A 72089-nucleotide genomic window follows, 5' to 3' on the forward strand; every position below is an offset into this window, starting at 1 on the left:
TTCAGTTCCTACAATACAGAAAGCACACTGTCTTCATTAGGAAAACCACCCGGTTAATACTGTTTAAGGAAATAGTCACTCTTTCTTGTGAGGCCACGTTACGTCAAGGGTTGACGATTCAGACCTGTATTTGGGTGGTGGTCGGTTCGAATATAGTCCGAGACATCGGCTAACCTGACTGAAATTTTTCGTGGTTTGCCTCAGTCCGAGATATTTATAGGATAGCACCTGACTCTGACGCAGTCCCCTTCGCCGGTGTCTGTGCTATCGCCGTCGTCCGCGTTTCCGATTTCCCGGTAATTTTCCTTTGCGATGTCCCCTTCGCGGGTGTCTATGCTGTGGCGGTGGTCCATCGCTGCCATTGGGTGTGTTGTGGCCGTCGTCTTTGGATGTGACGAGCTAAGTTTCTACTCCCAGTAATGGCTTTATGCATTAAATTGTTGCCAGGCAAATAAACAGCAGTGAACATGTGAAATGTGGGCATATTTATGGTTGCTTAACAAAGAGAATGTCACTGGGGATGGAATGTCGAATCCGGTTTACTTTGTAAGGAAATCTGTGGCAATGAGGGCAACAGCAGTGCTCACAAATAATTACGATGATGAGAATAATAAAAATAATTCCATTATTCTTAATCTGCAGCACCAATAGAGTGAGGGGAGCAGACGTCCGGCTCAGTTGGCCCACCTGCGTGTCCTGCAAGCAAACACTGTGCTTCACCTGCAAGGTACTGACTAGACAAGCGGGTACAAATTAGTGAAGTTTTGCATATAGTAACACAGTATTATTAGAAAGGAACATACAGGTAGCTATCCGTGTAACATGCCGTGGGAGCCCATATGATTGTGAGACGTCGGGGCTCCCACATTTCTTAGAAAATGGGCTCAGAGATGGCGCTGTGTTTGTCAGCCTTACACGCCGGCCGACAGCACATCACCTCCAGGAAGATTCCTGATACTCACTTCTGTTAGAGATTGACTCGACCCGAGGGCCATAGTGCAGCTCGAAGGATTAGGTCAACTGAAAATTCAAACTAACTTTATAAATATCAATTTAATTGGTCCTGGTTTACATCCTTCTTATATATATATTGTGACATGTTGCGCAACGAAGGACCCCTACCTCCCCAGCGGCACGTGGCGGTAACGTAGCGCTCGCGTAATAGGCGAGTCATCACCCCGCCACTCTCCCCGCGGTGACGTCACGAGCGGAGCCGAAGTGAGCCGAGCGGAGCCGAAGTTGTCCGAGCCCCCGCAACCTGGTAGCTATGCAACGCGAGTCAACAGCGGTGACGTAACAGGATGACGTGGCACTCATTACACAACAGGCAAGCACTGCGGCTATATAAGGGAACTGCACAGCGGCTGCGAGTCAGTTGTAATGTGACAGCCGCCGAGTTAAGTAGTAGTCGAGTGAGTGTGTTATCAACAGTTCTCCAGGTAGCAGCCTGCGAGTGTGCGAAAACTAAGAAGTCAGCGAGCGGAAGACTTATTGTGTGCTTTCGAGACTTAGTGAGTGCTGTAGTACAGTTATACCTGGAGTGTGTAGTTCAGGGAGATTTGTATAGCTCCCGCGTTATTAGTACGTGAAGACTTTGGTTGTAGGGTTTGTAAAGTGTGGAAACCCGCAACTGTGTTATAATTAATTGTAGCCGTTTCTTGTAGATTGTTGAATAAACCAATTAACGATCTCTACGGCGTATTCAGTAACGAAACACGTTACATTGGTGTCAGAAGTAGGATCAGTAACAAAACACGTTACAATATATATATATATATTTTCGTCCAAAAAGAGAGTCAGCATAACCTTACCTGCTGATGGTTGTGTTCGAAACTTCTTCGGTTTTTGATATGAGGAATGGCGCATTCCTTGCTCGCTCTCTTCATTTCCGGTTCATGGAAGTGAACCCAGGTTTCATCCCCAGTAACAATTCTTGCAAAGAAGTCATCACCTTCTCGTTCAAAGCGCCGCAGAAGTTCTTTACAAGCATCAATACGTCGGTCTTTCAATTCAGGAGTCAGCTGCCGTGGCATCCATCTTGCAGACACTTTGTGAAACTGAAGCACTTCGTGCACAATGTGGTGTGCTGAACCATGACTAATGTTTAAACTTGCTGCAGTTTCATTCAGTGTCACTCAGCGGTTTTCCCTCACTAGGGCTTCAACTGCTGCAGTGTTCTCTGGAGTCACAACTCGATGTGCCTGACCCTGACGAGGAGCGTCTTCCACCGAAGTCACACCATTTGCAAACTTCCTACTCCATTCGTACCCTTGCTGCTGTGACAAACATGCATCACCATACTGAAACTTCATTCTTCGATAAATTTCAGTGCACCTTCACTGCACAAAAACCGAATAACAGAACGCTGTTCTTCGCTGGTGCAAGTCTCAAGTGGGGCAGCCATCTTATACTGGTGCTGTGACGGTGTTCGTGCATCTGCACTATGCTGCAACCTACAGGCCATTCTGCACACTGTTTGTAGCACGCTTATCAACTTACAGGATAATGGCACAAAATTTCGATTTTTTATTACACATTAAAGTTTTCATTTGACTCACCCACGTATAATGTGCAGCAAGAGAGTTGAAGTTGTGTGTTGGAACGAAGCTAGCTTATTGATTATGTTGACACACTGTGTAAATTATAATGCCAGACCTGTAGAAATATTGCAGGTGTTAAAAAGAATATGAACTTGAGTACTGAAGTTACATGCAGCCATGCCAATAAATGAAATCTAAGTGCCATGCAAGCAGAGTCTTTGTTTAATTGTCTGTGGGTAGCTCAGCTTGGCCATTTTTGTTAAGAGTATTCAACTCTGAAGCAGTAAATGATTGAAAGTGCAGCTTGGAGAAGGAAGACGAGACAGGACACAGTGTTTTGGGTGGGAAACTCTAGGAAGGTGAGATATTGAAGACCAAGTCAAATGGAGTTAAGAAAATGGGTGCTAACACTGTGAACTGGTTTGAACTGTCAAGGATCTGTCCAGTGTCATAAACCATTGGGCTCTGTGACTAGAGAGCAAAGGATGTGGAAAACTAATATTTCTTCTTTTGGTATTTCATTTATAAACATTAATTTTAAACATTTGCAGTGTCCTGATTTAGAACTGAGTGAGCTGCGAGGAATATTGTCATCAGGCGAGTATGCTTTGCTCACTGCTCACATACAGAACTTTGAGAAGAAATTATTAGAAGCTCACCAGAGAGGTGTGGCTAGTATCCTTGACCTCATACAGAGTTTGGGACGTTTAATGGTGGAACCTTCGCATATGGCTCCACCTATTGTTCACAAAAGCAGTGTTATTGGTAAGTATTTTGGGTACAGATCAAATATACTCATCTTACCTGTGCTAGTAAACACAAAGAACTCATACAACCAAAGAATATGTGAATGTGAAACCCTTGGCTGAAAGCAGAAGACTGCTCCACATCTTTTGCATTTGCAGTCTAGAGACAGAGTGAGGTAATTATTTTAAGAAACTAGCAGAGCAGAAAATGTTGTGACAAGTAGTCTTCTGGAATAATACCATGTGGTCTGGCAGAAGTAGTATTGCTGTTTTGGAGGAATGTGTTGCCTCTGTCATCAGGGTTGGAGGTAAAGCAAGCAATCTCCTACACAGTGCCATATCCCAAAAGACACAATTAGGCATTTTGGCAATTAAGTCATTTGTGCTTTTAACCTTAATTGGTTGGTATATTTATAACTCGTTTTCCATTTAGACACCACTTGTGTGTAAGTTTCATTATCCAGAGCAAAATGTAATACTATGCACCGCCTTTGCAGCTGGTGGATAGCTGCAACTCCTTAATCATTTATGTAGGAATGAGTTGAGAGAACATGAGTAAAGCGGAACGCAGAGTACAATGAGTGTGCCTGCGTGCATGCACCCATACACTTAAGTTTGCCAACATTGGGCCTGGAGGATCATGCAGCCATGCCAGAAAGTGCTACCTACAAAAGAGTATCCCAAATCTAATTCCTTAGGTCCGCAATTTTGTGATGTCGATGAATGTTCATGGTGCACCAGTCTGCGGGCAACAAAATCCATCTATAATCCTTCACTAAATGATCTCTCTGCTTGATATAACTGAAGTCTCGGAATTTTTTTTAATTTAATAGTTTCAAAGGAAAATTGAATTTTAGCTCAAATTACTTTTTCTTATTCTAAACCAGAATTTCATAATTTCTTTGCTGTTACTTTCAATACAGGAAAGAAATGACCAAGTCACCTCTCATTCCTCACTTGAGTAGGGTGTCCTTTTCTGTTGAAGGATCATACAGATCATATTGTTTCTGGACAGTAGCTGCCATTTTCTTAGAACTGGAGTGGCAGTATAGCTCATACTTTGTTTGAAAACCTAATTTATTCATATCATTTTGTGCTGTATAAAATAATTTAACCCACTGAACTCATTTATAAGGAAAATGTTTAAATTGAATAGCCTCGTACTCACGCTGGTTCCTCGCTCATGAATTCTTCTACCCTGAAGGTGGAGATGATATATTCCTCCGAAATGTCAGTTCACACAAGATCTGCGCAGCTCCACATCCCAGAAGACAGCATTCTTTATAGTCACTGCCAGAAGGACCTCAAATCTTACATAATGTTTAAATTGTTTCAGGCTTGTACATAAGGAGGATTATGGTACTTTTTGACAAACTGTCATTCTCACAAGTTGTTGGAATTTATCAAGCCTTTAAGTTGTACTATGAAAGGAGTGTGTTTAAGCAACCAGTTGCTGCAGATACCGCAGAAGAGTCAGAAAAAGCTGAAAGTGATATGGAATTTAGTTTGTGTGTTAATGAGAAAGTTTCTGTTTCTGAAGATGCATCAAGGCAAATGTCTGGACAAGAGTTGCCAAGGTAATAGAAAATAAACAGCATAAAGACTAGTTGTAAAGTTTTTCTTTAATTTGAAGAGTTTGTTGTGCACTGAATGTATCTGGAATTCATGAAATGTCAGTCTGTGTCCAAAAATGAATCGTTATATAATATTGGCTTAATTCTGACAAATATGTGATGCAGTTGTGGATAAGTCCTTCAGGTCAGAGAAGCCACTTTGTGCAACCATATATGATGACTGAAAGGCAGCGGTTTCTGAGAAAGACTGGAATAAATAGTTTGCAGAAGGAGATTATATTTTAAAGAATGAAATAATCATGAGACAGGGTAGAACACATTTGCTTGCAGTTTACACAGCCACTCCCCCATATGCCTTCATGGCATAGTGCTTAATTCGTTAAGCACAGGGACAGCTTTACCTTTACCTTTTCCGCAGAAATGAGCTCAGTGTACTAGATTTATCACATCTAATTACAATGAAACCCCACTTAAGAGGCTTGGGGATGGGGTGAAACTGTGGACTGGAACCTTAAATGTAAGGAATATCATAAATGAACATAATACTTTCTTTAATATCATACCACTTTTGTACAGTTTTCGGTTACAAATGAAGTTATGCTTTAAATGAGCACCTCCAGTTTTGTTTGCGCTTCCGTTTATTTCACTGCATGCTGACTTGCCTCAGTAACATCTCTTTTGATAGCATTTGATATCTCAAGTCATTCCTAAAATGAAGAAATCTGTCTTCTGGGACATAAGGCCATGTAGTCCAGTGAAAGTCAACAGAGTAACCAGGAGGCAGAGCTCTGCTTTCTGCCTGTGTCATCTTGGTGTCACCCTTCAACACTGAAGATGGAAGTGACATGTTCCTCCAGAATGTGAATTTACACAGTGTTATATGCCAGAAGAGAGAACTGTTCATAGCCACAGCTGTGGGAACCTCAGATCCTACATGGCGCTATATGCCAGAAGAGAGAACTGTTCATAGCCACTGCTGTGAGAACCTCAGATCCTACATGGCGCTATATGCCAGAAGAGAGAACTGTTCATAGCCACTGCTGTGAGAACCTCAGATCCTACATGGCGCTATATGCCAGAAGAGAGAACTGTTCATAGCCACTGCTGTGAGAACCTCAGATCCTACACGCCGTTATATGCCAGAAGAGAGAACCTCAGATCCTACATTCCTACAGTGTTTTCACCCAGATGTAAAATTGGTCCATGTTTGACAGATGTGAGACACAGAGTTCTCTGCCAGCCTCTTTTCATTATATAACTGACAGCAGACATTATTTCTGTTAATTGCTGTATTCTAGTATATATATTGTGCCGTGTTATATAGTGCCCATTGCTGAGCAACGAAACAATGGAAATTGTTGAGACCATTACGTAGGAATATCCTTAGCAACGAGTGTTCATTGGGTAACAACGCTCGGTAAACACCCCTCCCTGCTAGGCTGTGACGTCATGCAACGGGAGCCCATGCAGCGACTGTTGCTAGGCAATCAGTAAACAAGTTTTCTGTGTGGTCAGGGTGAAAGCTACATAATGAGAGTACTCGTCAGTGTTGAGGCAGGATTGAGTACGACTATTGAGTATGCAGTATATGTACAAGTTACGAGTAGTTGAGAGCGGCGGAAGCAGGCGAAGTGAACCAGGGATACACAAGGTCACCTGTAAGGTTGTTAACTGTGATTTGTAAGACTTTATGTGTGCGACGCAACAGTGGATTATGAGGTGTATGTAAATCAGCGATAGCGCTATGATTTGAGTGTAATTGAGAGTGTGCGTGTAACCAAGCTGTCAATAAATCCAATCATCTGAACTGTAACCCATCATTTCATCACGCATACCCCCTACACATAACAATATATGTCTATAAAATATACGTATATGTAAAATATTTGTTGTCATATATATATGACATATATATATATGTATATAATTTACAGTTGTACCATATTCCTCAATGTCTGTTTATCTTGAATGTGTAACTGGATTATATGCTTATCCCTTCCATGATACTGATCTGTTGACATTTTCAGTCAAGGTGTCTCCACTGAGACATGTGAACTTTTCTAAAGGTAGGGTCAGTGAGAATCTGAATTTATAATTCTGCATGTGTAATGAGAAAGGAAAACTTTATAGTAAAGGAGGTGAGGAAGAGAGAAGCTTGAACTCTTCCTCAGACAAGATGCACAGTCACATAAGTCAACACTCTCTGAGTGAGTGTACTCTGGTATCCTGATGGCAGTCAGTATCTTCAAGCTGTTGTTTTGGTAACTGCTTCTTCTTTCCCTTTTGATTTCTTGGAACTGATCTCATTACAGTCTCAGTGTTCATAAGAGTGGCAGTATGCATCCTGAGCGAGTCTGTTGGTCCAGGAGACAGGCTGAACTTTTCATTGCCCAGCAAGCATCCTTAATGCAGACAAATGAAATGGCAGCACTTTCACCTCCAGAATTACAAGAACGAATCAGAGAGCTGCTTCAAGCCAATCCTGAATATGCTGAAGCAGTATGTGTTTGCTTGTAATATTATTCATTAATATCAACTGACCTAATCTAAGAGTTGCCAGCTACAGAGACCGACTGGTATTTGTGTCTCTTACTGAAATAGTTAAATATGCTTGTCCAAACTTAAAATACATTAACCAACAGAATATCACTGAGACGGTTTTAACAAAAAGGGAACAGTAGGGAAATCATAATGATGGTGATACTGTTTTCCTTCCTTAGTCATGTTCCTTGATTTGATTATATAATAATATTTAGTGAAGAGTACAAATTCTGATGCTCCTCACTGTACAGTTTTCTTCACTCTCCTATTAGTTTTTCCCTCTTGGATCCAAACATTCTCCCACAGCATCCTGTTCTGAAATACCTTCAATTTGTGTTCTTCCCTTAATGTGAAAGATCAAGTTTCACACTAATAATACAAAACAATAGATAGAGGCAATATACTCCTCTGTAACACTGGTACATACATACCAGACCACACAGTGCCATAAACCAGAAAATCATAATATGAATGACTGAAAATACAGGTATTTGCCTATCATGCATAGAAAAATGGGCAATCTGTAAACATTATAGTGACAAACATAGATGTAGCCTTTCAGGTTGGCAACACGCAGATTGGAGGAATGAATGAAAATTATCACAGAAAAACAGGCTGTGAGGTTGTGAAGCCAGTTGGGGGTGCCTGAGCATAGGTCACTGCAGTAACAGTATTGGACCCAACAAGCAGTTCATTTAACAGTTGAACAACTATTGACTGCTCAGTTTTTGTTCCAAGGGCATCTTATGCATATTTAAACTTGAATATTATAGTAAAGAATTGGTGTTCAGGTTTTGCTATAAGAATGGTTTATAAGACAGTTTTATTCATAAAGTTTGAAATTACATTTATAAAAACGAATGCTTTACGTTAAGATCACAGCCATTTGGAATGTGATGCCATGTAGCATGGTAGCCATATGCCAGTGTTCCAGAGGAATCTGCTGTCTACAGAACCACGGTACCTGTCTACCGACAGTGCACCACAAACAAGAAGAACGAGTTCTTGATAGTCACTGCTATGAGAACTTCATATCTGATGTATTAATCACATTCTTGTTTGCTTTGTGTGCAGCATTACCTGAGTTACCTGAACTGCTTACGTGTCAAGGAATTCTGTGGTGCCATTGACAGTTTATTCCACTGCTTCGACAGAAACTCACTCAGTTTAGACAACAAAGGCAACAACCAGGAGGAGAAGAGCAGGGCTTTTCGCTATGCGGCACTTAATTTGGCAGTGCTTCATGCGCAGTTTGGACACAAGTGAGTTTCCAGACGTTTCACTCAATTTGGCAGTGTTTTTCTTTTTCTTTTTAATTATGCTCTTGGTAGCTAGACTATATAGCATCGAATGGTAGGATGGTAGATGAATGATTAATGTGAGAAGATTTGGAAGGAAGTAGGCATATCTTGTCACAGTACTATCCCAGCATTTGCCTAGAGGCACTTAGGGTAATCACAAATGAGCACCCCCAAAATACAGGTGAGGGACAGTCCTGCTGCACCACCAACCTCTTTGGAGGCAGTGCTTCATGCACAGTTTGGATGCAAGTGAATTACCAGAGGTTAATGCCAGTTTGTTTCTTATTTTCCAGCCCTTGTATTTGTTTCAAATAAAACCTGAAATATGTTGCCCTTCTTATGATGAGTGGGTCCTTGTCTCATTTCCTAACAAAAATTATGTTTATAGTACTATATCAGCTTTTATTTCTAGAGCAGTGTTATCATGGTAGATGGTAAGTAAAAATATCCTTCAAGTGTGAGCACTGTTATGAAGGCTGTGGTTGTTTTAGACTTTGGATTGACATGAGGTGAATGCGAAGAGTCATTCATTCATTCATTTATTTTTTGTTGCATGGATCCACAATACAAGTGAGGACATGTCCATACAGTGATTATTCTTAAAATTAATAGAGCAAGAACTAAGTACATAAATAAAAAAGTATAAAATACAAAAATTGAAACAAAACATGTAGAATCAGATAGATTCCAATCATATAAGTTAATTTAATGAAACATGCAGTTTAAATTTAAACAATGTCAGTTTGAACATATCACAGAAATTGCTTAAACGACTAGACTAGAATAATAGAATAATGACTAGAATAATACTAATAAAAGACTGGATGATCAACAGGTGATTCTAGTGAATGCATAATCATTAACTTATAATGATTTATATTGGAAATATTCTTCCACAGAATAAAAATGATGAAGATAAAGAAAATGCTTTAAACAAATTTTGAACTTCTTAGGGTTGAGTGACTCTTCTTTTATATAAGAAGGAAGATTATTATAAATTTTTATGCCCATATAATACACTCCCTTTTGATATACCGTAAAATTTGCTATGGGTTGATAGAAATTTGTAATATGTCTTGTATTTATATTATGATTTAGTGAATTTGGAATAAAGAGACTTTTATTATTAACCACAAAGAGCATGAGTGAAAAAATATACTGTGAAGCCAAAGGCAAAATTTCCAATTTCCGAAAGAGATCTCTACATGAAACTCTACTATTACAGCCGATCATAATTCTAATTATCTTCTTCTGCATTCTAAATACTTTTATACTATGAGGCGAGACTCCCCAAAAGCAAAGACCATAGTTCGTAACAGAGCCAAAATAAGAGTAGTAAATTGTTTTCAAAGTTTTTAGAGGCAAGTATGGTTTAATACTTCTCATCATATAACATGCTGAGGTAAGTTTTGGGATTATACATTCCACATGTGAACTCCAGTTGAGTGTATCCATTATGTTTATACCAAGAAACTTTATATTTGACACAGTGGTTACTGGACGATTGTTACAAACAATATCTACGTCGGTTGTGAGTTTATTTTTGGTTTTAAACTGCATACTATGAGTTTTATTAATATTTATTGAAAGCAAATTTGTCCTAAACCACTTATATAAATGATTAAAAACATTATTCATATTAATATGGAGATTTTCTGAATTTGAACCTTTAATTAATACGCTTGTATCGTCGGCAAACAAAATGGATATAGCATTGTTAATTACGATTTTGGGCAGATCGTTGATATAAATGAGAAACAGCAACGGGCCTAAAACCGAGCCTTGAGGAACACCATCAGTTATTTTTCCCCAAGAAGAATGGGTAGTTTGATTAGAATCTTTTTCACAAACTTGAATTCTCTGATATCTATTGTTAAGATATGATTCAAACCATTTTTTAGCTTTACCATTTATACCATAGAATTGCAGTTTAGACAATAAAATATCATGATTCAAACAATCAAATGCCTTCTCAAGGTCAAAGAATATACAACCTATTGGAAGTTTACTATTTAAAGCTTGCAAGGATTCATTAATTAATTTGTAAATGGCTTTATTGGTTGAGGAATCCTCTCTAAACCCAAATTGTTCATCTGCTAAAATATTATATTTCTTAAGATGATTCAGAAGTTGATCGTACAAGACCTTTTCAATTACTTTTGAAAATGAGCTTAAAATAGATATAGGTCTGTAGTTGGAAATAGTAGATTTATTTCCCTTCTTAAAAAGGGGCTTGACAACTGCATATTTCAAGCGATCCGGAAAGATTCCTAAAGATATCGATTTATTACAAATATGGGTTAGGGGCGAACTAATAAAAGGTGAACTAATTTTTAATAATTTGGTTGATATTTCATCGTATCCAAACGAATTTTTAGTCTTAAGAGATTTTATTACCTTTTCAACGTCTTTGGAGGATAAGAACTTTAGGTTAATGTTTGGGAAGGGAGTCTTAAAAGACTGCAATAAATAATGCAAGGGAGTAATGTCATCTAATTTCTGAAATTTAGGGTCATTATGATCAATATTAATATTTGTAGCTATGGATAGAAAATATTTATTAAATTCATTGGCTATCACATGTTGGTTGGTGATTGAGATCCCATCAATATTTAAAGTTATAGCCTTATCGGCACTGCTAGTTCTATTTGTTTCAAGTTTAATTATATCCCATATAGTTTTATTCTTATTCAGGGATTTATTGATTTTATAAGCGTAGTTTAGCTTTTTTGATTCTTTAATAACAGCTGATAAAATTTTACAATATTTGTTATAATAGTTTTTAAGATCCGGATTATTACCATCTCTACATGCTATGTAGAGTTCTCTTTTCCGTTTACAGGAAGTTGTAATTCCTGGGGTAACCCAAATTTTTTTATTCTTATTATTAGCACAAACACTCTTAAGAGGAAAGCTAGAATAAAAAATTTTCAAGTACGTGTCTAAAAATGAATTGAACATATCATTAACATTATCAGTAGAAAAAACAGTGTCCCAAGTCTCATGGCTTAATTTCAGAAGAAAGTCATTTATTGCAAGATCAGTAATTTTCCTCGTCAATATACTTTTCTTAATAGATGGTCTAAAATTAAAAGAATGAAATATTACAACCTGAGCATCATGGTCAGATAATCCATTTATTATAGGTTTAACAGAATAATTACCTGCCTTAGTAATGTCAATGAAGAAGTTATCAATAGATGTAACTGATCCACGTTGCACGCGAGTAGGGAATTTTACCACACTTGTTAAATTGAAGGTTTGTAGGAGAGCTACAAGTTGTCTTTTCCTCTCACTATCAACTAGGAAGTTTATATTGAAGTCACCACAGATAACGAAATCCACTGTGACCTTAAATAATTTATTAAGAATTAAATCTAATTTATTCATAAAAATATCAAAATTTCCTGATGGTGATCTATATATAGTAATTATGCATATTTTTCTTGCATTCAGATGAATCATGATGGCACAGATTTCAATATCTCTATCCTTACAATATTTAGTAAGATCAATATTAGTAAACTTGAACTTTTCTTGAACAAATATGCAAACACCTCCTTTTGCAAATAATGATCTACAATAATCAGCCCCTAAACTGTAATTATTAATTGAAGTTTGTTTTAGCTCTAAGTGGTTCATATGGTGTTCTGTGAAACACAGTAAATGAGGAAAATTTAAGTATAATTGGCTTAGGAGCTCGTCTGCTTTCCCTCTCAGTCCTCTTATGTTTTGATGATAAACAGTTAGAGGTACTATTCCTTTAACATGATGAAATGGATTATTTTGAGATTTAGTATTACTACTCTTAATATGTGGCACATTATTACTGTAACTATTGTTACATATTGTTTCCGTTAACTTACTTAAGTTGTCAGTAATTTTATCTACCCCATCAGTACTTACATCATTCGGGTTTACACTGTTGTAATTTACATTTACCATAAAAAATCACAGTTTCTAGAGGATGGAAGTTTTTTTAGTCTGGTTGATTTACGAGTTGTTGAGTTCTCTTGAGTGTCATAAATTTGACCTATTTGTTTTTCATAATCCACCTTTTGTAATTCGACTCTTCCCTTCGAAGTATTCTCCACACAATCAAAAACTGTCTCGCATAAAGAGTCATCACCTGTTACATTGTTTCCATGCTCGTAACGGAAAGCAGTTATCCCTGGATTAAAACAGTCAATTGTGGATACCAATGTGGTATCATGCACACGATTATCACTAATTTCCACTAGCTGATTCTCATAGTCCACATTATTGGTGACTGAGGAAATATCATTCATGCTGACCTTATTTTGTGTAAGAATCTGGAGACTATTAAAACTATCATTCCTCCAAGGTAACGCTGTAAGTACAGGTGCTCTATAAGGTAGGAACAAATCTTTAATTACTCTCACTAAGTGATTTGCTATCCAACTTTTTCCTTTCATATTTAGGTGAAGTCCGTGATTAGTATGTTGAGTTCTATCAGTGGGGAAATTAAAATACCTTACATGTTTATAGAAAAACTGAAGGCTATATAACCTCTTATTAAAGAGATTCACTTCAGAATTAACACATGAATAAGAAGGCAAATCATATCTGTGAGGGACTCCTAATAGTATAACATTTGTATTAATCATCCTTTGTACAAAAGTTTTTAAGGAATAGAATCCTTTTTTAGATTCATTCTTGCTGATATCTGTGCTTCCACCATAGAATATAACCAGGTCATTTTTTGTAAAATTTTCTGTTAAAAGATTTAAAGAAGATATGATTCCTTCAGTGTTAGCATTGGGTTTTGAGATACCAATTACACTAAAACACTCGTCAAGGTCACTAGACAGTTTGTCAGATAAGCCTTTAACATGGCTATCACCAATTATACAAATTTTGTGTTTACTATGAATTGATCTCTCTGTCATTTTAGAGGGATTTGGTTTCACTTCCTTTAATGATGGTGTTTTTAGAGTTGCTAGCTGATTTGAATCAACTCTTGACAATCTTCCATTAATTATGCTTGGTATGGCATAAGTATTTAAATCAATCACACTCGAAAATTGGAGGTTATGTTGCGTTGTGTTTTCCACACTTCTATTAACATTATCCAAGCTCGAACCTTTTCCATTAGAGCAATTGTTTAAATTCTTGATTTTGCTTTTACTTGTTACTTGTCCACATTGTGGATGGGAAGTGTACCTTGTTGGTCTGGCCAGTTGTTCGGCTCACAGTTTTCATTGCATTGAATTGTTTCAGGAAGGAGGCTTTATGTGCTCTGAAAGAAGCCATCATGACAGCTCATAAAGCAAATGACAGTGTTTGTCTTCAGCACGCCTTGGCGTGGCTGTACAAGCTGAGTGATGAGAATAAGGTGTGTTCATCTCTCAGTTTAATTATGAAGTTAAAATGATTTTCTCTCTATGTAATGCATAAGGATTTTTCTTATTACAGGAAATACTGATAGAGAGGTCGATATCAAAAAGCAGTGATCTCAATCTCAGTTACCTCACTTCTCTTGGGATTCAGTCGTTTGCCCAGTATGCAGGGGTCAAAGGTGGAAAACCAGCTCTAGTGTTTGATGTAAGCATTAACTTCAGTTCATAGTTACATTTGTATCAGTTTGAGTAAGGTTCTCGCTGTCCTCTGTTTGAAATGCACTGTGGTAAACTTGTGTGGGTATAGCCCTGCCAGACTCATTATGCACATTTCTGTTTCTTCTTCTCTCCTCCATCAAACTGTTTTCAGACACCCTCAGTCTGTGTTATTCTCTTGGGAGACTGAGTTTCAGACCCATTTAGAATAGCAAGCGAAATTACGGTTTGTAGAATTTGAGTTTGAGGTTCTCAGGTAGGAGACTCAAATATAATGGGGTTCTGAACTGAATAGTAGCTTAATGTTTGCATCCCACCACTTTCTTCACCTCTATCTGGTTGCTTTGCATGATTTCCTACAAAAATTCTGCATTCATTTTTTATTTACCAGACATTATTTACATGTCCATCTGATCTTAACCTTGTAACCTAAATACCTTCTGTCTGTGAGGCCTTCACAGGCTTACAGAATTATTGGGGTTTTGGACTTTTTCCATTGTCCAGAATGTTTAGGTAAAGAGGACATGATGTTTCAGAAACTGGATCTTTTTCTGTCTTCAGGTGAAAAATGAAGACACCTACTCAGTTGGGCCCCTTAGAAAAGCTAATCATAATCACTGGACTAGGCTAGTTCAGTCCTATATGTTGAAATAGCTGGGTAAATCTAACAGGAGTTGTCCAGTGGTCGAGATTAGCTCTTTCTAAGGAGCCCAACTGAGTAGGTGTCTTCCTTTCTCACCTGAAGACGGAAGCAGATCCAGTTTCTGAAACACTGTGTCCTCTATTACCTAAAAATTCCGGACGATGGAAAAAGTCCAAAACCCCAGTAATTCTCTGTGTGTCATCCACCATCGTCAGAACCATTTAGAATCTACTTCACAGGGTTGTTATGTAATCCCTTGAAACCTTAATAACTCTCTGCGTTCAGATTTGCAGTTAAGTCCTCAGAATACTTTCTCCATGACACTACTTTCATCACTCATAAATTCAAATTCTATACCACTTTGTTCACGGATACTTCTGATTTTCTGCCTGCAGAAGTGAGGTCTGTTGTAATGGCTTAGTTACTTGTAGCAGTGAAAACTGAATACTGTGTACCACTTGTATAACTTACAGCTGTTGATGAAGAGTGATGTACTAAACTGCCAGCATTCCATGATTGACCTCATGACAAATGGTTATGCTCAGAAAGCTGCTTTATGGTGTCTGTGTGGGAAAACAGAAATGTCCACTCTGTCTAGTCAGTTGCTGCTACACCTCAATACTGCAAATCCAACTCAAGGCGTGCAGTCATATAATGGTGAAGGGACTTGCCAGGCAATTTGCAATGTTGCTAACATACTCATGGAACAGGTATATTGGAGATATGATGCATTTATGCTTATATTGCAAGTTTAAATTCTTTAAAATTGTTTACTGTCTGACATCAGATTCAAAGAGAGAGTGCACTGGATTTATCTGGTTCAGGCTATGGACCAATAAAGACACATGATCATGGTAATCAACTTTCAGGTTTTGTAAAAGGCTGAAAGTATCTTGACTTACTGAGCAACTCTTAGTTTCTCAAGAAAGAATCTGCTTGATGGATATGGTTAATTTTGTATAACAGGCACTCTTCTTTTAGGGTGAGTTTCATTTTGCAACTGTCTTGTTACTGAATGCAAGGGAAAGGTTTCCACATGAGCCAGTTTCCCATGCTTGGATGTTCTCTGAGCAGATCCTCAACTTTACTAAAGCTCTGCACCATGGGAAATGGCAGGAAGCAGAGCAAGCAGTGGCACGTCTGGCAGCCATCAATAAATGGGAGAGTCAGCTCAGGTATGGAGGTGTTGGTTTCATCTCTCAGATCAGCGAGTTGCAATCTGTATTCCCTCCAGAACGGACAAAATACATTGTAAGATGAGGCACTGGCTAAACAATTAATGTCCAAACTATATTATATCTATACCATGGGTCTCCAAGCAGTTTATTACATGTATACACGTCTGAATATACCATTATGTCCGCGGGAATATGACAAGATTGCAACAACTGACTTGATATAGAATATCATATGAAGAGTTTTAACCTTATTTTATGCCATAACTTTCGTTTTAACAAGTTTATAGTTGTACTTTTATACCATGTATTTTATAATGTATTATCAGGTATCCGGTTTTACCATCGCAATTGCAGTTCAGTAGTGTGTGAATATGGTAATCATGTGTTTGCCTGATGATGGCTTTAATAGCCGAAACATGTAGCCAAGCTAATTTTAGCCTTGACCTTTATATTGTTGTGTTGTGACAGACTCTAATAAAGAAATTGTATACCCATCAGAATGTTAAACATCTATTCAACATTATTCATTATAGATACACAATAGCTGTCGTAACCAGGAATGGTTGTGTAATTCCAAATACTTTTTTGATTTCACTGCCTTTAATTTTCGTTGAAAAATATGCACTTCAATTAACTTTAATTTCATTCAGTTTGGACTTGGCTTTAGACAGCAATTTCATTATTGTTTAGTTTTCACTAAAAAATGAAATGCATGTGAAGTCACATTAATGCAAAATTCATGTAAGTCACGGGATGCCTACATCTTCAGAAGAGTGGCTGACATGCAGACACTTTATGGCAGTATGTTTCTTTGGTGCAGGAGAGCTGAATTGTTTGTCGCTATGGGTGACTACCCTGGGGCTGCTGCATATGTGCATGATATTCTGGACTACTTCCGACATCGCTCAGAAGCAGAATCTGTGTGCCCATCATTGCGTGTGAGAGCTTTAATTCTTGCAGCTGAACTGCAGAGCTGCTGTGGAAGTTCCACCAGTGCTCCAGCAGGATCTATTTCACTTCTCACAGCATTGGCTCTAGCACAGTTACATTATTTGGACTACCTGGCAGCACTTGTGGCTCTTCATCTGGCGAACTTGCAGGTACTTACATTGTACCTCAGATAGGCCATGATCTCTTTGTTCCAAATCTTTTCCAATTCACCGTTCATTGATGATCCTACCGTTCAAAGCTGTATAGTACAGCTATTGACAGCATTGTAAAATAACAAAAGAAGAAATCATGTTTTGTTCAGACTTTGGGATAAATAACCCACAAAGTACCTCCTAATGCTGGATGATACAGAAATGTCAGTGATTCTGAAACTTTCCTTATTTGTCAACTGGTAAGAGAACAAAGGATTTTCAGGCTGATTGTTTGCCCCTCTCACATTTAATATAAATCTAATTAGTACACCACTTACTTACAGTAGAACAGCGGCCTCCGTAGTCTAGAGGTAACGTTCCCACCTCAAGACTTGTGGTACGCGGGTTCAAACCCGGCGGAGTCGTGGAATTTTTAAGGGCAGAAAAATTCAGGGAACAAGTCCTCCGGGAGGGACTTTAAGTCGTGGGTCCCGTGTCATAGCTTTACGGCATGTAAATGAAACTTCTATCTCCAAAGGAGGTCACTGAGCCAAATTCAAGGACATTTACCTCCCAACAGTAGTCTGTAATGCCACTGATAGATTGGGGAAGCATTATAGATACCGCCAAGCCTGTAGAGGCCAAATTCGCTGGCTCGGTCTGGACTGATGGTACGCACCAATATCGGTAGGGTATAGAGACTGGTAGAATATCATAGAGGGAAGCACAATGGACCAATACTGGTCTTAGTGCATTGGGAAAACCCACCCTCTCCAATAACTAACTAACAACAGTAGAACAATTAATGCCTTTATGTGGTGTTAAAGTGGGTGAAACATGGTCACTCATACATAAATTGATACCATTTACCATCACATTGTGTCCATACAGGGATAAAGACAGATGGCTTCTCTTCAGTTGCAGATGGGTTTACCTTCTCAGGCGCTGAAGTTGATTGACCAGTCCCTTCTGTTAATTCTGTCTCATGGAGGCAGTTATGATCAAGGGAGGGCATTGCTGCTGTTTGCGAAGTGTAAAGTTGCAGCAGTTACTGGTCAGCCAGATGAAGTGAGGAAGAAAGCTTTGACTGAAGCCATTCATATACTGAATAAAGTGAAGATCAGTTTTGAGAAGACAGAATCGTATAGCAGAGTGAAAGATGTGCTCTATCTAGAGGTAACAGCATTAATAAAGTAGCCTTTCAGAATTGTAGTTGTACCCTCACCTTCCTGCATTTACCAAGGGTGGAAATGGCTTTTAAACCTAGACAGATATTCCAGGGAAGTAATAAAATTCCAAGGGAATGAGCAGCACATAAAAACCGAACACCTTTAAGCTCCCTTCAGTCAAGAATTTATTGTAGTATATTTGCTTCTATTCCCAGAGCCACTGGATGTTGTGTCTGTGTTCAGGAAGTGAATTGTAATTTTTTAATCTGACTTCAGAGCTTCTGATCCTGAGAGGAGAAAAAGTTTATTATTGGTATCCTTTGGCTTCTTTCTGTGTCTTACTAATCTAATTAACTTGTAAGTATCCCTCATGTATTTCAGAAATTTACAAGAGAAATGTTCATTCTGTTTCAGGCCCTGCTGTATAATGAAATTGGCTGTGTTTCTGAAAGAAAGAGATGTGCCCTGGAATTTCGGCAGCTAGATGAGCAGTATCCTACAAAAATTACAACATTGCTCACACATTTGTAGCATGGAGATATGCATAGGAAACAAGAGGGTGTAATTACATTGTAAGAGCCACAGGTGTATGAATAACAGTCAGCAGTTTGTTTTTGTATCAAATTACAGTTCAAGTGGAGGCTGCTGTTTGAACTTCAGCACTTAATCAAACAATTACATTCTCTGTAATATGTTACTTGAATTTGGAAATGTGTAGTAATGTGAATAATTTGTGATTTTTGTTGAACTATGAGAATATTGAAAAAAATGTCCTGTCCTACTGAATATTGGTATGAACAGAACTGCCAGAAAGCCGGTCACTGCATTCATTTCACATTGTCTGTGCCTGGCTCCTTGGAGGCTATTTAAGAACTGACATTTAATTGGACATTTATGGTACTTTCTCTGTGTTCTCAGTAACCTGCCATTCAGAAACATCTTCACGAAACAAATTGAAAATGATCATAACACTGAAGCCATCATTTAAGGTTTCTTTGGGGAGCAATGCATTTGAACACTAAGCTGAGAAAAATCTTTTACACGGGTAATTTAAGACAGATTATTGATCTGGGAACGTTGAAATTTATTATTAAATATATATAACTAATTAACATACAAATAAGAACTTATGAATTCAAGTAGATGTATGTAGCACAGTAGCTTTCTTCTGCTGATGTAGCAACTAGGGTGATGGGGACATTGTCATATGGGAGCGCTCATTGGGATGCTTCAGTCAAGCTGCCTGCAAGAGGTAGGTAAGTACTGCCTTGCACCTCCTCTTGTTGGTAACCTCAACAGGAACACATTTATACTGCACAATACCCTTCCAGTAAAAAATACTTGCAACATCACTTTTTTCTTTGAAGCAATCCTGAAATATCATGACTCCTCTGTTTTGCCTCTGCAGCAGATGTGTGTAGTATAGTTGTGCACGCAAAAGGGCTAGAACATTAATGTGAAGAAATGTACAGTCTAGAAGGATGAAATAATATGAGACTAGATGATCTCACAGTGGTGTGATGCCATGTAGTCTGGTAGATATCTACTGATGTTTAGGGGGAATATACTGTCTCCATCTTCACGGTTAAAGAGTGCAGCTTGGTTTACTCTTTAACCGTGAAGATGGAAACAGTACATTCTTCTGGTGCATCAGCACGCTTCTACCAGACTACACAGCATCACATACCAGAAGGCCTTTTGATTAGACAGTTTACCAGATTAGCAAAAAATTGAGATTATAATATAGCCTGTTTTAGACTGGTAGATTTTCTTAATTATAAAATGACAGAAAACTTGTATGCAATAAACACTGAAGGATAGGTATTATGTGGAAGCTGAGCAGGAGGAAAGGAAGGACAGTACATCAAGACCACATCCAAGAGAAGACAGCTAATACAGGTACAAGGAAACAGCTTGCATTCATTCATAAAGCTATGCCTGAAACAGGCCTTGGAAGTCCATAGGGATGTGAGATGTTGAAGCTCCCACATTTGCTAAGACAAGTCAGCTCACAGATGGCGGTGATGTCAGCCTTATGCACCAGCCGCTCTCAGCCCCCAGGAAGATCTATGCTACTCATTATCTCTCTTTGAGGCTGAGTTGAACCAATGGCCATAATGCAGCTGGAAGGATTAGGTCAATTGAAAAATTCAGTATCAAGATTCAAACCTGTGACCTGACTTGTAGCATAGTGAACCAACTGTGCTACCTCGGTAAATTCCAAGTGGCAGGCTTCTGTTGTGTTCCTCAATGGCTGCATGAACTATACGTGATATCCCAGGAGGAAAGGCCACTATTCAGGAAGTTCATAGTATCGGTCATTCTAAGCAAGAAAATGTGTATGTGTGTGTTTTATTCCTAACAGTTTCTAAGCTAGAGCTGTTTCACTATACAGATGAGTAACATGCCATGTTCTCATATGAGTTTCAAAGTGCCTTGATTGAAAGCGTGTATCATACTAGGTACTGTACCAACTTTGTCACTTCAGCAAATACTGGTATTAGAAACAGTATGTGATATCTCTTTCTTATCAATTTTGCAACTGTACAGTGAATCTGCTTGGAGTAGGATGCATGGACCTATATACAGTTTTTTACTTAGAATGACCTCTCCGGGGATACGCTATGTATTGTCTTAGTGGGTTGCAGTATGAGCACATTAAAGAGCGCCTGATTGAACTCTTCTAAATGTGTGGAATCAAAGTTTTCAGAGATGAAAAATTATATCTGTATTTCTTGAAATCTCACTTTTCTTGGTGTTATTTTGTGACCAGTATCTAGCCTTTATAGCAACTGGTAAATTAAAAATTATCTGAAAAGATGGAATCATCTACTTGACGTACTGCATTTGCCCAGAGAGCTATGAAAACAGGCTGGGAGGTGACCCAACCAAAATTCGAACACAAAAAGTACCTTAGCGCTATCAAATTCGTGAAAGAGCTTTATGTACTTCTAGAGTATACTCAAGCTTTTAAGCCAGTAACATTCATTCCTATCGTGAAATAACATTGCTTTTGATATAAAAATTTTAGAAAAGTGAGTTTTCATCATACAAAGGCACTAGAGCTGGTACTGAATTTTATCCTTACTTTAATTTTGAGTTGTTTCTAGAATGAAACTCTGTGGATATCGAAAATTACATAACATCGAGAATGTACTGATTAGCAGAATTTTTTATGAGCATCCGAATTGGAACGGCAATCTGCTGGGGAACATTTTGTTAGATCTTTGTTTCTATACATTAAGAAATCGATGCCACTCAAATCGTCCGTATGAGCGAAACAGATCGGGAAATTTTAAACATACGCAAAACCACGATTGCAGCCTGACAGGAAGTTGAAGCGATAAATCCAATGCCATGCGAAACAATGACGAATTATTAAAAGTGCGTGGTCTAAAACATCTTTCAAGTTATGTCATCAGCAGATGATAACGTATCTCATTACGTCATAACCAGTGCTTGAAGTGGAATGAAAACAGAACCGGGATGGTTTTCCGCTTTTAATTATGAAAATATACCGAGTGATGTATATAGTAACGGGATTTTTTTAAGCCATTTAGAAAAGAACCGGGATGCCATCCCGCCTCACCTCAAGCCCTGGTCATAACTATGAAGTTGCCGGACTGTCTTCGACACTGGATCCAAAGCACCATATCGGAAGCCCTGTTGAACAAAAATGACTTCATCCTACACCACGTTACTTATTCAAAATACGACGTCCCTCAAAAATGTTTTACAGGCTTAGAAACTTACATCAACGAACCGCTTATTATTAGGGGTGTTTTTCTCTCGCTTCATAAAGTAAAATTTGCAATATTCTGTGAAATACTTTCTCATAATATAAGATTAACAAATGTGCCTCCAAAATTATATTTGAACTTCGCTTTTTAATATAGCTCATATGCCTTGTGAGTACCAACCTCTGTAATTATTTGGTCCTCTTTTGTCTTTTTATAACATATTGTCGCATTACGGAATTTATGTTGTAGTTTCACACTACGTTAAAAATTGTGTGGACTGATAATGTGTTTTGTATCGATTTGATTCCCGTAAATTTTGTGTCACGTGGGCAGACAGAGGTTTGTGTGTACAGACATATGCTACCTGAACAAAATATTTTTGTTTACAGAATATAAATGCAGATTTTGGTGTTCGTGCCACAACTTTTGAAGAATACTGTACTTTACCCACACAGTTTCATCTCTTTAAGTAGTTCATGTGTTGCTTCTTATTCCCTGTAGATAGCACAAGTCAACAATGATCTGTTATGGCTGCCATGAAGGCTACCTGATGTATTGCGTAGGATTTTTCAAGGTATTATCAACATGTTAATTGAGCGTTTTCAGTGATAATACTCATTGTTACTACTAGTGACTTTCATATTTTCAATATTGTATGCATATATAGTGTACATGATTGCGATATTCGTAAAATGTTTGGTATTTTGTAGTGGGCCGAAATGATTTTCATTGTGGTATTGCCCACATCCGTGACAAGAGCAATGCCCTAATCATACTGCAAATATGTATCGAAATCCCTGCATGATTACCATATATGTTGAGTTATTATAACGTGATTTAATTAGTAATAAGAATATTTAGTTTGTGATACTGTATTTGGCGATTATGTACAGAATTTCGATAATGTTCAGACCAGACTTTTTATGATTATACTGTCTTATGCATAGCTATGCGATGCCACATTTGTTAAGGTTTATTCTAAAATATTTATTTTTTACAGAATGCCAATCCAGGCGCCACAGTGGACTGAGTTCCTGTCGTGCCCTGTGTGTTGCAATGAATTTGATCCCACCCTGCGGAGTCCTATCAGCTTAGGGTGCGGACATACAGTATGCAAGACATGCCTCTCAAATTTGCACAGGAAACAGTGCCCGTTTGACCAGGTAAATTGATATTAAAGTATTTTACAGTGCTTAGTAATTTTACTTCAGACTGCAGGGGGTCGTCAAGCTGTAAATTGGTCCCATGTCAGTGATTTCAGAACACTTTTGTGCGCCAAACAATGTAATTTTTTCCCCTGAGATATGTAGAAATCAGTAGCATCGTGACATTTTACAGAATTTATAAGCAAATATATTATTTTAAGTAACTAGTAGCAGGCCAATTACTTTTATCACAGAAGACAATGCTTGCAGGCCATAGTTTTTTCACCATTGTTTTAGAAAGGCTTAGGGTGAAGTACATGGAGATCCATGCCTCTCTGGAAAGTTCTTTTTTTTTTTTTGTAGATTCTAGCAAACCACTACCTTGAATGCTAAACATTGCCTCAGACACTTGTAATGTCATATTCCTTGCAAACCATTTGCTGTCAGGGTTAATTAACTCCATGTATAGATAAAGTTATTCAGGATCATTGTTGAATTCATTAACTGTTCTGTAAATACTGTGGTGCCATTACTGTTGCACTGAACTGTACTTGTAATTTTTAACACATTTTCTTTGTTATTATGCATAAGTTTGTAAAATACAGTTTTTGTGTTGTCCATCTTAATGTAGTATGGTCTTTTGAACCCGAGGGTCTCACAGCAGTGACTATGAGGACCATGGCCTTCTGGATAGTAATGCCATGCAGTGTGGGGAGAGCACAATGGTGCAGAGGAACGTAAGACATCTATCTTCAGGTTGAAGAGTAAGCCTTGCAGGAAACTGATGGAAGCAGGAAGGAGCTGGCAAGCTGAACCTCTCTCTCTTCAACCCTGAAGATGAGAGCAGAATGTTCCTCTGAAACATTAGGCTGTTTCCAAATTACACATCATTACAATCATGAAACCTGTATCTTTGATAATATGTTTTCATTTTCAGACAAGCATAAATACAGACATAGAAAACCTTCCAATCAACTTTGCGTTACTGCAGTTGGTAGGAGCAAGTGTCCCTGAGACTGAAGGAAGTGGAAATATAAAGCATCTCACAAAAGAAGATTTGAAGAATTATTTGCAAGCAAAGAAATGCATCGAAGAACTGGCTTTGTATTTGAAACCATTTTCTTCAGGTAAGTTCGCAAATCGGAAGATGGTGAGTGCTGTCTGGCCACCTGTTACCTGCACAGTTGTGTGCCCCTGTGATGCTGTCATAATGGTGCTGTATGCCATTGTTGTTCTTTGATAATGCAACAACATTGTCATTTGCTCAGACCGCGTAGCACTGAATGATTGAATTATTACGGGAAGATGGGTGAATTTAAAGGATGTCGAAGGAAGTGGTCTTGGCATAATTTGCTCTACTGCTCCTGACACTTGCCCAGGTGGAATGTGATGTACATCTTCATAAAAATGTGAATCTTTATTTTGTGTTGATTGTCACTGTGGTTAGTTGTGTACCATTATAAGAGCCATAAATGCTTTAGATTAATAATATTGTAATGTGGATGGCCAGAGCATTGCTAGGTAATGGACCAGTAAACACCCCACGACCAAATACACACAAGGCAACAATGGAATATTATCTCAGTGGAGAAATATTACTGCACATAGGGAGCCAATAGTGCGTCAATGAAGACGCTGGCTAGGAATGACGTGACTTGTTCCCTGTGTAGGAGACAACCACAGGAAGTTCTTAGAAGACCTGTGAAGACCTAACATGTGAATTGAAGACTTTGTATGTTATAATTACAGTAATCTTGAAAAGTGTTACAGTTGTTTGTAGTTAAGCTAGTGAGGAGCCAATAAGCTGATTCACCAATCCAAACCCATATCTTAGTCACTGTGACACGTGGCAATATATCTGTTATTTAGTGCTGCTTCATCAACTGATAATTTTATTTAACAACAGTGACTGAAATATTTTCCTAAAGAAAGCCATACAAAGTAGTATGGTGAAAGTGTCCGCAACTGGTCAGCTTTGTTTTCTTGAACCAATGTACACATGGCATGAGTCTTAATCTGATAACAGAGTAGAAGATTCGGATTGGTGGTGGTGGTTAATCAGATTCTAAACCGTGTGTCCAGAATTTGCAAGCTAAAAGTAGGTAGTGAACTGAGTGGAAATTTGTTCACTTTGTTGTTATCGGGGAGCATGTACAGTGCAGTCGGTATAGCGACTGGCTATGGGCTGGATGACTGAGGGGTCACAATTTGAGTCCTGGTAGGGTCAGGAATGTTCTTTTTTCCATGTCCGGATTGGCTCTGGGGCCTGCCCAGCTTCATATCCAGTGGGTACCAGAGGCTCTTTTCCAAGGGGTAAAGTGGCCGGAATGTGAAGCTGACAACTCACCTCCAACTAGTGTCGAGGTCAAGAAAACGTGGATCTATACAACCACTCCCCCATATGTCTTCATTGCATAGTGCTTGATTAGTTAAGCACAAGGACAACTTTTGTACTTAGTACTTACCATCTTCCTATTTTGAAAAGTACCATCAGACTATTTTAAACTGGCATCCTTTGGGACAAGAGATGTAAATGCCATGCTTAAGATTAACTTGGATTCTTACATATTTATTATGAGTCCTGAAACCTGTTATTATGTAGGCAATGGGACTGGTGGCACCAGTGTTCTCTCCAGGCCGATGCAACGCAAGTTGGTAACATTAATCAACTGCCAGTTGATGGAGGAGGAGGGACGCTCCAGAGCAATGCGAGCAGCACGATCCCTTGGGGAGCGAACCGTGACGGAACTCATTCTTCAGCATCAGAATCCTCAGCAACTGTCGGCCAACCTGTGGGCAGCTGTTCGTGCCAGAGGGTGCCAGTTTCTAGGACCAGGTACCTCTATGGTCGTTTTTAATATCTTGATCTAATATATGCTGGGGTTGCATTAAAAGTATTTTTTAAAATTAAAACGTCCACTATGACACATGGACATCTTTTTCTCTAGTGACTACAGTCATGTTGTTGTGACATACTTGTCTTAGCCACCTGGGAAACAGCTTAGCCCAGTTGTGTGGTCCATCGTCCATATTCTGAAGAAACAGGAGCAATATGTCTGCTTTACCCAATCAGCATATGCACAATGACAGTGCCTGATACATCAGCCCCACCTCTCCAGATGTGATGTTGCCCTTATCAGGGCCTCCCTTATCCCCCCATGTTTCCTTCGCCTTTTCCTATTCATGCTTCTTCAGTCTGCGCCATTCACACAGTCCGCTAGCAGAGTTCACAGAGAGAGGAGGAATAATGAACTCTGATGTTGCAGCGATGCAAGAAGAGGTTCTGAAATTGGTTTTGCTGGCTTTAGAAGATGGGTCCGCCCTGTCTCGGAAGGTTCTGGTCATGTTTGTAGTCCAGAGATTGGAACCACATTTTCCACAAGCCTCTAAAACCAGCATTGGTCATGTTGTTCAACTTCTGTACAGAGCATCATGTTTTAAGGTAGGACACTAGAGTCAATGTTATTTGTACATTAAGAATAAGAATAACTAGAGACATAGTTACAGTGCCAACAGCGACAGCTTGTCAGGAGATTGCTATACAAGTATGAACTTACTAATGTTATATTTTAGCGTCCTGTTACACTGATTCATGTCCATGGTTTATGCTGACCGTCTAACAGTGTATACACTTTTTCACCTTATTCTTCACTTCCACACTACATGTTTCAGCACTAATGTGCCATCTTCAGGTGTCTTTATGCACGTTAAACTATTGTACTGCATGCCATAATGTCTTCATTCTAAAATGACTAAAATCTGTATTCGTCATATAGGACGATGAATTCTAAATAATAACACTTTTCAGGATTCTTCCTACGTCGCACCCAAACACACGAATTACGCCAATCCTCTTTTATGTGAGCATTCTTCCTACATATATTTGTGTATCGTGTTCTGTGTTGTCTTTTGCTCCTGTTACTGCACGAGTACAATGCGACATAGGAAGAATCGTGAAATGTGTTAGTATTTAGAATTCATTGTCCTATATGACAAATACGCCGGTCACGGTAGCCGAGCGGTCTAAGGCATGCACTGTCTTCACTCGCTCAGAAGCCGGGATCGTGGGTTCGAATCCCACTCAGGGCATGGATGTTTGTGTGCATTTTTCTGTGTTTGTCTACAGGTAGAGGCCTTGCGACGAGCTGATCACTCGCCCAAGGAGTCCTACCGTATGTGTAAGATCTAGTAAACCGAAGGGAAACGGAGAGTTTCGTGGAAGTAGGCCTAGGCCCAAAATTGGGGCTGTAGCGCCACAGAAAAAAAAAAAATGACAAATACAGATTTTAGTCATTTTAGAATGAAGACATTATGGCATGCAGTACAATAGTTTAACGTGCATAAAGACACCTGAAGATGGCACATTAGTGCTGAAACATGTAGTGTGGAAGTGAAGAATAAGGTGAAAAAGTGTATACACTGTAAGACGGTCAGCATAAACCATGGACATGAACTTACTAATCAAATACCAGAATGTTCCAGATTCATTCATGATGTATGTGTCATATTGTTAATATTATATTATTGGAGACAAATAATGCCCCAATCTATTCTGTTTCATATTTAGTATTTTGTAGAAAGAAGAACACTTAATATTTGGAGGACCATTTTATATATGAGACAGCAGAGGTAACACATGATTCGTTTTTTTCATTTACAGGCAGAAATGAAAATCAGAAGCCCAAAGTAGATGAACCCAATGAGCCATGGAAGTTAAGAACACACAAGAATACTGTGTGTACAACACAGGACAAGATTTTCATAGATTCTTGTGTTGTTATACTTGGCTGGAAGTTGTCAACCCCCAGTCACATACAAGTTCTTGACAGTTTGTCCTGTTGACTGATTACGTCATATTTTGTTGCAGGTTTCAAAGAGAGAAGGTGATTCATCTTTGATGCAATTGAAGGAAGAATTCCGTACTTACGAAGCTTTGCGGCGGGAACACGATGCACAGATTGTGCAGATTGCAACTGAAGCAGGGCTTCGAATTGCTCCAGACCAATGGTCAGCTCTGCTGTATGGTGACACGGCTCATAAGTCACATATGCAAAGCATCATTGATAAACTGCAGACACCGCAGTCATTTGCGCAGTCAGTTCAGGAGCTTGTGATTGCTCTACAAAGAACAGGGGATCCTGGAAACCTGTCAGTACTCAGACTGCACCTCGAACTTCTGGCTGCAATTGATCCTAGTCCAGGCATGTTTCATAATGAATTATTAGCTTGTACCTTTGTTTATCTAAGTATGTGTCTGTAGGATTTATGAATTGTTTTATCCAATTAGAAGCAATATTTTACTTAAAAGACTAGATAATATTTGAACACTTTGCATGTCTCAAGAATTTCCTGGAAGCTGGAAGTTATGTGCACTTCTACAAATGAACATTTNATTTCAGAACCCCCCCCCCATGTCAGTCCAGTACAGTAACAAAGCCCCTTTGGCCATCTAGGATCATTCACAGGAACAGGACTGAGAGTACTGTAAACGAATGACAGATTGTGAAAGCTGATCTATGCAAGATGGAAAATCAGAATATGTCAGAAACGATACAGAAGGGCAAAAATCTCAGGTGCAGTCTAAATTTTATACAACATGGGAAGGGTTAAAAGGAATCTTGTTACATATTTATCATATCAGAAAAAGTGCTCTTTCATATTCCCATACACTGAATGAAAAATAACATGAAATTCTGGCTTGAACTTGTGGTCAGATTGTGTTGCTAGTGTCATATGTATAGGTAATATAAGTTTATAACCCAGCAGTCAGCGGCCTTCCCATGCTTCACCTCTAGCAAACTTTAGACATTGTGAGTGCAAGGAGTAGCAGCAGCCATGATGTAGATATGATTGCATGTTAGGCTGACATCCTGTTGCTGGGAGTAGAGTGACAGAATTAGGCTTGCCAGCTTAGCAGCAACGAAGGTGGTCAGAAGACCAGGACTAGACCTTCAGATACAAGAAAACTTTTCTTGCTTGATAAAAGTTACCATATTTGAGAACAGTGTATAGCTTTGCTGGCTGTTTGATTTAAACAGTTGTCCTATATTGACAGAGTCGAGCCCACCGACATGGTGCGAGTGCTGCAGAGCTCTAGGGGCAGTTAGAATTGTGGTCACTGGACTTGTTGAGTTTATCCAGAATCATGGTAGCCGCAAATTACAAGAACCTGGGCATGCACACAATGCCAAGTACAAGATCAGTATGTGTCGAGACCTTACACTGAAAGGGAGCTGCCCACGTGGGACCAATTGCACCTTTGCACACTCTGAGGAAGAACTGGAAAAGTATGTTCTTGTTCTCCTTACAGTAGGTGTGACTTACTAATGCAGCGGTGTAGAAAACGAGTCCTTCCTGACATTGCATGCCATTCATGACATTCCTCTATATTTGTTAAATGTATGTTGTAATTGTGGGGTACGCGGTAACGTAGTTGGTTGAGGCACTATGCTACAAGACAGAAGGTCACGGGTTCTAGTCCCAATGAGGTGGCTTTTTTTTCCATTGACCTAATCCTTCCAGCCGCACTATGGCCCTGGGGTTGACTCAGACTCTAACAGAAATGAGTACCAGGAATCTTCTGGGGGGGGGGGCTAAAGGGCAGCTGGCACGTAAGGCTGACAGCCATACTGCCATCTGTGAGCCGATAGTCTAGATTCTAGAAGATGTGGAAGCCTCGACCTCTCACAACTCTTTGGGCCTCCATGGCCTGTTACAGGGATACCTTTACCTTTCCCTTTATGTTGTGGTTGTACCCAAAATAAGGTTGCCTCATCCACAGTTTTTGTTGGAATAGCAACATCTGCTTTCCTTCCGTCATTTAGTATTCTGAAATTAAACATTTCGGTGAAGTGTTATGTTCTAATTAAGGGCAAAAAGTATGCACTATGAAAACAGTATTAGTGCCTTCTTGGATGTGATGCCATGTAGCTTGGTAGATGTTTCGGAGGAATCTGCTGCATACATCTTCAGAATAAACATCATACCACTGGTGAACTTTGGCAGTACTGTGTGCATCTATACGAACGAGCCTGTGTGGAGGACACAGCAGTAAGGCCACTCAGTATAGAATGTTGAAGTTTTTTGTATTTTGATAACAGCTTGGAAAATGCAATGGTGTGCCTTATTCCTGTGCACATCCCATTATGACAGGGATCACCAGTCTCTTTTAGATTCTGGGCAACTTGAATAATAAGCACTTTTCTTAGGAAATGCCATGTCATTGACACTTGAAGCCCTGGAATTAATATGACCCCTGAAGAGAATATAAATATATAAAACTTTTTGGAGAAAGATTTGGTTGACAAGAGTGGAAATCTCACATGCTTTGTGACCTGGTGAACAAGAAATTATTAAAACGTTCTCAAATCCATGCTAGCGCCAAGAAATCATTTTGAGGGCAATAAGGTGCCTTTGTTCATACGTTGGCATGCCCTGCACTGTGATGTAGTTATGATCGAACTTTGGGAGGCGCGATAGTGCTTACAAGACTGGTGCAGGAAGTCTTGTTAGATGGCCCACTTGCTGCAATTACAGTACAGATGAGATGCTTGTAGTGCGTTCTGTTAAGTATATCTAGACTGCATGATTTGGAAGCTGAATGTGCTACTTCTGCCTTCTACTTCAGGTATAGAGCAAAGAACAGGAAGGCAGTTGCAAGAAATAGTAGCGGAGTGAACAAGAGTCAAGAGACGGGGAACAAGGAGGGACAAACTGGCGAGTTTCTCAGCAATGACAAAGTCTTTGTTCAGACCGATGATTTGTTGTATTCTACCACTACCCCAACTATCACTCCATCTCCATTTGACAGTTCTGTGTTAAGAGAAGGTATGTTGCTGAGGTTGGTGCTCATTTGCCATGAGATTGTGCAGTTATGCTTGAGGTCAGGATTATCACTTCCTTGTGTAGGGTACTTGGCTGCTACCCCATCCTTGCAAGTTCCTCCACCGGTACCAACAGCTGCTGTTCGACCGCCTACTGGAGGTTTTGAGTATGGAACCTACACTACTGCCTATCCTGCAGGTGCAAATCAACCAGCATCCACATACCAACCTTCTCAACAACAGATGTTTGCCCCTACGCCAGGGACATTTACACCAGATATCTATAGGTATGTTATGTTCCTGGCATCACATGAAGGAAACATGCTGTAGACATGATATTATATCCACCTGAGATTTTCGCAGCAGTGAAGAAAGATTTTCTCTGAAATTCTGGTACTCATGCATCTTGCTACATGCCGTTATAACCCATGAGTGCACATTATGAATCTTCACCACTGTCAGAACCTAATATCTTGGGTATGGTACTTTATTACTATGGATATAAGTTTCACTGTCTCTCTCACAGTGCTGCTCCACACAACATGCTGTTGACTTCTGGTGGACAGATGTACCCAGCACTGTCTCAATCTGACTATGGTTCACCTGTGTCACCAGCAGAGCACCGACCAAGAGAAACTGCTCGCACTGGAAATGCGTGGGAACAGAGTAGTCCAGGCAGTCAGCAGAACTGGCTCCACACACAGGTTGCTGGAACTTCTGTGGCTAAGGTCTGTCCATTGTAGACTGCACACATCATTGTGTGTGTCCCTGTTGGACTTAAGCACATTTGGAGTGATTTATCACCATTTTTTAATTTATTTAATTACTCTTCATAAATACAGTGAGTGAAATTTTACTGTATGCTGATGTTTCGTTATAGTTGTTTCTTTCTGCCTCTCTTCATATACATAAGAACACAAACTGTGCTACTGTTATAAGTGGAGAGGCCAGATTGAACAGTGTGTTCGTTTGTTTTTCTGTTACAGAGGGTAGTATCCAAGAGTCTAGCAGCATTGCAGCAAAGGAAACAGGAGATCATCTCTCAGTTGGAAAAGGTTGTTGGGAAGTCTGCTGCATCAGCCATTTCCAGCTCAGCGACTTCACAGGCCAGAGTTGTATGTAATATAATGATAAACAGAAATTATGAGGTCATCATGGCCTATACAGAGCAATTGCAGAGGTTACACTTTTGTGTTTTTGCCATTTCACGCATTCTTATCTCCAACTCAGCAGTTCAGTTACATGTAAATGTAACTTTGTCCCACCGATGATATGACCATTTCAATGAATGCACTCCTGTAAATGTTCAGAACTTAAAAAAGACTTGGTTCACTATTTATTTTAGAGGAACAAATTCATAATGAATAAAGGTTTTGATACCAAGTTAGCAGATCACCGTGGTTTTGAGTGTTTTGAAGGGAGTCTCAGAGACCCTGGCCTTTTTATTGGAACTTTGCCATTTTGGTTAGAATTACTGAGTTTTTGGATTTGTACATTGTTGAGTATTGTAGAAACTAAAGAACACAACACTTTGGAGACTGACTCTCTTGCCATCATCAGGGAAGCGGGGAGACACTTGCCTTCAACAAAGCCTGGTGTCAGGCGTGTGTATAGCTGTAGTTATGCTATAACACGGGTTGTCCAGTGATTGAGGTTAGCTCTTTCTAAGGTACCCAACGGAGTATATGTGTCCTTCCTCACCTGAGGACAGAAAACAGATCCAGTTCCCAAAACTTTGTGTTCTCTAGTTTTTAGAACACCAGACGATGGATAAAGTCCAAAAACCCCTTAATTCTGAGTGTTATACGTCATCGTCAGAACTCTTTAGTATCTACTTTTATTTTATTAATTTTATTTTATTAATGTTTTAGTATTGTAGCATTACCTTTGGATTCTTTATATTTTGTTATATTACGTTTACTGGACTTAGTGCGTAATTTTTCACACAGACCTCAGCATTCCCATGTACAGAAAATCAGGCGAACACGGCAACATATTCTATTTGGACATCAGGAGGAATTCTGCACACAGGACGAGGAGGAAATTCTCAAGTGAGTCACATTGCGGCTGCAGGACATCCAGCAGCTTTATACAGGTGAGAAATGTTATCTTTTATTACTTTATTAGAAGTTTAGCCCATGAAATACTTCAGCAAACATCTGATTATTCTAACTATCAGCCGGCCAGAATGGCTTGTGTTTGCCTGTATACTAACATCAGTGCTAAGGTTGGAAGAAAAAGAATGTGTTTATGTAATTAATTTAATACAATTTAAAGTATCTGTGATCAATGACCATTGCTTGTCTCTGCTGATACCAAACTTCTCCTTATGTCCTGAACACTACATATTTTTCTGTCTTTAGCCTATGGGTTTCTTGTAATTTTGTAACATATTAGTGTAATAATTGTTTGTAATTCCTTAGTCCTTTTGTATCTACTGTCAGAAGCCTTCTGCCATCAACTTATGAATTTTCCACTCCATTTTGCCATGTTTTATTTTTGTTTTTTATATTCTTTGACGTCTTGTCTTTTGTGCACACACAGAGGAACATGAAGTAGCAGGAGTTGCAGCCCACAGGAGTGAGGATGGACATACAGAGAATGCAAAAGGTTAACAAGATGTCATGATTTCCATTGTTCAAAAGAAATCAACAGTGTTGCTGTTTTTTCTAATGATGTTCTGCAGGTTTAATTTTTCTTTGTTTCCATTTTTGAACCACTTCCTTTGTGAATCTTACTTTCTGATCTCTGTTTCCTGCTGTTTCACCTGTCTTATCAGCCGCACCTCTTCCTTTCTCACGAAGCAAACCCTGTCTCATCATACAGTTTATATTCATCAAGTTCTGTTGGTAGGCTTGTTATTTGTCCACAAGATTTTTAGTTAGTATTTAATTTGTGCTTTCGCAGATCTGACTCAATCATGGCGGATGATGAGTTCATCCCATTTGATCCACCAATTGTCAGCAAATATGGTCCAATTTCACGGATGTCTAAAACTATCCTGAGACCTAACAGTTCTGTTCAAGTATCAGCTTCGTTTGGAGATGGAACAATCTCCACTCCCATGGTGAGACGTCCAGTGCCTGCTGCTAGTCCTGTTGCATCCTGGTACTTCAATGCTGCTCAGGGTAAGTTCCAGTACACATCACAGTCCAGATGCACCAGGATTATAAACATACTGCTCTCCACTTTTCTGTCAATGATAGATATTGTAAACGTCTTTACTAGAAGTTACTGTAGGATTCTGACGATGGTGTATAACACACTGATATATTGGGTTTTTGGGCTTCATCCATCATCCAGTGATTGAGGCTAGCTCTTTCTAACGGACCCAACAGAATAGGTGTTTTCCTTCACCTGAGGACGGAAACAGATCCAGTTTCCGAAACGTCGTGTTTTTATTAGTTATCTTAAAAACCAGGATGATGGATGAAGTCCAAAAACCCAATATATCAGTTTCTACTAGAGATGAAAAATTGTCCTTCTGGCAACAGAAGAATAATGCATATACCAATTTCTAATTATTATCAACTCTGTCATCTTTTTAAAAAATATATATTTCAGGTTCTTTAGTTGTGAGAAAAATTTTAAAATACTGGCTCCAAAGCTAAAGGTCTTGATTGGTTACATTCTGAAACCTTGCTGGCAATGTGATGTCATCTAAACCCAAAATCAAGTGGCCTGGAGACCTTGTCCTTAGAACATTCATGATTTCTCTTGCAGCTGCAATAGCAAGTGGACGACATGTCATAGGCCCTACCTCAGCTGGTCTAGGTGATGGCTACATTACCATTGGCCATGGAATCTTGGACCCTCCCCAGCTGTTCATCCAGAATAAGACTGCAGACTGCTCCACTAAAGAGTTGAGTGTTTGCTGTTTGAAAAATACAATTTACGAATATCCATTGACTGAATGTGTTGTGTGTTTGTGCTTGGACACCTTCATACTTGAGGCATTTCCCTTATTATTTTTATGCACCATGTCTGGTAATATGCGAAACCCAAATCACTTATCTTTTGTACTGTATCTGTAATAACAATTTGGAAATGGTTAGAATAGCTTCTGTGTAGACAAGATAGCCATTGTCCTGAAAAGGGCTCATGAGATAAAACATGTCCACCATTTTCAAGTTTTATGAACATTCACTGCAAATTGTTCATGTTAACATATTTTAAGAGCGGTATTCTTTTTACAGTATGCTTCATGAATTTTTATACAGCAGAATCATGCTTATAATTAACATTTCGTTTCAGTTTGCTGGTGTTGGCTGACACCCAGAAAGTAGGCCTAAAGCAACAGCTACGCAATCTTGAAAAGCAGTTGAATGATTTGAAGGTAAGTTTATTTTGGCCATACATGGATGATTACAGTAAGAAAGAGCTTCATCCCATCCAGACTGGCTCTCTACCACCTCATGATTTTTTTTGGCAAACTTACTGTCCTTTTTCATTTACTTGTTGGACCGTATATATGTTAGATTATGTTCGAATCAGTTCGGTATATATTTTATTCTTGAGAAAGAGAGGACCTATATGAGGGAATTGTATTCACTAAGATGGAAGTTTGAATTTACTTGTGAAAGTCCAGGAAATGTATTGTGCATGTGAGGGAACTCTTACAGTAGAATAAATTTTGATGCTGAGGTTGATATTTTGACTTAAGATGCAACATTGGAAATGAGATTTGTTTTATCATTTGTAGAACATTACACAGTTCTTACTCATCATGCACAGCATATGGTAAATTGAAACTGGCCACAGCCCTTTCTTGATTGGTCAGCTGTTTGACATATTGCCTGTTATGTGGGTATGTGTTTGTGTATCTTGAATTTGGGATCAGGAGAAGTGGAGTGTGGAGGTACTAGCAAAATGGATAGATTTCAGAATGTGGCTACTGTTTATACAGTTCTGTTGAATATGTAGCTGCCATAGCAGGGGTTGCTTGCAATAGATCTGGTGAGCCCAGTTACTAATGTCTGGAATCTGTGGTACTGTTGCAGCTGGCTACCCAGACTCCATGTGGAGCTCTCAGTGAGGGTGAAAAACTGACTCATGAGTTACAACTCATTGAACAAGGGATTCGAGAAAAGGAAAAAGAACTGAGATTGGTATGTAGCATAATGATTAGTAAGGAAGTACAGGATTGGGCACTTGTCTGGAGATATACGTGGAAAATGGTGAATACTTTTCCACATAGTGGCTGTATGGTCTAGCACCAAATTGTGATTACATTCTGGATTGAACTAGAATATTTCTCTGTTGAAGCCCATTTTTTTTGGAATATGATGTAATAACAACAATATGCTGAGTCCCTTTTACTGCTAAAGCACTGAGCCTGTTTAAGCACCAGATCTCATCCTTATGACTAAATGCATGTGGCAGAAGGTGCAGTTGTTACCTTGAGATACGAGATGCTGTGTGCACAGGGAAGTGCAATAGTAACTGGAAGCTGATAAGTGGCCAGTCCTACAGGTTGGAGAATCGCGCAACGCAGGAGGCCACATGTTTCCATCAGAAAAATATGAAAATATTTCAAATTCTTTTTGTGTAACTTCCACTGATGCATTATACAATGCTGCAGTAAAGGAGCGTTTTGCTTCTGATGGCTGAAGACAGGACAATGCTGTGTGTTGCCAGAAGTCCTCATTTGACCAACAGAGAATATAAATTAGTAGATAAGTCATGTTTTCAGAATGTTTGTGTCAATTTAGAAGTAAGAGAAAAACACTCATGAGAAAGAAATACAGAAAAGTTCTCATTTTTAATTCAGAGAACATTGCTCTGCGTAACTTATTTCACTTGACACTGCATAAGAAAATGCTAGTTGGAGCACACTTCTCATATAAGCTTTACTTATTACATTGGACTCCATGATGTTTGAAAATCCTTTTTGCTTTTGGCAGCATTTTGTTTTATACTTAACTTAAATGTAATTTTCAGAATCATCTGGCTTCAACATCAATCACTGCTGTTGGCTGGAATAAAGATGGCACATTGAACTGGGGCCTCAAATCAAATGGAGATTATAGGAGTGATGAAGTAAGTACTATCGTGATAGACTGTGGTAAGTACTCTTTTTGTTTTGTTATGTCAGACTTCATAGTACATACAGGTGGGTACGGATCACAGATGCCCAGCTAATCTCATCCATGTTACTATTATGTAAAGAATGCAAATCATGAAGCTTCTTGCTATGTAGTCATTTGTTGTGGTCCTGTTCCTTCCTCAGCACTTTTCCTCTGCAGTCAGTATTCCATCTGAGAGATTTTCACTTGTGTTATTCTCCCTCAAGAGCAGTTGGTTACACGTTCTCAAACCATTCTGACTTTTTCCTATTTGCACTATTGTGGTACTGTGGGAAAATGAGAACATGACATTACACATTCATTGCTGTTAGTTTATTATATGTTATGTTAATTTTCTACTAATGTTTATGTGCTGTGTTTTGTTTGAATGTGTTTATGTGTGTTATTTTTCTGTTGTCTTATTGTAGTACCGCTGCCACCGGGTGAAAACCCATTTGCATATACATAATAATAGAACACCATCACAGTCATCAAATTTGTTATGCTTTTTCCAGGAAGATACATATGAGGCAGGAATTGCTAATGATATGCGTGAATTAGAGATGCGATTAGAGTACGAGTTGGAGGAGCAAGAGAAGCGGTGGTCCAGCGAAGAAGAATCAGGCAAGAAATAGGCTTAGCAAATATACTCTGTCTGATGAGACACATTTTATTATCAACCCAATGGGTTCAGAATATTATACCAGGATATCCTGAAAGCAAACTGGATGGAGAAGCTGTTGTCTAGTTCCATATATGCATATTGCTCTCGTTATCACTGTATCAGTACATTCAAGTTGAAATAGATTAGGTAATGTTCAGTAGTTCATCCTACAAGTGAGACATTAAGTACAGGCTATAAAATACTTCACTTTAAGTGTGAATGGAATAAATTAATTTTGCATTTTATAACAGTATTGAATTGTACTGTCTACTTGACATGCATTTGTGATCTGTATCTTGACAAGTTTAAAACAGCCTTCTGATAGCCTAGTTAAATTGAAGAACAAAATTTTTAAAATAATCAATCAGTGAAATTGGTTTTCTGTATAATCACATTCGTTCATAAAACATTGTATATAAATATTGTACATTGTTTGCAGATTGGGGCTGTGGGGAAAAAATATATGTATATATCTAAACAAGCAACTTAAAATTAATATTGTAATACAGTGAAACACATTATGTAACTGCCTGTGATGTTGCAAGGCGATACTTTCATGGTTTTGTTGTCATACTTTTTAACAGCATTCCATTTTTATCAATTTCAAGAAAGAAGTATAAAGACTGAATTAATTACAGAATAAAACCATGTACAGGGGCCAGTATAATCAGAGTGGGACATTTAGAAAAAACAGATTTATTCTAAAAATATCAAAACTTTCATATTTGTTTTGGAATTCTCTTCTGTGTACTCTGTTCAGGCTCTATATTAAAAATCTGTAATGTGCGGTTGGTTCACTAGTCATTTGAGATTCCCTCCCCCCATTTGAATATAATTAAGACTGGAAAAGATATTGATAATTTTTATAAAGTTGAAGCTGTGCATAGAACAAAAGGTAGCTCTAATTTAAAAAGTATACCTTCTGAAGAAGTTGCCTTTTTTTGTCGTATTTGAAAAGGTAGTATTTGATTGTCACTAATTAATTTACAAAATATTTTATAATATTGCCATGTTTCCATGAAGACTGAATGTGAGAGTGTTTATATTCAGCTTTCTGTAAAGTACAGAACTGTTTTGGTTTGCAGGCATAACAAAACCTGAGTTTTACTGTCAGAAATTAAATAATTATTCAGAAGAAACTGTCGCATTGTCCCGTCTTTACTTGGAAGACTTGATTGATTTTCATCGCTGAACTTATAATGAGTTAATTTCTCGTTTCTTCCAGACTTTGTTCTGGGTTCCTGATGTGACAATAAACAGTACTGTTCACACTGCAGAGAACCAGGATGGCTTCTACTGTGGTTATCACATGTCTTGTTACTTTTGTTTTAACAGTAGTTTCCATAAATTGTTTCACTGTACTGTAGTCTTGTGGCTTGTGATGCTTAATTTTGTTTATAACAAATCTGACATGTACCAAAAGATCTTAGGTTAAAATCCTATGTATTGTATAATCTTCCAGTTTTAGTGGGAGGATATTTATGTGGGGCTGCGCTAGGTTCAGTATTAAGGAGACGACATTTGTACATAGTTTACGATATATATACATACCTACACAAGTAATAGAACTTTAAATTATTTGTGACTTCAAAATATTGAAGAGGGCTCCTATTTATAGCACGCTTCATTTTGGGTGGTTTATTTTATATCATGGTGGGTGGTTGAATATATTTTGTTCGACTTGGGGTGGAATAGTGTGCATTACATTGTGTGCATTTGTTTAAAAATGCAATCTTGTGATTGCCAGTACTGATACCACATTTAACCCTCGTTTATGGGACATACATTACTAGATCTATGATCTATTTGCCAGTGTTCTTTGTTTCTGTATGACTTCAACAGTTTCTTCCCTGTCATATTTGTTGAGATTTATGCCTTTATTTGACTTGTTATTTTTTGTGTTGATTGTTGCTAAAGTTTACTGAAGTTGGTGCATCATGACCACCATATTCTTGGTGAATATACTGTTTCAGTTGCGCACATGCATAAGGTGCTTCTTTATATGTTGGGGATGCAGTGTTTTGTTACTTGCACAGAGCTCTGCATCACTCCAGTTTCCAGTAAATATGTGTGATACTTGTTTTAATGGTATTTCTTTTCATTGCTCAGATATGTTTGACATTTGACATTTGTTGACTGCTGCTTTTAGATGACAGTTAACTTTAGCTATATTGTACAGACGGTCCAAGTGTGGGTGAATCACTTACCAGCACTGTAGTTGTAGCTGAATACTTGCATGTTAAACATGTTCTTTGTGCAGAGATTGTTCTTTTGCTAGGAACTTACTGAAGTACATATATCTACATCTGTTATACAGTAATGATATGTATAGCCTAGTGTGGGTCTCCTTTTTGGGGGGTCAGAAATTATATATGGTTGACTGGGAGATGTCTGAGTAGAAGAATGAATGGCTTATTATCACAGTAATTATGTATGATTGACTGCATGACTGAGTGGAAAAGTGAATGACTTAATGTCACAGTTTTTATAACATATTGCCAGCTGCTGCGTGCATAATTCCGTTAAGGTTCTGCACTTAAATACCAAACGGACAACTGCAAGAGGTGGTACATCATGATAGGACAGCTGTAATTGCATAGCAGTGTACATTGTATTGCTGTCTGTTATGCTTTCAGCAAACATGCTGCTTATGAATAGTACATGAGCCTGTTGGCCTCTGCTGTCATTTGCTACATGGACACAGGAACTCCATGAAGTAATTTAATCAGTACTGAAAACAGCCAGCATGTTTCAATCACAGTCTGAAAGTGACAGTTGATTACACTTACTGATGATGGCTTCTAGCCTAGTTGTATTTCCAAACTATACATTTAAACGTGGTTTTGCAAAACTGTCCCCCCCCCAAATTGAACTGACAAGGTGACAACAGACATTCACACTGAATAGCAACCCTGACACATAAAGTACTGAGAAAGTAGTTTTCACAGACAAAGACCTTTATATGAGAGATCTGAGGTTCTCTCAGTGATGACTTAAGGTTATTATCTCCCAGGGTGAGACACCGTGTATTCTGGTAGATAGTAATCAGCATGTTGGAGGAACCTGCTGGCTCACTCGTCATGATAGAAGAGTAGGTTGCACATGAAAACAGGCGATGTAATGGCAAGATGGGCCTGAGCACAGGGCTGTTGTCCTTCCTCCCCCTACATTCATACCACTTGGTTTGCACTTGGTTCATTCTTCTGCCATGACGATGGAGGCAGCAGGTGAATTCAGAATATTGATAATGATCTCCTAGACTACGTGGTATCACATTCCAGAGGACACTAGTCTTCAAGGACATTATTAGATTGACCAAATACATGATACCTGTTGATACACAAATAATATTTTTCTTTAAATGTGAGATGTGGCCATATTTTATTAAAGTATATTTTACTGTAAGTAAATTGGTCCATTAGGGTTACAAACCAGAGTGCAGGACTTCATATGTTGTGATGGTTGAAGTACTGACTTTCAAACACTGATTCACCTTTTTATGGAATGTCAGTAAGTTACTGAGGTGAGCTTGTTTCTTTACAGAAATCAAATCTGGTCTGTAGCTGTGTTTTGTAGTGTTTATACAGTACTGTATTTGCTTAAAGGCTGCACCAGCTTGAAAACAGTGAATACATGTTGTATGAACATTTTTCAGATCTCTGCCAATATCATCTCTTTTATTCAGAAGTTGGCTTGGCAGAGCAAAAGACTTAGTGACAGGCAAAATTTTAAACAGATATGACTGTTCTGAAACTCCATACTTGTACAGGCATGCTTGTTTTAAAAGCATCAGCCTTTGTACTGATGCTAGTGGCCGATTTCATGCTTCCAGAGCAACTAAATGATGTGAAGTCTTTCCTGGCACTTAGCTGTGTCAGCATGGGTTGGATTTCCATCATCTGTGATGCATGTTGGAGAGTGCTGCTGTTTTCAGAACAGTGGTCCATTCCATCTTGACATGCCAAGGTATTGCATTGGCTTTCAGAAAAAAAAAGTTTTGTATCATTGAAATGTGATGAATGCTCAATATTTGATCCATTTTCCAGGTGAAAAAGAAATAGGTTTTGTAGTGTAAGTAATGAAAAATGGTACTGTAAGTACTGTTACTGTCAAAATTTGTAAAAAAGTCAGCTGTTTTCAAACCAATTCAAAATTAAAACTGTCACATGCTTTGGAAAAAGATTGTATCGGTAGTGTCTTTTACTCTCCAATATTCCTGCAAAGTTTGTAAAAGAGTATGAGTAGGTGGAGTAATTTAAGCGGTGACAGTACGTGTGTAGTGGCAGAAAAGAATGTGTTGCTCACACTGGAAGCCCATTCTTGGTGACTTGTGGGCGTGGCTATTTCATTTCATTTTCATTAGTACAAATTACAAAGCAATAATATTATGAAGTTCTGAAACCTGGCAACAGTGGACTTGGTTTCTCAGTTTTTGTGTGAAACTGTTCCTGTGCTTTATCAAATGACAATGTTGGTACTTCAGCACTTTGCAGTTTGGTGCTATTTTATTTTGAAATGGTATTCATATTATTGCATTTAGGTTGTAAGTACTGTTTTCATTTTGAAAGTGCTTAATGTAATACACCAATGAAAAAGTCAGAATGTTTTTACTTAAGAAGCATGGCAGATATCAGAAAGAATTTGATTTTCAAATGGTTTGTTATGCTGTGTATGTATGTATGTACAAGCCCATAGGTAGGCCATTGATGCCTATGGACAACTTATGTGGTCCTCCATTTGGCTTTGCTATTAAAATCTGTTTTTGTAGCATATAAAAAATGAAGTTGATTTATTTTCTTTCTGTCATTAGAAGAAGATCTTGATAATATGTGGCCCCTTAGCTAGGTGTTATGTTGGGACTCTTGAAGAACCATCCTGACAAGGTTCTTAATATTTTCAGCAGGTTTTATATTTAATGTTATATAAGAAAGCTAAAACGTTTTGTAGGTGAGGTAAAAGAGATACAGATGCATTCTATATATATAAATCACTGTGGTCATTGCAGTGTGCCGTGACAATGCAAAACAAATCAGAACACTTCTAGAATTTTCTGTTGTATGTACAAGGAAAAATATAAGTGTTGAAGTCGTCACATTGTTCACATGGTGGTTTTCTGGGGTGTGGCACCATGTATGCTGGCTACAAGGGTACACAGTGTCATAAGACAGAAAGAAAGAAAGAAATTATATCAAAACTATGTTGTTTGCATGCAATCTTTTCTTTTGGTAGGGACAGGAATGTGCAGGAAGCTGTCTTCTAGAAGTCTAGAATATGAATGCTGCTGATTGGTGCTTCTTGATGTCATCCATTATGTGTGGCATATTTTAAAGTTTCCTTGATTTTCGCATCATGCCTAAACATTAAATCTTGCTGTTGCACATAGTTTGCATTCAGCTCTTTTCCTTGCATTTTATGTAACCGAAACTGCTGGCAGCATATTAAAAAGGGGTTGATTGAAGTTTGGAATAACTATTGTACGATAAGATAAATATTATGTTTTATCTATCACAGTAATAAAATTAATTATTCTTTCACATTTGTTATCTTAATTCGTAAACTGTGTGAGAAAATATGCCATGATGTTTTTCCCCCCAATCTGTGTTAAGAAGATAAGCAGATGGAGACCAGAGGGATAGTATGCAAATGAATATGTTGGCTTGTCAAGAGCTTGCATAGTTGTGCAATAAATTATATTATATAAGGTTTGGCAAAGACCCTCATATATATATATATATATATATATAAATAAATAAATAAATAAACATGTAGTTTTATAAAGCTTACATGTTGACCTAAATCTTGCAAGCCATACACTTTCAAGATTAAACAAGATTGTGGTTTGTCTACAAGTTCTAGCAGCAGATCAAGTGTGCATCACACTGCTGCTGCTGCTGCTGCTGCTGCTGCTGCTATCCTTGTCACATTTTTGCCACTCTGATTTCTTAATTCAGATTAAAGGGGTGTAATTACTTTCAGGACAGCAGGCCCTGTGCCATTTTAGACTTGGCCATGTCTGGGCCCTGAGCTTCAGGAGCCCCATTCTGCCTTCAGGCAGAATTATAAATATTATTTATTAATTTGTCAGAATGTCATCATAGTCACACCCATAAAGGTAAGATGTGAGAAGGAAACTGTTGCAAGATGACGACTTCTGTATTATCCAGGACTTGTCATTGATTCCAAATGTATACCATTTAGCTTTGCAGTTCTGTTGTCACTCGACTTTGCACATCTCGGCACTGGCTAGGGTTGATGTTCGATCCTTGTGGGGGGGTTTGAGGTATAAGTATGTGTGTGTTGGGGGGAGGTGCATATTTGTGGTGGTGATTCTCTTGATCTGTGCCTCAGGACCCCAGACTTAAATTTAATAGAACGCATATTTGCCTTGTATTTTTATTATTACCAGCCGATCATACTTTCAAACATGATGGAGGGGAGTTTATTCTCTGTGTTAGATTATTGCTGTGGAACATAAGCAGGCTATGCCAACTGGAAATTTTAGCTGTTGATCAGTGTATGTATCACTTTACCATTGATCTGCAAGGGATTAAGACATTCTTCAATACTTTCATTTCTATCCACTTTTTATACTGAACATCTTTGTTCAGAAACATTTCTTTCTTGCTGTATGTATATTACATTCAGGCAGTTATTGCTTCCATGCAGTTTAGAGTCTCTTGTTTTTCTGTTTCTTATAATAAAAATATGAAGATTGAAATGAAATAACATTGCAGTTATACATGTTGTTATATATAGGTGTAAAACATGTTCAGTCATTTTAATGGATGGACAGGGTCCTGAGGAGAATATCTGTATTGAAGAGAAATATCATAACAAGAGGAAGAACAAAATTACATAATGAGGAGCTTTATAATTTGTACATTTCACCAAACTTTTTGATGTGATAAATTCAAGGAATATAGGATGTTTGGAATATGTGGCATTCCTGACAATGTAATAAATTCATACAAAACCATAAAGGAAAGGGACCACATGGAAGATGTAGTGAAGTACGTAGATGGATGAAAACAGTATTAAAATGAATCTGGAAATGGAAATGTATGAAGAAGTTAACTGGATACAAGCAGCACAGAATAGGGCATAGTGTAATGTAATTCCATCAATAACACACCTATTTCTGTCACTTCTTTTCACAACATGTTTAGACTCCAAATGGCCATCATCAGGTGTCTCAGCTATGCCAGAACTGTTCCACTGTACAGAATGTTCACTTATTCATATCACATATAACTGCGATATTTCATGATTTAAAATATTAGATGTTATAATCGATAGCTTAGTTAACCCAAGTTAAAATTTCGTAAAATTATTTTTTACACCTGTTATAGGGGTGTCATCCACTTTTCCAAATTGTATAGATCACTATTCCTCTATTTCGATACTGTAGCAGCCTGGGTGTGTGCATGTCGTTTTCCATACACAAGCCCATTTTTGTGGTTACATTTTACCCCTAGGTCGGGATGATTACACCACCATAAGCAGATGAAGTGAACAAAATTCAAGCAAAAGATAAAGGTTCATGATTTGCAATATAAAAGTGTTTTTATCACAAGAGTGAAGTTAATTTGTGTCATGCATGTGAGAGATCCTGCAAAAATTGCATGTAATCTTAATTCCACAAATTGATAGTGAAGGAAGTGTTTCTTATTAATAAAGAAACAAATAATTATAATATTGGCTCATTTTGTGGGGTGTTGGTACCTCATAGAAGTTAGTTGTATTGTCCAAACTAGATCTTGTAGCATTTAATTAGGTTCATATTCATCATGTGCTTTTCTCTTCCTATTGTGAACTCAGACTGCATAATGAGGAGCTTCATAACTTGTACTCTTCTCCAAGTATAATTAGAATGATGAAGGTAGACTTGAAAGGATTCTGACGATGGTGTATACTGTACTTATTTTGGACTTCACCCATCGTCTGGTATATAAAAGACAAAAAAAAAGCATGACGTTTCGGAGACTGAATCTGTCTCTGTCTTCAGGTGGATAAGGAAGGATAAACCTACTCAGTTGGGCCCCTNTCATGTTTTTACTGCGATTGTATTCTTTCCTCCCACTGATGGAACCGGTTGTCGGTTGTTCATAGGTTGTTTTTCTACAGATTGGGGTTTGTCCAGTGACTGAGACTAGCTCTTTCTAAGGGGCCCAACTGAGTAGGTTTATCCTTCCGTATCCACCTGAAGATGGAGACAGATTCAGTCTCCGAAACGTCTTTTTTTTATGCCAGACGATGGGTGAAGTCCAAAAGAAGTATAGAATGATGAAGTCAAGCAGGATGAGGTGGGCAGGGCATGTAGGATATTGGGAGGAAAACCAGAAGGAAAGGGACGACTGGGAAGACCAAGACCAATAGGTGGTGGGCATACTGGCAAGAACAGGATCTGAACAGCCATTCATAGGACTTGACCCAGCTTGCGGCATCTCAGTAGAAGTTTCCAAGAAAGTGATCAGGGACTGGACTAACAGAAACCATAAAAATACTCGGAATCCATAATTGGACTCAAACAGGCAAAGGGTTTTGTATCAGGACCCTCAGCCAGAAGAAAGAAGGATCTGTTGAGATTAAACAGAGATCAATTAAGATGGGCGGTAGGATTACCTACTGGACACTGCCACCTGAAAGGACACCTTTTCAAGCTGGGACTGACAGATAACCCAACTTGTGAAAGGTACCTACAAGAAAATGACTCAGCCCCACACATCCTGTGTGATTGTGAGGCCATAGCTTATTTAAGATTTTGTCACTTGGGTCACTTTTTTACGGAACCAAGCAACTTTTATGACACCCCCATAAGCAGGGTCCTACACTTTATTAAAAGTACAGGATTAATAAAGGGCCAATCCAAGGGGAAGCACAATACATCATTGAAGGTTGCAGTGGGTTGGGGGGCCGGTTTTTATTGTGCAACCCTTACGTACATACATACATAGGTGGTGGACAATATTAAAATGGATCTTAGATAGGATAGTATGGATTGGATTGATCTGGCTCAGGATAGGCACTAGTGGAGAGCTCTTGTGAACACGTTAATGAACCTTTGGGTTCCATAAAATGCTGGAAAATTTTTGAGTAGCTGCACAATTGGCTTTTCAAGAAGGGCTCAGATCCATGAGTGAGTTGTGAACTCAGATGAAATGTACCTGAAGAAAACTCTTGGCATAGCTTTAAAATCATTCATTTTGAAGTGAGTTTTCAACTGGCATAATAAACTGTTACAATATAGAAACATAATGTTATGTCAATTGAAATTTCTCTCTTCATCGTTTATCAGAATAAGGATATTTAATAATTAAAATATGCGTACGTTATTGTGAAACTGTGTGATCTTGTAGGTGAATACCAACATTTCGGAGGACCATACTGTCTCCATCCTCAGGCTTGAAATATACATAAAGAAAAATATTCAAATGTACAGGCAGTTTACAAGGCTGTAGATTATGACCTAAGAAGAGGGGATAAACACAGGACCCACGTTCGGGTCAGTGGGTTGAACAACGGCCCCGTTAAAGGGCACATTAGCTCTTGCCAGGATGGGAAATGAGTGAGGCCTTTCCTTTCTTGGACCTAATACTATTTTCAGGAGAAAAACTGGAATTGTGACAAAAAAATATGGCCCTCTCCGGGACCCAACATAAGTTTTCTTTTTTTCCTCCCACAACATATTAGTTTACATTCTCAACATCATTGCGTCTGTCTGCGTAATGAACACGGGTGTAACAACTTTAATTATCTCTTGTCTTTCGTCTGATGGTTACGAATGAAAATATGGTGAACCGTGACATTGATATGGCCTAAGCTGGCTAAGCGATGGCAGCGCCATATATTCATTTAATATTCTTGCTGTTTTTCGTCTTTCAATGTGGTGGAGCTATAAATGGTTCACTATTAATAGTTCTTGACACTGGTTGTCAATGTCAACTCTATTTTGATAGTTTATGTTCGTCGATCCATAACAATTTGAATTTGCGTTACACAGAATCCATAACACGTTGAAAACATTTGGAATTTATGTAAACGGAAAAATAATCTGTGTTCAGCGTGGGATATTTATTTCCCTTGCCCAGAGAGTAGATACATTCTTATTTCTTACTGTGGTATTTCGTAAAGTCGCCGTTGACCAATTGTGCTACCAAATTTGAATATACTGTCAACGGCGGTCAACGGTAACTTTCTGAATTCGTTATAGAAGAAGCGTGGATTTCGTTTGCCGAATCTGCTCTATTTTGCCCCGTGGTTTTTCAAGATTCGAATATGAAACCAACGTAAGTTATATAACAAAATAGGAAACAGTATATTTAACCATTCAGTTGGGTGCAGAACTTTCGTAATTTTCAACTTATTTTTTGTTGTTGCAAGGACTGCTAGAATTTTGTAATTAAGAAAATTAGTACTAAACACATAGGAGAAGGATGTTGGAAGTGTGCATGCAATCCCCTGATTCGAGTATCACATTTTCTATTTGGTTTTCGTAATTATGTTGGTTATGTTATGCAGCATTGTTTGTGATATTACTTATTGGTGTAGTACTGCAAATGTTTTCTGGTTTTCTTTCAAAGTTATGCCTTCGTTTTACAAAGTGAAGTTATTTTAGCAATCAATAGTAGTAAGCGCTTTGCTAGATACTTGAAAGTGAAACCACTATACAAAAGAGGTAAGAAATCTTGCATATCTAACTACAGACCAATTTCATTACCAACAGAATTCTCTAAGATATTTGAGAAAGTCATGTATAGGAAAGTCATTTGTTAAACTCATATCGCCCTTACAGATGAACAGCTTGGATTTAGAAGAATGTCTCTTCTGATAGAACTCTGTGCAGTGTTACAGATTAAATCTTATGTGCTCTTATTAATTTTTTTTAATTCACATAGTGGGGGGTGGAGTCCAGTTGGGTCTACTCGGCACAGTGGCCACTGATTGGCCTATTGTACCTGCCGCAGGTGATTATGATGATGGAGAATTTTGGTGGAATGAAGATTGGCAGAGGAAACCGAAGTACTCGGAGAAAACCTACCCCAGCGCCACTTTGTGCACCACAAATCCCACTTGACCAGACCCAGGTTTGAACCCGGGCCACTGCAGTTGGAAGCCAGCAATGCTTGAGATATGGCATAGCCATGTGCTCTTATTAATGATGAACTATATATTTGTGTTATTCCATGTGATCATTATGAACAGAGACTGGATACAGCCAAATTATGATCTTCAGCATATTTAGCTGTACATGGCTTTGATCACAAGATTTGCCAATCGAAGGGCTGCTACCATCCTCCAAATGAAAACTGCTACCATATGCTGTGCAATTCAGAATGTGGAAATATCACATCATAGATCACAAGCAAAGGGCAAAGTCCTTGATTGTACATGTAGAAGAAAATTAATGCATATATTGCACAATTAAATACTATATTATTATTTCATGGTCAGAAATTGGGGTGTTTTCAAAATTGCATGAAAGTTATATTTGCTAGTATAAACAAACTGATTTAAATTTGATTTGTTTCATTTTTGGTCCGTCACACTAACAGTTACAATTATAAAAGACAAGTCAGTCCAGTGTGACTATTTCAGTTATCTCACCTGATGATTCTCTAGCCTTACATGTTTTGATCCATTTGGATCATCTTCAGAGGCACCAAACACTTTTTAGAAACCACTATCACAACAGTTGTCATATCAATTACACATGTATTGCCAAGTACACAATGTTCCATCTGTCAGTCAGAGCAGCCTTCCTGGTTATAGAAATATTTGAAGTTGTTTTAAAGTTTTGAAAATACTTTGTTCAAAATTAAAATTCATAAACCTTACAGGTTCATGTCAATAACACCTGTTGTCTCTCTTCTAGGTGGCCGATGTTGTGCCGCCTATGTAACTTGAGTAAGGAGATTCTTAATATAGTCCGTTATGATTATGCTTATGAGGGTGATTGTGGAGCAATTGGTGGAATGAAGATTGGCAGGAGAAACCGAAGTACTTGGAGAAAACCTGCCCCAGCGCCACTTTGTCCACCACAAATCCCACTTGACCATACCTGGGATCGAACCCAGGCCGCCATGGTGGGAAGTCAACGACTAACTGCTTGAGCTATGGCGCGGCCCTTTATCAACTAAGTATAGGTTATGACAATAAAACAACTAAATTCTTTGGCCTTGAAGTTGATGGAAACTTAAACTGAAAAAAAAAAACATTTCTTTAATATAACATCCCTAAACTAAGTTCAGCCTTGTTCAAATGGGATTTGTGGTGGACAATGCAGCACTGGGACAGGTTTCCTCCGAGTACTTTGGTTCCCCGATTCTACTAAATTCTCCGTCATCATAATCACCCGGGGTAGGCTACAATAGGCCAATCAGTGGCCGCCGTGCCAAGTGGACCCAGTTGGACTCCACCCCCCACTAAGCGAATTTTTTAATTAATTTTAGCCACACTTTGCTATGAGGGCAGTCAAACCACTCATGAAAATAGAAAATTCAAAATTAGATTACTTCAGTTACTCCCATCTTGTGAATTCAAAAGAAAATCATTAGAATAATAGCAGGTGTTAAAAGGAGGGTCTCTTGTGGGGAATTATTTAAGAAATTTAGTATTCTTCTGTTGGCTAGTGATTACTTACTCAGATTGTTATTGTTGTCATCGTCGTCATCAACACGGTGGATAAATTTCAAACAAATTCTGTTGTACAATGTAAGTAACAAGATACTGGTGTAATTTCCTGCTAACCTCATTAATTATCAGAAAGGAATTTACTGTGCTGGAATTAAGTTAGTCAGTAATCTTCCTATTATATTCAAATGTCTGAATCATTGTGTAAAACTGTTCAAGCCAGCGCTAAAGTTTGACACATTGTGCACACTTGGCTTAGGCCTGTATGGAATGTAAATAAATTCTCTTCGCTTTTATTCTAATTGATTACTTTATATTGAGGTTATGTCTGTCTGTGACTTAATATCAGTGACTGCCGAGTGTGTCTATTTTCTTGTTGCTTTTGTCCACTAGTGCACCAAGCAGTTTGGTTTTCTTCATTTCATTGGTGAACTTGATGGTTGATTTGGACGCATTTAGAGTCAAAATGTGAACATGCAACAAATATATTATCTTGATGCTTGCACATAAGGAACATTTTAGGTACTGTGTCTTTCTTTTCTGATGCAAATATTTTAACTGTTTCTATATGTATGTTGTTCATTATTGAAGTTGTGCATCAGCATAATGACACCCAATCACCTGGGACAGATGTGGAACTGTCTATTGAAATGTTGTGCATATGAAATATACTTCAGATAATGGACTGTGTCTAAGACAGTATCGGTATAATGAATCAAACACTGTTGCAAACCTTTAGAGCCTTTCATAGTTTAATTTTAATATTTGGACCAAACAGTGTTACTGATGGACATATTTCATGTCATGCAATTTTCAGCTGCCACAGCAACCTGTCACCCAAGATTTATTAATACCTGCAGTGAAGTGACCATGCACCCTTAAATCCATAATCAGTCTGTGCATGTTCGCAAAGAGAAGGCAGAAAATATGTGCTGAAATATTCCTTTTCTTTTGCAGACGAAATAAGACCCAACCACGAAAGACTCCCGCTAAAGTACAGTCAGCTTCAAGAGATCCGGTGAAAGTGTTCTGCCGAATAAGGCCACTTCAGAATAATGAAGAAACCTGTGTGAAAGTGATATCACAGACAGCAGTCTCGCTTCTGCCACCAGAGGCAGGATCCAGCTACCGTGTAGCAAATTATAAAGAAATCCAGCACACTTTCAAACGTGTATTTGATGATAGAGCGACCCAGAAGGAAGTTTTTGATCATGTCGCATTACCTCTGGTGGAGAATCTGATCCATGGCAAAAATGGCCTGCTATTTACTTATGGAGTTACGGGTAGTGGTAAAACTTTCACGATGACTGGAGATCCACAAAACGGAGGAATAATGCCTCGGTGTTTGGATGTCATTTTCAATAGCATAGCCAACTACCAAGCCAAGAAGTTCGTTTTTAAACCTGACAGAATGAATGGCTTCGATATCCAGACTGATGCAGATGCTAAGCTGGATCGCGAGAAGGAATTGCACTCAGTCATTACATTGAGAACACTGAAAAAGTATGATGAAAAAGTGGCATTCTTGTGCTATATAATTCATAATGTGGAAATTGTCATTAGGTCTCTTGTACACTTGCACTGTGGTACAGACATCTGTGTTGTTTCAGGAAAGACTCTGATACAGATCTACCTCAGCGGGCACCAGACACCACAAAGATTGGTAGTGTTGACGAGGATAATACGTATGCTGTCTTTGTAACCTACGTTGAAGTTTATAATAATGCTGTGTATGACCTTCTAGAGGATATACCTGAGGACACAATAAGATCAAGGTAAGGAGCTTCTGTTTCTGAGAGAGAATTTTGTGCCCACAGGAACACACTGGCACCAGCTCAAGTGGTATAATTACATGGAACTCTCCAGTGAGTGTTGTACTGTAACTTGTTTGCATAATTCGTCTTCATTTTCATTTAATATGGCATATATCTGTGTGCATGTATGGGGGGGGGCACATTATAATTTTATCTCTTCTCTAACTTTTTATTATGTTTATTTATTTTTGTATTTCTGTCAGTATTTTGAGTAGAGCTGACAGAAGGTTTCTCTCAGTGTTTGGTGGTAGTGCAAAGTGTACACACACCTGTTGGTGCGTTTGACAGCAGTTTTAGCATGATGCTTTCACTGACACAGGGTTCACAAGATGCTTTTCTGTGTGCAGGGTTAAAAGATTTCTGCAAATATTTTGATAACTAGAAAATCTATTTTCTGGCACCTTGCTGTGGCCGTCACCTGCCCTGTCTGCACATGATTAATTTTTTCCTGTTGGCACAAGTCAAGCATAAGATACTAGAAAAAGAAACTGAATTTATAAAATGTCAATAAAATGTTATGCTTGATGTAATGTTGTTGTTATCTGACATGTCCAATTGTAATTTCTACAGCTATGGATGAAATAAATGAATTGAATTGAATTGAATTGAACTCCTGAATACAGTGAAAAATTAATCACCAGCCCAAATTTTTCAGTTCCCACTAGCAACCAGGCGACCACATTTTTAAACCCCTGCTTATATGGGTGTTCAACTTTAGTCGGTTTATTCTTTAGTAATTGCAGAAAGAAGCGAAATTATAAGAAGTTGGAATTTATGAACATAGAATATTTTATAAATTTAGCTTGAAGTGACAGTCTGATCTTTTCATCATGCAGTGATAAGGCTGAGGAAGTTGAACTGTCTTACAGGCACTTACAGGTGAAGATCGTGAGAGAGGATGCAAGTCACAATATGTATGTCCATTCTGTAACAGAAGTGGAAGTGAAATCAACTGAAGATGCTTTTGAAGCTTTCTACAAAGGACAAAAAAGAAAACGGATGGCTATCACTACACTGAATTCTGAATCCAGTCGAAGCCATTCAGTTTTCACCATCAGACTGGTTCAGGTTTGTGTTCATTTGGAGCAACCACTTCATTCTTAAGACCTTATTTTTTTACAAATATTCTTAAGTTGGAAGCTGCTGTTTTGTTTTAGGCACCTCTTGACAGCCAGGGTGAAAATATTCTGCAAGATAAGAAAGCTATCTGCATTAGTCAGCTGTCTTTAGTGGATCTAGCTGGCAGTGAAAGAACAAATCGAACAAAGAACAGTGGGCAAAGACTTCGTGAAGCAGGTAGAGTAATATGTAATGATCCAATACAGGAATTATCTTCACCTTTTCTACTTCATCTTCAGGGTCCCTATATTTTGATTTTTCGCATTCTGTGTGTATGTAATGACATGACATTTTTATGGGTGTTGTGAAATTTTGAGCATTAAATACAGAAGGTGATCTGTAAGTTAATTCAAGATGTGTGGCTACTTTCCTGCCTTGGGAGTCACTACTTGGTTTCACCATTGGCCATGAATGTTGGGAAAGCTCAGGCCTTCTTTGTTTTGAATATTAGCTGCAGAGTATGTAATGTTCAGAATGAAACAGTTGATAGTAGAGTGGTTTGGACCTCTGAAAACTGATTATTGCATATTGCACTTATGGTAAGTTACATAACTCAGCTGACTCAGATATCCTTCCAGGCTATATTGTCTGGTGCAGATACGTTACTTTCCCAAGTGGGGGAAGCTACCATACACCATATGAGTTGAATCAGTATTGATACACTGAGATTTGCTGAAAGAATTGAGCAACCATGCACTAAGATATTTGAATCTCAAAGTTGGGCCTCTTGAGGTGCAGAGACATGTATTTCCTATTTCAGAATGTGTATGTCAGTAGGTGCTCACTGGCACCATACAGATACACAGCTAGTTTGTATTTATGTTTGGTGTGTTGAAAATGTTGTGTCTTGTGCTCTAAAGTTCCTTTTGAACCCATGAAATCCCTTATCAGTCCTGAACATGGAGTCTACTCTGTAACAGTAAGATCTTAATATTCTTAAAGAAAGTTGTTTCCTTATTCTATTGAGTACATTTTATATGTTGCCATAAGTATGTTAGCCTATCATCGGGACTTTAACAATATGAATACAAATGTCAGTCCAGTTGTAATTATTGTGGTCATTAAAGTAGGCAGTATGATGGTGTTTTTCCGTTGTTCAGATATTTGTTGTGAGGCCCACCATGTGCTAAACAAGTTCAGGCATTTTTAATTTGTTTTAATGCTGTTCTGCTCCATGGTCAAATTCTGGCAAGAGTTACATGTGCTATTTGACTCCCTCTCTTCACAGGGAATATCAACAATTCCTTAATGACCCTCAGAACATGCTTGGAAATTCTGCGAGAAAATCAAATGTACAGTGCAAACAAAATGGTACCCTACAGAGATTCAAAAGTGACCCACTTGTTCAAAAATTACTTTGATGGAGAAGGTCAAGTGAAGATGATTGTGTGTGTAAACCCTAGGGTTGAGGATTATGATGAAACAGTTGTAAGTATAACATAAAAAGCACGTAACTTTGTTTGAATTTACATTTAATTTTGTGACATCACTGGGAATCTCAATTTGAGTCACATAAAAATACAGAAGAATTACATATTGTGGTATATAGACACGCTGCTAAATGCTGACCGTAAGCAGCAGCCATTGCTAGGTCACACACACAAAACAGGAGAAGAGCCGTGTTTTCCATTGGTCCGTGCTGAGGGGTTAGAAGCAGGACAGAGTTCAGAGGTTAATTCAGTTCTGAGACAGTGGGCAGATGGCAATGGCTTGAGCCCAGAAGCTGCTGAATCTCCACTGTTATAAGATATTACCGGGAAACAAGTAATGGAGGATGTAACAGTGATTTACAAAGTGTGCGGAGATAAGCAATGGCACTGTAATTAAGTGTACTCACAAGTCATGTGTTAAAAGTATGCAATAAATTGAGTCACCCATCCGTGTGACAATATAGTGATGTGCGCATGAGTGTGAGTGTGTATGTAAGATTGCATCATTTTTCTCTTTAGTTTTAAGTCATAAAATTAGCTATCACACAGACTCACATTACAAAACATTTTCATTGTTTATTTCCTATTATGCACTCCATTTACATCAGAGCACACGTGGTGTGCACAGGTCAGCCACATTTGTATATAAACTGTAAGAGCCAAATTGCTCAAGAGTGGAAATGTATAACAATGTAAATAATAATAATTGGGTTGGATCTGGCTCAAATTTGCAGGGACATTAGTATCAAAATGACATTATTTTTCTAAATGTAACTGTTCTACAATACACAGAGTTACATTTACTATTTAGTATGAATATTTTATAACATGGCACTTCACACTCATAACTTCGTTTTCTGTATACAGTATAGCCTTCATGTTTAGTCCAAGTTAAATTATAACTTGAAGTTTCCCCCCACCCTGTGGATACTTGGAATGATTTTTCTGTTGGTGCACAGTCAGAGTTGATATATGCAGTGCAACATGTATCTTTAAAAGCAAGGACCAATCTGGGTCCTTGAAGACTAATAGTTGCAGTAAAACGTGTACCTTTGAATACAAGGACTGACATTCTGGCATAGTGTGACAGTGTTATGTGTGTCCAGGAAGGCAATTACCTGTGCATTAGCATAGTTGGAGTGTGACAGGCATGTAGACACAGTGAGTTAGAGAATATGATGCAAGAAGGGACTGTTTGGGGCCCTTTTCCCTGGGCTGTGCTTGCATGCCTGCGTGTTTTTCTGTGTGTGTGTGTGTTCAAATAGTGGAGAGAATAACTCTGGTGCATGCATTTCATACTTAAAACATCAGCATTTAGCATCCATTTTGTGGAAAAACCTTTAAGGTTGATGTGTATATGTAGTCTCCAGTGAATATAGTATGTACCTATTCTCAAAATCCACTTTGTGTGTTTGCAGCATGTACTGAAATTTGCAGAAATGACTCAAGAAATTCAAATGTCACAGCCTTTAGCCACAAAACTAGATTTTGGATTGACCCCAGGCAGGAGAAAGGCCAATCAGGTAATATTGTACTGCAACATGCTGTTGCACACCCAACACTGTCATCATCAGGTGCTTTGAATTTGATGCTGGTGACTGCTGCACACAGCACATAAGAGGAATCACCCAGCACTACAAATGTACAACACGTGAACACATAAAAGAGGGTAAAATTTTGAGTTGTATTCGTTCATGGAAGTGCAGCAGTTTCCACATCAATTTTGAAGCACCTAATGATCAGTAGTGGTCGAAACCTTAACGCAACAGTGATTTAAAATTTGAAGTGAATTTTAATATTTTAACACAAGTTGCATGTGAGAAGCCAAAATAAGAAGGGAAAGCAATCAGGTTGATCTAACATATGAAATAACCTGTCTTTAGTTTGCATGTGTTTTTAAAACATTGATGATGTGAAACGAATAGTGTTATATGTACATAATTGCAATGGGAAATGTCCTTTGTGAGTCTGTATCTTATCAGTATTTCTACCATGAAGATGGAGGCAGCAGGCTTTTCTAAAACATTCATATTCTTCCACCACACCGTGTGGTGTCATAACCCAGAAGTCCATGGTGTATGATATGACTTACTTTTTACAATGCCAAAAGAAAAGCCATTTGGGCATAAACTTTGTCGCAACAACTGCTAAGGGAATTAATAACATTATTCATTCTCTTAAACATGTGTATGATCTTTCACTAGCTGTAAGAACTTTCTCAGACAGACTTATATGGTGAGGTGTAAGGCCCCCGCACAAGAGAAGCCATTTTCTCTTTTTGCTGTGTTTTCTAAAATGTTAGAGAAAGTTTGCATACAAAACAGTTATTCATCGTTTAAACTCAAATCATATTTTGGTTAATGAACCATTTGGTTTTATAGAAAAGACCTGTTCACTAACAGCTACATACAAGTTTGCATACTAAATATTGAAGCAGTCATTAATAAAAATCATGTACAGTATCTGTAATTTTCTGTGATACTGCTAAGTCTTCTGAATGTTATTCACAATATATTATAGACTAAAGAAGCTTATTATGGAATAGATGGAAGTGCTAGTAAGTAAAAGTGCTGTTATGGAATACAACATTTTAGTTCATAAGTTGTCTTCATAATGGCCAAGTGAGTTCTGTTCATTTCATTTTTTTACAGATCTTCAAACAGGCCTTGCGGAAGATGGAGGAAAATGGAAATGGGAATACTGAAAATATTGAAGTGGATATCGGCCTTGTTTACTGGTAGGTTCCAGTCTAGGGGAATGTAGGATCCATCTCCTGTTGTGCTGCAACAGCAGTTTTAGTATATCCTGTGTGCATACATACGTTTGTTGGTGAATGTATTATCTGTGATGCACCTGTCCAGCACTATGCGGTATTTGCTGACAAAAGGCTCGCAGTCATGGGTGCTGCCTCTGCTGGCCACAGTGTGTTAAGTGATAATGAAAGTGTGACAAATATGCAGTCATTTGTGCGATTGGGCTTAATTGCATTCTGCCTGAACACATCTGAAATGTCACTTTTTCAAGTTATTTAACGATGTTGAGAGTATCAGAACTATAGTGTCAAAGATAAGATGATTAATGACTGTGGAGCAACTGGTGGAATGAGAATTGGCAAAGGAAACTGAAGTGCTTGGAGAAAACATACCCCAGTGCCACTTTCTCCACCACGTATCTCACATGACCTGACCTGGGATCGAACTCGGGCCACTGTGGTGGGAAGGTGGAAAATAACCGTGAAATATCACTGATTGTTAAGCAGTTTTATAGTAGAATTTTGTCGCTGTAAATTTCAGCGCTGACATTATTTATTTTGAATAAGATGAAACCCTCTTCCTGTTGGGCTTCCGAAGTATTTTTGCTAAAATGCTGAGGTTTCTACAGAGTTTTTGAATAAGATCAGCAGTTCACTGGGAGGGATTTTTCTCATGTATCAAGGAGTCCATGCCTGCTTCCATATATGGTACTGCCACGTGGATAGTATTTTGCAAATGGATCCTCTTAGGGAAGATAACTTGCTCTTTGTTGTATTCATTTCTGAGAATAGCTGTTGACCTGTGTCACTACCAGGTACTGCTACTATTTCACTCTCATGGGAGATAAGTTATGGATATTCTTTCTTTGGCATGTAGGATTTATTTAACTGAACTCTAATAACATTATAGAAATTATTTTTCAAATTATATTACACTGAAGTCAGTTATAGTAAACTGATTATTCAGCTGTATATTATCTAGTTTGTGACACATCCCTGCTCTTCTCTATAAGCTGTCCATTTGTAAAAGCTTTCATGTCTTGACCTGTATCTGGTTTATCAGATCTAGTAGTTAGTGCTTTATTTTGTAGAGGATTTGGTGGGCTTGGAGTAAGGCACTGGACTCTCATTTGGAGGGTTCTTAGTTCTCAGGCAGATTTGCACATGCATTTTTCTGCATACACAAAAGATAAAACATTGGCAATATGAACATCACTGCCCAGCTCAACCAACCACAGTTTCAAGTCCTGTGGCTCCCTCAGCTGATATTACTCTTGTGATCACCATATCATTGCAGGTAACAGAATCCATCTTATGGATGTTCCCATAGAAATAGATTCTGTACCCTTATTTAGGTGAGTAGAGGCCAGAAAGGCAACACAGACCACGTTTGGAGGCACTAGAACATACAAAAACTTGCATAGTAACCCTGGATTTGAAATGAATATACACCACATTCTTTCCTGCTATTTTTTGTGCAGTTTGGGACCGCCGTTTCCTTGTTTGGAACTGACCGAGCCAAGCAATGATAAATTAGTTAATGACCTGGTAACATTTCTCGAGTTACGCATGAACAGGAAGAATCTCTTGCTTAAAGACTGGCAGCAGAAACGTGAGTAGCGTTATTAAATTTCTCTTGTTCTAATAAAAATCTCTTTTACTTAAACAGCCCTGTCACTGTAAATACAACTAGTACCCACAAAGTGAAATTTTATCAGAACCCAAGGTTTGCCTTGTTATTTGTATGCAGGACGCAACACTGATGAAATGCATACAACATAAATTGATGAGCTTTATTACATGTTTCACCTGTTGACATTCATTGTACTTGGAAGTCCTGTAAAAATAAACATTACTGAAGGAAGGAGCTTGGTGTACTGTGATGAACTGCAGTATATCATCCAACATGTATGCATATCTGGTCTGGATCCACGATTTTGTTGCATTTTGGAGACCTTTATCAAAGCTTCACTGTATTCCATTTACATAGCAACTTAATTTTGTATGAAATTACTGTATGAGCTTCATGTGAACTTTTTTGCAGATGAATGTTTACGTAATAAGTTAATTGAAGTGGAGAAAGAGAACATCATAGCTAAACAGGATGGTGCTTGTTCACGAGTGGGCCTTGAACAAGAGAGGAAGAAGGTAAGGTACTTAGCTGATGAAGCAATTGTTTGCTCTGGTTGCTGTGTTCCAAAAAGCCCAACCAGGTCATCCCTTCACCTAAGGTTCATTTTAATATTCTCTTATCCTCCCAAGCAGTTTCCCCTTCCCCACTCTTTCTCAGATATCTTCAAGTATGCTGCAAGTCTGGTCTGTCTTAGCTCCTTTTATTCAGTGACCTATAAATGTTGCTACTGTCAAGTGCCCTGAGTCTGTGTTCTTCCCTCCAGGTTAGAGACCGGGTAGTGCATAAAGCTTTCCACAAACGTCTATAACTGATAGTTTCTAATTCATTCTTTTTAATTTTTTACCAACTTAAACATGTCACTGTAGGTTACATTTTTTGATATACTCACAATTATTCTCTGAATGTTGCTGTTCCTCTGGTCCAGACAGATGCTCTGCAGGCAAGACTGATGGACTCAGAAGCAACTGTGATGAGTCTGCAGCATCAGATTCAGCAGAAGGAAGCAGATCTTGTTGCATTGAAACAAGAAGTGAGTATTATATCCTGGTGCTAGATGGAAGTAAGTGGTCCCTTTTTATGCTTTGCTGCTTAGTTGAAGAGACCGCTTGTTCCTTATTTCGTGCTGAAGGGAAGAGCCATGATTGTGCCTGGAAGCGAACCCCAGTCATCCAACCCACAGCTACTTTCTTTACAGGCTGAATCCTAAGTGCAACACTACCTGGATACAAATACGATTTAAAAACAATTGTTCTACTGTAGCTTGTTTTCAAACCACAAGTTGTTTCTTCTGTAGTTTGTGTTGATCTACAGACACTGGGTGGCACAGGTATAAATAATATCGTGGTAGTTCACGTACTGAACTGAAGGCGTAAGGTGTTACTTTCTGGCATCTAAAAGTGGAAATAATAATTGCATTGATGTATGAAATGAAGCAGGTGTTCTAGCTGTTCTGGAATTGTGGCAGCCTGGTTTATGTGACACAAAATAAACATTTGTTTTCTGAAACAAATGCAAAATGTTTCTTAGTTTTTTATGGACATGACCCATGAATGGAGAATGGTTACACTAAATAATCTGAAGAAACTAACCCTTGTGGACCTACAGATATTCTGCATACTAAAGCCTTACTGAGGAAGCCCATGAAATAAGCCACCAAGATAAGATAATAATAATAAGGTCAACATTGTGATAAATAAAGCCACAAGTACTTGAAAAACTTATAAGCAACATTTGTAATTTAGCAATTAATCAATACAGGTGTGAATGATCTATTATTTTTAAACAGTTTACATTAGGAAAGTAATAAGCTTTAAACATAGCACTTTTCATAGAACAGAGTGATTGAAGTGTAATTTATCCATGGACTTAAACCCTTCCTGAAGGATTCTTCGTGAAGTATTAATGCACGTATATTGATACCACATCGGTATACATGGTGTCAGACCACCTGATGATGGCCTTTATTTTGGGTCAAAATGCGTAGTTAGGTAAAAAAAGTAAAGTAAAGCTCTCCCTGTAACAGGTCGTGGAGGCCCATAGGGTAGTGAGATGTTGAGGTTCCCACATCTTGTAGACAGTCGGCTCATAGATGGCGGCAAGGTTGTCAGCCTTACGTGCCCGCTGCCCTTTACCCCAAAGAATATTCCTGGTACTCTTTTCTGTTAGCGGCTGAGTCGACCCTAGGGCCATAGTGCGGCTGAAGGATTAGGTCAATTGAAAAAGAATCCAGTGACCTCATAGGGACTTGAGCCCACGACCTTCAAGCTTGTAGTATGATGCCTCAACCAACCAGACTACCGCGTGCCCCGGATCAAAATGCATAGTTAGGTAAAATCCCACAGCAAAAAGAACGGAAACTTATACTCATGGTTTTATTAAAGAGGTTATTATTTAGTGTCTTGGCCATTAAGTAGCTGAGCGCATTCTATATCTAAAAGATCTTCGAGGTTGCATCATCATCATCGTCATTAGATAGTGAAGCAAATCATTACATCAATAAATAAGTTACTAGATTGTATCTTCATCGTATGATGGTAACGAAAATTGCTTTACTGGAGACATTGTTGCATGCAAGCCTTTTAACAGTTTTGAGTAACTGGCTGTTCTCAGGAATGTGAGCAGTGTTGAAACAGTTCACACCAAATAGCAGAACACACTGCAAGTTTCTGAAGGACAGATGGAAATGATGCAGACTGATATCCACAGGCATCTGCTTCTGCCATGCTCGCCAGACTCCACACCAAGTAACTATAAAGAGAACCCTTAATGAAATCTGCTGCCATACAGGCTCCCAGCTACACCAGTCAGTGCAAATTTGGTTTCCAGGGCAACCAGAACATAGTTTCCATAGTGTCATGGCATTGGTGAAGTGCTGAAAAACGTCTGTTCAGAAAGTAATGTGAGGTAAAGCAGCACCAGCTTTCTGTCTGATTTAGCCTTGTACAAGCAGAAAACTGTTAAAAGATGAGGACCTTGAAGTAAACATTAAGTGTTTGTTGGCATCAGGAAAGAAGATGCCATTGAAGCAAAATTAATTTCGTGAGCACTGAAAGCATCAGGAAATGCAAGGTGTAGTTAAATTGCCTTATACGGTATATGTTCATGGCTGTCATTACCAAACAAGCAAGATGTATATGTATATTTATATTCTGTTTCAGCTTGAAAAGAAAGAAATGCTATTACATCAGCAGATGCTAGATAAGGAGAAGCTCAAGCAAAAATACAGTGACAAGATAGCGGTTGAAAAAGAGAGAAATACATTTGAGACACATAAAAGATTAAAAGAACAGGAAATTGAGTTCAAGGTGAGACTAAGAAATGTATTTAATTCTCCAAATTGGGATTTAGATGTACAATATTATAATGTTATATTGTAGCATTCTGCTGCACTTTATTTACTATCAAATATATGTACACAATTACTGTCTCAATGTCCGTTTTGGATTTCACTGCCTTCCTTTGTCCAGTAGTCTGAGAATTATTGAAGGGAGTCAGGATCAGTATCTTCTTTTCTTCTCTTCTGTTCCTTGAAATTGTCTGCAAAGTGTCAACATATCCCCATTCTATAAAATTTTGCAACAGTTCAAGATGTTTGTAAATCTAGTGGCACAGAAACATGTAGTGATACTGCACCAGCTTCCAGGCCAGTGTTCCTGGCATTCACTACACAAAATATAAGCCATGTGAGGGCTCAATATACACGGTTCTGTCTGCCGAACTACTGTTATGCATAGAACTGCTGACCCTAATCTTTGGCTTTTCAAATGATGAGTAGAAAACTAAAATTAAGTTTGCATACAGGCAAATTCAGTGCAAAGACTGCGGGATTTTGAAATGTGATGCTATATAGTTTGATGATAGGTACCGATGTTTCAGAGTAACTTGCTGCCCCCATCTCATGTTCGCCCAACGCACTGGGCCTATTTACCAAGCTACACAGCATCACATCTAAGAATGCTAACCTCGATATCCACTCTCAAATACAGTGTATCCCAATTCATTCACTTATTCATACAGTTTCTTTCACTTTCCTAGCTCCTGCATTCCTCATGCCGTAGATGAATGTTGAAATCTAGTAACTAAGTGCAATAACAGTGCAAGTTTCTTTAGCACCAGTGCACATGGCTCACCCATGTTTCTGTGCAAGCACTGCTAGAAGTCCAAAGTCTTGACAAGACAAAACCCCATATAGTTTAGCCACATTTCAGTAACTTTAAAATTGATCAAGAGAAGTGTTCAGTCAGAGTTATGTCCTCTGATGAGCAGAATATTTTGTTACTTGTGCTCCAGTTATAGTGTATCTTCTCAGTAATGTCTTGCAAATACTAAACTACAGATGTAGCTACTATCAGACATGTTTTCTTTGTGATATAATGGACTTTGGGGCTCCTACCTGTACCTTAAATCGTCCACTTTATGGAAAAGAAGTTTGTGCAAAATGAACTATATTGTATGAATGTTAACATCCAATGTTGATTTCTTATGGTATAACGTTCTTATTGCTTACAGACACAAATGAGAGATCAGGAAACGAAATTAAGAAAAGTAAAAGAAATCTTGACAAAGGACGGTCACAGTGCTGTGCGGCCTACAAGATCCGTGGCCACTTTAGAAACAAAGGACATTCACACTCCTGTCCAGCCTACAAGATCTGCAGCCACCCAAGAAATAGGCAACATTCATTCACGTGTATTGTCACAAAGTTCTAAAAGGGTACGAACTCCCCCCCCCCCAAATGGTTGTAGGCAAGAGTTTAATTCTTCTTTCATTTTTTCGCTCTTTTTTTTTTCTAAACATTCTCTGCTTTCCCTTTTTTCTGTTCTAATGTCATATTCCCTTGAATGGGACATGTCTCTGAATCTTCACGTATTAAGAACAGAAATTTTTTATAAGTTCATGCATGTGTTTTATTATTTTGATATCTTCTTGAGTAACTGTTGTGTTTCGTGCCATATATCAGTTAAATTCTGAAGTGAATATGAATGAAAAATTGTAAATGAACGTTGTGAAGCCATTATTCCATCGGCACTGTTGTATTTACATCCTCCGCTTGGCCATACCCATAAATTGCAACTGTCACAAAGATGTTTGGAATGTGGCAGGTAGAATTGTGGCACCCATAGAAGTTAGTAAGAAGTCACAGCACCCATCTGCAATCAAGTTTTTGGTGATTGAAGGCTCATAACTAACTGACAGTCACCAGAGATTAAGAGTACAGTTTGGGGATGATGCAGTATTAAAACACAGGTGTGTGAATGGTGTACTGCGTTCAAGGACAGTTGTAACACCGTGACTAGTCTCCCATGACCAAAGACAAAGTTGAGATGCTTATTCTGGGCAATTGCCATGTTTCTATGTGTGAATGTCAGTGTCAGTAGCATAGAGACAATCCTTTATGGGCACCTCTTTTGAAAAGCAAGCACAAGATGGGTACTAACAACAGACTCATATCTTGGTTATGGTACAATGTTGCAAATTCAGCTTCTGTCATGATAAGAGTCTGGTGGAAGCTGTATGGTTCATAATGTGCTTCTCCGCCTTGATAAAATTTTATACAGTGTGCCCCAAAATATTCAATACTGAAATGAAAACACTTCCTGTTGATACCACTGTCTATTCATGTGAAGGCCCCTTGCACGACAAAACCTTCTCAAATCTTGAAGAAATTGTCCAATCACCATGTCCCTGTAGCGTTCTTGGGTGACAGTAAGAGCATTGCCTTCCTCATACTCAATGAAATAGGGGCCTAATATACCGTGTGCTGAGACGGCACACCATATCGTCACACGTGTACTATGTAGCAGTTTCTGGACAATAACATCTGGCCGCTCTAAACCAAGGAAGGAAGTTGTCTGGCGAACACTTCCGTATGAGCAGAAATAATACTCAACAATGAATACTTTTCCCTCTGTTGAGAGACCCATTTCCAGCAACAACACAACGCAACACAACTTCCTTTTCACTCCTGGGAACACGTGCGGCTGGAGCTATGCTATCGACAAACGCACATCCGCGTTAGAGATGCACAAGTTTCGGTACTGAATTTTTGGCACATTCTGTAATAGTACATTGCATCACAGAAGGGTGGCAGGAACTAGTTATGCTTAGGAATATAAATATTGTGTACAGCATCTGAAAAGCTGATCATTGAGACATGACAGCCTGAGTTAAAATTTACTGCTATTTGATAAATGTTTTTATGTTCAATTAGGGTCCAGCAGTGAGTAACCCAAGGCACAGACGATCTCAGTCAGCAGGGGGTGAAGTGTGGTTGGACCATAGGCCAGCAAATGCAGTTGAGCTTGGTACCATCATGCAGCCAATTATGAAACGACGCAAATCAATTGCCAAACTGACAGATGCAAAAGATGTTGTAAATTCTAAGACATCCAAATATTGTCTCATGACCCAGGAGCAAGACTCAAGTGGTGAACTAGAAACCCGTCTTTACAAGGTTTGTATCTAAATGAATAGCTTGGGCATTTCACAGGACCCTGCCACATCTTTTACATTCTTAAAGGTATAGTACATCACAGTGATAGAATACATATATTTAAATGGTTTGAAACTCACATCAAACTTACAAAAATTGATTTTTTTTTTTCTCTCCAATTTCATCAGCATGTAGCATAAAACTGAAAATAAATTTAGTGGTAGAGTGTTCATAAGTGACTCCTGTGTTGCTAAACTCTGGGCAATGTTCATTGGTACATTTGTACTTTCAAGGGATTATATGAGGAAAAGCTTGTCAGTAAACAACTAATATTACTGAGTGGGCCACGCCATAGCTCAAGCTATTAGTTGCTGTCCTCCCACAGCGGTGGCCCAGGTTCATTCCCAGGTCTGGTCAAGTTGGATTTGTGGTGGACAAAGTGGCACTTGGGCAGGTTTTCTCCAAGTACTTCAGTTTCCCCTGCAAATCTTCATTCCACCAGTTGCTCCACAATCACCCTCACCTAGCATCTGGGGCTGGTACAATAGGCCAGAAGTGGCCGCAGTACAAGGGACTTAGTCCCACCCCACTAGCAATAAAAAAAATATTGCTGGGTCTTTGAGGCTTGGTTATCATAGTGTTCCAAGTTGAAGACATTTTGATATGATCCCATCTTGGGATGAAAAGATAGCAGACTTGTGAACTTGTACAGTGTACACTTGATATATACAAGGTACAACAACTTAATTCCTGGAATGGCCGCAGCATGTCGCTGGGGTGCTGAGTCAAGCAAACTCATGTATCCATGCACGTTTGGACATGTTCCAACTTGCGTTTACTTGAGCCACAGACAAAAGGAGTCGTTCGTTCCCAAGCAGGATGTGTCCATGGTATACTGTTTGTGGAAAAATGAGTGACAAGAATCTGGAGTGGCAGATAAACATCAAGTTTTGTGTGAAGGTTGGTAGTGAAACGTTATCCCTGTTAACAGTGGCTTATGGTGAATACGCTATGAAGAAATTGAGTGTTTTTGAATGGCATAGGCAATTTAAAGAAGAGCAAGAAGATGTGCAATATGACCCAAGAAGTGGGTAACCAAAAATGCAAATGTAGACAGAGTGCAAACTTTGGTGCCCTCAGATCGAAGATTAGGTGTGAAACTAAAACAGAAGAATTGAATATGAATAGGGGAACAGTGCAACAGATTATTATGGAGGATTTTGGAATGAGAAAAATTTCCACAAAGATGGTGCCTCGAATCTTGATAGCTGACTAGAAACATCGGCTTCATATTCTGTCTGATCTTTATACAGTGCAGAGATGTTTGATAAGGTCATTACTGGTGATGAAATGTGGTGTTTTCAATACGACCTGGAAACAAAATACTAGAGCATGCAGAAGAAAACACAGAATTCACCTTGGCCAAAAGAAGCCCACATGTCTCACATGCAATTCAAGACCATGCTTGTGTGTTTCTTCGATCATAAGGGGATAGTTCACTATGAATTCATTGCAAAAGGACAAATAGTAAATCAACAATGTTATTTTGAAGTGATGACAATGTTATGGGAGTCTGTTCGAAGGAAATGATCCAAACTCTGGCCTGACAAGTGGATTCTCCACAATGAGAGTGCACCTATGCATGATACATTAAGAGTACGCAAGTTCCTGGCTAATAAATCCATTTCAAAAAATGGACCATCCACTTTCTTTACCTGACTTAGCTGCCTGCAATTTTTGGCTCTTTCCAAAATCAAAAAATGACCTGAAGGGACAAAGATTTGCTGACATTACTGCAAGGTATTCTGGAAAACGATTTTCAAGACTGTTTCCGGCAGTGGCAGCATTGTCTCTTGAAGTGCATAGCTTCACAAAGAGAGTATTTCAAAGGCGACAGCAGCCACTAGTGCACAGGTAAGCAAACTTTACTTTCACAGGGCCATTCCAGAAATTAAATTGTTGCACCTTGTGTGTTGGCAGAAAGAATTATTAATGAAGACTATGACGTAGTTTCTTTATAAGAAACAAGTAGTCAATTCACATGCATCTATAATTTAAAGACATTTTCAGTTTTGCTAGGTCCAAGAAGGAAGAAACGCCTAAAATTTTTGCTTCTGACATTCTTGTGCCAAAATTCCTATCCTACAGAATTTATTTTGGATTCAAGTGAGTTCGTGTGAGTTTTAATTTTAATAATATAAAATGCCCGGTTGGTTTATCATTCACATTAAGAAAATAATATAGGCTGATGGTTTTTGAGTACAGTGTGCTGAGGAGAATATTTTAGCCTGAGAGCGATGAAAGAATATGAGGCTGGGCAAAATAGCATAATGCAGAGTTTCATAACTTGTACTCCTCACCCGGTATTGTTAGAATGGTGGAGTCGAGGAAGATGAGATTGGCATGTCATGTAGCATGCATCAGCATGAATGAGGCCACCAGGAAGACCTAGATGTAGATGGGAGGATAATATTAAAGTAGTCCTAAAAAAATAAGATGGGGGTTATATGTAGTAAATTGTCTGGCTGAAGGTAGAGACCAGTGGTGGGCTGTTGTGAAGATGACAGTGAACTTTCAGGTTTCATAATACACTTCCCAACAATTCAGCTCCATAGAGTTAGTTGCTGCACTGCAGCACAGAGAAGCTCTGAGAGACAAGGATTGCAAAGCTGCTTGGGAATCATCAACCTGTTTACTTGTGTGGATCTTGAACCATATCCATTTTGTTTGTTTGCTTATTTCATTATAATTTGTTGATCTTTCAGGCTGATGTGCTTCCAACTTCTGGGGGAGGTGCACAGGTTGTCTTCAATGATGTGGAAACACTGAAGCAGCGATCTCCAAATGCAACTCCAGTACGAAAGCGAAATGCTTCTACTAGTGAACTGAAAGATACAGAAGCTGCATGTGCTGTGGCTGTTGAAGGGCACAAGAGGACTCGCCATTAGAAGTGTCATTATTTTGATGCACCTTGTTTGCAAGAATGTGAATAAGTTTAATTTCTATAAAAGTTTGTGAACTATAGTTACACTACTCAATCACACATCTGACCAATCAAAATTTTAACTTCATGATTTAAAACCATTGTAATTGCATCAAATGAGGTACAAAATTGTCTTGTAAGCATTATTTGAGACTATTTGGTATAACTGCTGACGTTTTTGTTGTAAACTATATGATGATGATTATTATATCATTCTAAACCACTATTACAGAAAAGTCTATATGCCCATGCTGGTGGAAAGGTGTGATAGTCATACATGCATGAGCTCTATAGCTAATTCTAAGATTAATGGTTGGAAGTACACGTTTGGTGCAGGAAATGTTCAATTCCAAAAAGAATCTTGACAAAACAAACGTGCATTTTGTCACATGAGTGAGTGACTATAGACAGTGTTAGGATAGGTAATCAGATTTATTGAACTCTTAAACATGCAGTTTGTGACAACACTATAAATCACTATCACACAAAGACTAGTGTTCTCAGTCATGATTACACTGCACTGCTTTGTAGTGGCTTCCAACAGTGGACGTTCCTCTGCTCCGGGGCTCACATTCTTGCAGGCTGGCAGCTATCTGACATCCACCTCTTCTAACTGCCATCTAAAGACTTGCTCATAATGGCAGCTGGTCCTTGCTGTATAGCCTTGGTATGGACTGCACAGAAAACACCGCTTCCAACCACTCTTTTATTGTTGCGTACATGTGTCTTGCAGTAATCATGTGACAGCTACTAAATCATTTTGTAGCACTGCATGTTTGCAGAGCTGTTCCTCTGGCTCCATAGTTCTTGCTTTGAGCAAATGTGCCACAATATAAAACCAATATTGCATTACAAAACAACTAAATTTTCAATGGGGCCTCTGTTACTGCAGCAAGCTGTCATATGATATACTGGCTGTTTCCTAGTGATGGATGTGTTTATGTAGTCATTCCCTAGCAACAGTTGTCTCTTTGCTTACTTCACAATCCTGGCTTTCAGCATACATGCCACCATATGTATACATGTGTGTGTGTGTGTGTGTGTGTGTGCGCGCGCGCGCGCGTGCATGTGTGTGTGGTGAAACACTTATTTTAACAGCTCTACCATCCTCTCGTCATAGGGTATGTTACGTAAGGACTCTGACTGCAAGGGTTCAGTTGGAAAGAAATAATCTCAGGTCATGATCCTCAAGGGACTTGGCACCAAGAAGAACTGATTGGTGGTAAACCACCAGTCAGAAAGTAACTTTGTCTTTTCAAAGACCTGTGTATAGTGGATGAAATCTGGCTGCATACAGTTCTGAATTTTTAGACAGGTCGCTGCAAAGAAGATTTGATAGTTAGAAAACTACTTAAAATAAGAGGAAACACGCACATATGCTGGTAAGTATTGTTGATTTAAAGAGCACTGTCTTCTAGAATTGTGGTGCAGTAGTTCACTGACAATTTGGAGAAACATTCTACCCCATCTTGAGGGTCAAATAGGAAGCCAAGGAAGCAGAACTGAAGATGGTGGTGTATGTTCCCCCAAGATGTTGGTGAGCTTAGACTCTGCAGGGTCATGTCATAGAAGATAGACACCAGTGATTCTCGGTGTACTAGCAACATTTGTTTACTTTATTTCCTTTGATGTCTGTAGAAGCTTTCTGTAAAGTTTAACATCAAAATTAATCTAATGCTGTTTATTGTACTACACAGTCCATCAACAATGCAACAAGTTGTTCCTTCTTTCTTACACTTTTACTTTCGACCCAACATGTTTCAGCCCGAAATGGTCATCTTCGGGTGTCTTACTATGCTAAAAGTGCTACGCTGCAGTAATATTTTCCATTCCTCGCATGTACAACTGCATGCAGCAATTTCTTGCATTGTTGACAGACTGTGTAGAACAGTAAACAGTATTAGATGTAGTAATGCAACAGGATGCTTAAATACAGGGTCAAAATTGACCGCACTATATTTAAATGACTACAGATTCAAATTTAAAAAATTCCTCCTCCTGTTGTGGCTGTTAGTTTAAAATTGGTGACCAAATAGTGGGTACTGATGAATCTGCCAGAATTATAAATGATAGTTTTGATAACTTTGGCCTAAAACACACTCCTGCTTTGAAATTAGGCAACAATCATGACAGGTTGTGTTCTAATGAACTGTATAAAGGAAGTCAGTGAAAACATCAACTGCTGAAGTAACACAAGAATGTGATCGCTAACCAAAGCAAATGTGCAAAATTTAAGCACTCTTTTTAAAAAAACAAACTACTGCAGTCATCCTCAGTACCTACCACCACAGTTTAAACATTTACTTTCCCTTTCCCTGGAATTCTTTATCAATCACCATCATTTGTTGCTTCTTCGATAGTTCAGTTCTCTAGCTGTCCAATTATGTTAGGATTGTTTTCATGCAAGAATTTTTTAAATTTCATTTTTTGCACAATTTGTAGAAATGTGATAAAATTCAGAATGTGCATAATAATAGGGGTTCAGTTTTGACACATTATTAAAGGTACTGTAATTCAGTACTGAGTAATTGCCAAAAGAATGAAAGATGATTGTGTAATATAACCAATTGCATCACAAGGGACTGAAATATCAAAGTATAATTACCAATTACAATTACAAATAATTACAATTGATGCATCATTACTGGCATTGAATACAAGAAATAAATCTAAAGGGAGGAGTTAAGTTATATGAGATCAGAGGAATGGTAATTACAATTTTTTTTGTGTACTATGTTGGTTTGACTGAAAGAAATCTGCAATCAGGCATTATGACAGACTTTCTAAAAGAGTATTGCAACATGGTAAGCATTTAGTTTTTGTATTTTGTCAGTTCACTGAACTGGAATTAACTGGACAGTGTTCTACTAGCGACCTGGTTCTTGGGTTCTTGCTGGTTTCTTGCTTACTTTACAGCCCTGAAGATGGAGGCAACATGTTCAGCCAAACGTTGGTTGGCTTTTGACAAACTACACAGCATTACATTCCAGAAAATAAAACTCTTCATAAACACTGCCATGAAACCCTCAAATCCTACCAGATGGTAAGAAACAGTCTCTTAAAGATGTAACAATCCACAAGCCATAATCCATTAACAGATTTTATGCAGTTACTGTAATGTATTATGTTAAATTGTTCTTGTGAGGGGTTTACACTATACACTTTTGTAGGATGTACTTGTATTGAACTGTACAGAGCAATCAGCTGAGATAGTTGCATTCTCGGGCTATTGCAGATTACTGTGAGATGTTTGAACCACAGTGATCATATTCCAGTTTATACGGTTATTGAATTTTTGGACATCATCCATTGGAACAGGGCGATAGATAATGTTCAAAAAGTCAGTAATTGTATTAATATACCATTGTCACAAACTTTTTAGATCTTATTTATATTGTTGTTTATTCTGCTTAACACCCATGTTATAATTTACAATAGTCCAATATATTTCAGTAATGGGATTTTAGGCTTGTACAGGGGTGAGAAATTTTGCTCATTTCCATTGCAT

General features: G+C 38.4%; 3 protein-coding genes across 4 annotated transcripts; all 3 read left to right on the forward strand.

The window, feature by feature from the left end:
• Positions 1–3091: 3091 nt before the first annotated feature.
• Positions 3092–19239, forward strand: LOC111869236 (anaphase-promoting complex subunit 5; the record flags this gene model as incomplete). Its single annotated transcript, XM_033753347.1, is given in 11 exon segments — positions 3092–3305; positions 4623–4863; positions 7173–7359; positions 8476–8663; positions 13944–14058; positions 14139–14267; positions 15395–15631; positions 15903–16096; positions 16920–17199; positions 18100–18357; positions 18765–19239. Coding segments are annotated over 11 exon segments (2160 nt in total), but the record flags the coding sequence as incomplete, so codon positions are not given.
• A 3114-nt stretch (positions 19240–22353) lies between these two features.
• Positions 22354–43323, forward strand: LOC111869235 (roquin-1). 2 transcript variants are annotated; one of them, XM_023860604.2, is made up of 18 exons: positions 22354–22664; positions 23091–23253; positions 24173–24362; positions 25838–26071; positions 26502–26677; positions 28103–28436; positions 29291–29522; positions 30863–31062; positions 31144–31345; positions 31585–31762; positions 32045–32173; positions 33008–33153; positions 33966–34186; positions 34782–34920; positions 35313–35394; positions 36059–36166; positions 36999–37097; positions 37639–43323. In XM_023860604.2, exons 2-18 carry the CDS (start codon positions 23092–23094, stop codon positions 37756–37758), a joined length of 2952 nt encoding a protein of 983 aa, XP_023716372.1. In that variant the 5' UTR covers positions 22354–22664; position 23091; the 3' UTR covers positions 37759–43323. The 2 variants fall into 2 exon arrangements, with proteins under 2 accessions (XP_023716372.1, XP_023716371.1); XM_023860603.2 differs by having other exon boundaries at positions 22355–22664; positions 31585–31786.
• Positions 43324–47917: 4594 nt separating this feature from the next.
• LOC111869242 (kinesin-like protein KIF23) lies at positions 47918–70311 on the forward strand. Its single transcript, XM_023860615.2, has 15 exons — positions 47918–48073; positions 51375–51920; positions 52028–52192; positions 53101–53299; positions 53389–53527; positions 54579–54778; positions 56199–56303; positions 57432–57517; positions 59014–59144; positions 59577–59680; positions 60091–60195; positions 62324–62470; positions 63675–63878; positions 65377–65619; positions 68364–70311. Exons 1-15 carry the CDS (start codon positions 48063–48065, stop codon positions 68544–68546), a joined length of 2568 nt encoding a protein of 855 aa, XP_023716383.1. The 5' UTR covers positions 47918–48062; the 3' UTR covers positions 68547–70311.
• Positions 70312–72089: the final 1778 nt, after the last annotated feature.

This window comes from Cryptotermes secundus, unplaced genomic scaffold (assembly GCF_002891405.2).
Source record: "Cryptotermes secundus unplaced genomic scaffold, Csec_1.0 scaffold3042, whole genome shotgun sequence".
Classification (NCBI taxonomy): Eukaryota; Metazoa; Arthropoda; class Insecta; order Blattodea; family Kalotermitidae; genus Cryptotermes; species Cryptotermes secundus.

Bases quoted from the DNA above. Each gene is read 5' to 3' on its own strand.
- LOC111869242 (XM_023860615.2), top strand. The intron at 59,145-59,576 runs GTGAGTAGCGTT...ACTTTTTTGCAG, and splicing joins TAAAGACTGGCAGCAGAAAC to ATGAATGTTTACGTAATAAG. The intron at 65,620-68,363 runs GTTTGTATCTAA...TTGATCTTTCAG, and splicing joins TAGAAACCCGTCTTTACAAG to GCTGATGTGCTTCCAACTTC.
- LOC111869235 (XM_023860603.2), top strand. From the start codon at position 23,092: ATGCCAATCCAGGCGCCACAGTGGACTGAGTTCCTGTCGTGCCCTGTG. The intron at 24,363-25,837 runs GTAAGTTCGCAA...GTTATTATGTAG, and splicing joins TTTGAAACCATTTTCTTCAG to GCAATGGGACTGGTGGCACC. The intron at 29,523-30,862 runs GTATGTTCTTGT...CTTCTACTTCAG, and splicing joins TCTGAGGAAGAACTGGAAAA to GTATAGAGCAAAGAACAGGA.